Below are 72,089 nucleotides of genomic sequence, written 5' to 3'. Positions count from 1 at the left end.
CCTCCCTCACACACAGTATAATGCTCCCACAGTCTCCCTCCCTCACACACAGTATAATGCCCCCACAGTCTCTCTCCCACACACACAGTATAATGCCCCCACAGTCTCCCTCCCACACATACAGTATAATGCCCCCACAGTCTCCCTCCCTCACACACAGTATAATGCTCCCACAGTCTCCCTCCCTCACACACAGTATAATGCCCCCACAGTCTCTCTCCCACACACACAGTATAATGCCCTCACAGTCTCCTTCCCTCACACACAGTATAATGCCCCCACAGTCTCCCTCCCTCACACACAGTATAATACCCCCACAGTCTCCCTCCCTCACACACAGTATAATGCCCCCACAGTCTCCCTCCCTCACACACAGTATAATGCCCCCACAGTCTCCCTCCCTCACACACAGTATAATGCCCCCACAGTCTCCCTCCCACACACACAGTATAATGCCCCCACAGTCTCCCTCCCTCACACACAGTATAATGCCCCCACAGTCTCCCTCCCACACACACAGTATAATGCCCTCACAGTCTCCCTCCCACACACACAGTATAATGCCCCCACAGTCTCCCTCCCACACACACAGTATAATACCCCCACAGTCTCCCTCCCTCACACACAGTATAATGCCCTCACAGTCTCCCTCCCACACACACACAGTATAATGCCCCCACAGTCTCCCTCCCAGACACACAGTATAATGCCCCCACAGTCTCCCTCCCACACTCACAGTATAATGCCCCCACAGTCTCCCTCCCTCACACAGTATAATGCCCCCACAGTCTCCCTCCCTCACACAGTATAATGCCCCCACAGTCTCCCTCCCTCACACACAGTATAATGCCCCCACAGTCTCCCTCCCTCACACACAGTATAATACCCCCAGTCTCCCTCCCTCACACACAGTATAATGCACCCACAGTCTCCCTCCCTCACACACAGTATAATGCCCCCACAGTCTCCCTCCCTCACACACAGTATAATGCCCCCACAGTCTCCCTCCCTCACACACAGTATAATACCCCCACAATCTCCCTCCCTCACACACAGTATAATGCCCTCACAGTCTCCCTCCCTCACACACAGTATAATACCCCCACAGTCTCCCTCCCTCACACACAGTATAATACCCCCACAGTCTCCCTCCCTCACACACAGTATAATGCCCTCACAGTCTCCCTCCCTCACACACAGTATAACACCCCCACAATCTCCCTCCCTCACACACAGTATAATGCCCCACAGTCTCCCTCCCTCACACACAGTATAATGCCCCAACAGTCTCCCTCCCTCACACACAGTATAATACCCCCACAGTCTCCCTCCCTCACACACAGTATAATGCCCCCACAGTCTCCCTCCCTCACACACAGTATAATACCCCCACAGTCTCCCTCCCTCACACACAGTATAATACCCCCACAGTCTCCCTCCCTCACACACAGTATAATGCCCCCACAGTCTCCCTCTCTCATACACAGTATAATGCCCCCACAGTCTCCCTCCCTCACACACAGTATAATGCCCCCACAGTCTCTCTCCCACACACACAGTATAATGTCCCCACAGTCTCCCTCCCACACACAGTATAATGCCCCCACAGTCTCCCTCCCTCACACACAGTATAATACCCCCACAGTCTCCCTCCCTCACACATAGTATAATGCCCCCACAGCCTCCCTCCCTCACACACAGTATAATGCCCTCACAGTCTCCCTCCCACACACACAATATAATGCCCCCACAGTCTCCCTCCCACACACACAGTATAATGCCCCCACAGTCTCTCTCCCACACACACAGTATAATGCCCCCACAGTCTCCCTCCCACACACAGTATAATGCCCCCACAGTCTCCCTCCCTCACACACAGTATAATGCCCCCACAGTCTCTCTCCCACACACACAGTATAATGCCCCCACAGTCTCCCTCCCTCACACAGTATAATGCCCCCACAGTCTCCCTCCCTCACACACAGTATATTGCCCCCACAGTCTCCCTCCCTCACACACAGTATAATGCCCCCACAGTCTCCCTCCCTCACGCACAGTATAATACCCCCACAGTCTCCCTCCCTCACGCACAGTATAATACCCCCACAGTCTCCCTCCCTCACACACAGTATAATGCCCCCACAGTCTCCCTGCCACACAAACAGTATAATGTCCCCACAGTCTCCCTTCCACACACAGTATAATGCCCCCACAGTCTCCTTCCCATACACAGTATAATGCCCCCACAGTCTCCCTCCCTCACACAGTATAATGCCCCCACAGTCTCCCTCCCTCACACAGTATAATGCCCTCACAGTCTCCCTCCCACACACACAGTATAATGCCCCCACAGTCTCCCTCCCTCACACACAGTATAATGCCCCCACAGTCTCTCTCCCACACACACAGTATAATGCCCCCACAGTCTCCCTCCCTCACACACAGTATAATACCCCCACAGTCTCCCTCCCTCACACACAGTATAATGCCCTCACAGTCTCCTTCCCTCACACACAGTATAATGCCCCCACAGTCTCCCTCCCTCACACACAGTATAATACCCCCACAGTCTCCCTCCCTCACACACAGTATAATGCCCCCACAGTCTCCCTCCCTCACACACAGTATAATGCCCCCACAGTCTCCCTCCCTCACACACAGTATAATGCCCCAACAGTCTCCCTCCCTCACACACAGTATAATACCCCCACAGTCTCCCTCCCTCACACACAGTATAATACCCCCACAGTCTCCCTCCCTCACATACAGTATAATGCCCCCACAGTCTCCCTCTCTCATACACAGTATAATGCCCCCACAGTCTCCCTCCCTCACACACAGTATAATGCCCTCACAGTCTCTCTCCCACACACACAGTATAATGCCCCCACAGTCTCCCTCCCACACACAGTATAATGCCCCCACAGTCTCCCTCCCTCACACACAGTATAATGCTCCCACAGTCTCCCTCCCTCACACACAGTATAATGCCCCAACAGTCTCTCTCCCTCACACACAGTATAATACCCCCACAGTCTCCCTCCCTCACACACAGTATAATACCCCCACAGTCTCCCTCCCTCACACATAGTATAATGCCCCCACAGCCTCCCTCCCTCACACACAGTATAATGCCCTCACAGTCTCCCTCCCACACACACAATATAATGCCCCCACAGTCTCCCTCCCTCACACACAGTATAATGCCCCCACAGTCTCCCTCCCTCACGCACAGTATAATACCCCCACAGTCTCCCTCCCTCACGCACAGTATAATACCCCCACAGTCTCCCTCCCTCACACACAGTATAATGCCCCCACAGTCTCCCTGCCACACAAACAGTATAATGTCCCCACAGTCTCCCTTCCACACACAGTATAATGCCCCCACAGTCTCCTTCCCATACACAGTATAATGCCCCCACAGTCTCCCTCCCTCACACAGTATAATGCCCCCACAGTCTCCCTCCCTCACACAGTATAATGCCCTCACAGTCTCCCTCCCACACACACAGTATAATGCCCCCACAGTCTCCCTCCCTCACACACAGTATAATGCCCCCACAGTCTCTCTCCCACACACACAGTATAATGCCCCCACAGTCTCCCTCCCTCACACACAGTATAATACCCCCACAGTCTCCCTCCCTCACACACAGTATAATGCCCTCACAGTCTCCTTCCCTCACACACAGTATAATGCCCCCACAGTCTCCCTCCCTCACACACAGTATAATACCCCCACAGTCTCCCTCCCTCACACACAGTATAATGCCCCCACAGTCTCCCTCCCTCACACACAGTATAATGCCCCCACAGTCTCCCTCCCTCACACACAGTATAATGCCCCAACAGTCTCCCTCCCTCACACACAGTATAATACCCCCACAGTCTCCCTCCCTCACACACAGTATAATACCCCCACAGTCTCCCTCCCTCACATACAGTATAATGCCCCCACAGTCTCCCTCTCTCATACACAGTATAATGCCCCCACAGTCTCCCTCCCTCACACACAGTATAATGCCCTCACAGTCTCTCTCCCACACACACAGTATAATGCCCCCACAGTCTCCCTCCCACACACAGTATAATGCCCCCACAGTCTCCCTCCCTCACACACAGTATAATGCTCCCACAGTCTCCCTCCCTCACACACAGTATAATGCCCCAACAGTCTCTCTCCCTCACACACAGTATAATACCCCCACAGTCTCCCTCCCTCACACACAGTATAATACCCCCACAGTCTCCCTCCCTCACACATAGTATAATGCCCCCACAGCCTCCCTCCCTCACACACAGTATAATGCCCTCACAGTCTCCCTCCCACACACACAATATAATGCCCCCACAGTCTCCCTCCCACACACACAGTATAATGCCCCCACAGTCTCTCTCCCACACACACAGTATAATGCCCCCACAGTCTCCCTCCCACACACAGTATAATGCCCCCACAGTCTCCCTCCCTCACACACAGTATAATGCCCCCACAGTCTCTCTCCCACACACACAGTATAATGCCCCCACAGTCTCCCTCCCTCACACAGTATAATGTCCCCACAGTCTCCCTCCCTCACACACAGTATAATGCCCCCACAGTCTCCCTCCCTCACACACAGTATAATGCCCCCACAGTCTCCCTCCCTCACGCACAGTATAATGCTCCCACAGTCTCCCTCCCTCACACACAGTATAATACCCCCACAGTCTCCCTCCCTCACACACAGTATAATGCCCCCACAGTCTCCCTCCCACACAAACAGTATAATGTCCCCACAGTCTCCCTTCCACACACAGTATAATGCCCCCACAGTCTCCTTCCCATACACAGTATAATGCCCCCACAGTCTCCCTCCCTCACACAGTATAATGCCCCCACAGTCTCCCTCCCTCACACAGTATAATGCCCTCACAGTCTCCCTCCCACACACACAGTATAATGCCCCCACAGTCTCCCTCCCTCACACACAGTATAATGCCCCCACAGTCTCTCTCCCACACACACAGTATAATGCCCCCACAGTCTCCCTCCCTCACACACAGTATAATACCCCCACAGTCTCCCTCCCTCACACACAGTATAATGCCCTCACCGTCTCCTTCCCTCACACACAGTATAATGCCCCCACAGTCTCCCTCCCTCACACACAGTATAATACCCCCACAGTCTCCCTCCCTCACACACAGTATAATGCCCCCACAGTCTCCCTCCCTCACACACAGTATAATGCCCCCACAGTCTCCCTCCCTCACACACAGTATAATGCCCCCACAGTCTCCCTCCCACACACACAGTATAATGCCCCCACAGTCTCCCTCTCTCACACACAGTATAATGCCCCCACAGTCTCCCTCCCACACACACAGTATAATGCCCTCACAGTCTCCCTCCCACACACACACAGTATAATGCCCCCACAGTCTCCCTCCCTCACACACAGTATAATGCCCTCACAGTCTCCCTCCCACACACACACAGTATAATGCCCCCACAGTCTCCCTCCCAGACACACAGTATAATGCCCCCACAGTCTCCCTCCCACACACACAGTATAATGCCCCCACAGTCTCCCTCCCACACACACAGTATAATGCCCCCACAGTCTCCCTCCCTCACACAGTATAATGCCCCCACAGTCTCCCTCCCTCACACACAGTATAATGCCCTCACAGTCTCCCTCCCTCACACACAGTATAATACCCCCAGTCTCCCTCCCTCACACACAGTATAATGCACCCACAGTCTCCCTCCCTCACACACAGTATAATGCCCCCACAGTCTCCCTCCCTCACACACAGTATAATGCCCCCACAGTCTCCCTCCCTCACACACAGTATAATACCCCCACAATCTCCCTCCCTCACACACAGTATAATGCCCTCACAGTCTCCCTCCCTCACACACAGTATAATACCCCCACAGTCTCCCTCCCTCACACACAGTATAATACCCCCACAGTCTCCCTCCCTCACACACAGTATAATGCCCTCACAGTCTCCCTCCCTCACACACAGTATAATACCCCCATAATCTCCCTCCCTCACACACAGTATAATGCCCTCACAGTCTCCCTCCCTCACACACAGTATAATACCCCCACAGTCTCCCTTCCTCACACACAGTATAATGCCCCCAGTCTCCCTCCCTCACACACAGTATAATACCCCCACAGTCTCCTTCCCTCACACACAGTATAATGCCCCCACAGTCTCCCTCCCTCACACACAGTATAATGCCCCCACAGTCTCCCTCCCTCACACACAGTATAATGCCCCCACAGTCTCCCTCCCTCACACACAGTATAATGCCCCCACAGTCTCCCTCCCTCACACACAGTATAATGCCCCCACAGTCTCCTTCCCTCACACACAGTATAATGCCTCCACAGTCTCCCTTCCTCACACACAGAATAATACCCCCACAGTCTCCCTCCCTCACACACAGTATAATGCCCACACAGTCTCCCTCCCTCACACACAGTATAATACATCCACAGTCTCCTTCCCTCACACACAGTATAATGCCCTCACAGTCTCCCTCCCTCACACACAGTATAATGCCCCCACAGTCTCCCTCCCTCACACACAGTATAATGCTCCCACAGTCTCCCTCCCTCACACACAGTATAATGCCCCCACAGTCTCCTTCCCTCACACACAGTATGATGCCCCCACAGTCTCCCTCCCTCACACACAGTATAATGCCCCCACAGTCTCCTTCCCTCACACACAGTATGATGCCCTCACAGTATGAATTTCCCACTATGATCCCACGTAGTGTGCCCATGTGCTCTTTCACATTCCTTCTCCATTGAGTCTGAGCTGCCCTGTGCATGCTTAGTCACGTGACCTCAGAATGTCCCCTGTTTTAAGGGTCCTTCAGTCTCTACCCAGACGGAATAGTGGAGCACGGACCTGAAGGCTCACATTGTGTTCAACTGGATCACTGTCCTGCAGAAACAGAACCAGTTGAAGTTGGGATATATTTCTGACCTCCTGGGACACCTCCCCAAATTTAGGGCTGCCCTGTTGGATCCAGGACATATATATCCAGGGCCGCATAGCAAAGATCAGAATTCAGCCCCCCAATGGGCTATGCAACTGTAGAACAGGCAAGAAAGCTTGTAAAAGGACTTCAACATGACGTTTCAAGGGTGGAGCAAGACTGCCATCTACTGGCCAGATACAGTCAAGCGGAACCAAAATATGCAAGGGAAGTTGCAGGGAGGGCAGGTTCAGACGCTGGACCCGATCAGGTGACTTCCAGGAAGGAGTTCCAGGAGATAAGAGGCCAGCGCGCCAAACCTGAGGGGTCTTTGGCGCCAAGCAGCAGAAAGGAGGAGACGTGCTCCCTGCGTCCTGAGAAACCCCGCGTGACAGGCCAAATCCAGAGGCCTGAGAGGTGCTCCAGCCGGGCACCGGTAAAAGAGCTCTGGATCCCTCACAGTTGTGACCCGAGTGCTATGCCTGCTGAGGGGACTGGGAACCTGATCGCGGTGCTGAGTGAGTTCGCGGAACCCGACGTCGCCCGCCGACAGACGAGGCCTGGACCCCACTATCCAAGGTTCGAGAGACTGCCTCCAACAGCCAAGCAGAGAGGAGTTGAGAGACGGTTGCCGCAGGAAAGTCACGCCAGCGGAAGCAGAGGAGCTGCATACGTGAGCAGGGCTGTCACTGTTCACCCACGGTACCGGGGACAATTGGGTTTATGTACTCAGGTTGGGAGGGGAACGGTTGGGGCTAAAGTAGCACAACGTGATCTAATTAAATTTGTCCGGAAGAGACTCACGGCCTAGCGGGAATAACCGGTGACCCCTGCTAGGGCCAAATGCACAGTTAAAGAACTTGCGTGGTGTCTCCCATGATTGAGGGAATCACCTTACTTTGAGAGACTGCGCCTTACTTTAAGAGACTGCGCCTTACTTTGAGAAATTTCGTATTTTGCTGATATTTCAAACCACTGTTCATTACCCTTGTTGCTAATCCCTTGTTTCAGAATACCTGTTGTATAAAACTGTTTACAATCATCTCTGACTGTTCTCGCCTTGTGTCTCTGTGCGTTGCATTCAGGCACCTGCATTACATTTGGCGTAGTCGGCAGGATGCAACATTCAGATGCAGAGATGGCGGATCAGTCTGTGGCTGGGTCCGGCCGGAGCCATATACCCCTGGGGGCTATGCTCAGCCATCTTCCCAAGTTTACGGGGGATGGCATGTCACTGTGGGACTGGGCAGAAAGACTGAGAAGTATGCTACGTATGTATCCCCTTGACCCTCTAGCCCAGGCTTAGCTGGCCCTCCTAACCCTTGATGTACCGCCCACCTGGGGACCGTGACACCGTGGATAAAGTGATAAAAATTCTAGAAGACATGCACGGTGACACTACAGATTTGGGACACTTGCGCTTACGGTTGTTTCAGCGGGTCCAAGGGGAAAATGAGACAGTAAATCAGTATGTTAATGCATTACAGGAAGTGACGGCCCATATCACTAAGAAAACTCGAGATGGGAACCGAGGACTGGGACCTTTGGATGAGGTGTTGCGTGACCAACTGATTGCTGGCTTGAAAGACCCTTCCCTGAGGCAGATCCTGAAGGAGCGGCTGCAGATTCGTTAAAGACTTCGCTAAGATTGCGATCCCGCTCAATAAATTGCTGAGAGGAACGGCCGGGGGAGCCAAGCGGCAGCCCATTCAGTGGGGCCCACGACAAGAAGAGGCATTCCGAGCATTGAAAATGGCGCTAACAAATGCCCCAATTCTGGCCTACGCTGACTTTTCGCAGCCTTTCATTTTGTACACTGATGGAAGCTTGCATGGACTGGGAGCAGTGCTGGCTCAAGTACAAGGAGGGAAAGAGCGAGTGATCGCGTATGCCAGCAGGTCACTCCGAGATACGGAAAAGAATCCGGACAACTACAGTTCGTTTAAGCTGGAGCTACTGGCACTGGTGTGGGCCATGACCGAGAAATTTGCTGAGTACTTGTCAGGGTCAGAAGTGCAAGTGCGGACAGATAACAGCCCTTTGGCCCACTTGGAGAACGCCAAACTGAGCGCGTTAGAACAGCGGTGGGTCGCAAGGATGTCCAAATTCCAGTATAAAATCGCCTATCGGTCCAAGGCCCTGAACACACATGCAGATGCCCTGTCCGGGGTCACTCAGGCGGAGCCGAAGAAGGACAGAGATGAGGAGCTCGAAGGCGACGAGATCCCGGATTTCAGCCAGTTCGCCGCTGCTGTGGTCGACGCCCAAGGGACCAGAGAGGAGCCGAGGCCCACTCAGATTCTGGGCCGTTCAAGAGACGAATGGATACATCTGCAGCAATCCGACCCGGAGCTAGCAAAGTTGAGAGAATGGGTCGCCCTTAATCAGAGACCCGACCAGGAAACCAGAGCCGCTTCACTTCCAACTACCCTACAAATCCTAGGCCAGTGGGAGAGGCTCCTCCTGAAGGACGGCTTGCTATGCCGAAGAATCCAGCTGCCTCGAGAGTTTGATGCTACCTGGCAAGTGGTAGTTCCAGGAGCGCTAGTAACACAGCTAGCCCAAGAAGCTCATAGAAGAGGTGCTCACTTCGGAGTAGAAAAGACCTTCCGGTGGTTGCAACGGCTGGTGTATTGGCCTCAACTGCGGCAAGAAGTCGAGGGGGTCTGCCGAACATGTCGCCAGTGTGAGTTGAACAAGCCCCCGGAGCAAAGAGCTCCTATTCAGACCATCCGAACTTCTGCCCCCTTGGAAGTCTTGATGATTGACTACCTGATGGTAGGAACTTCATACAACGGTTATGGACACTGTTTAGTCATGACTGATCACTTCACCAAGTTCGCAGTAGTGACGCCCACTAAAGACCAGACGGCAGAAGCCGCAGCCAAGGCCATCTGTCAAGATTTCATCCGGATTTATGGGTGCCCGAAGCGAATACATTCTGACCAGGGAGCCTGCTTCCAAGGACGAGTGATGGATGAGCTATACCGCATCTATGGGATCGACCGTTCCTGGACAACGCCCTACCACCCGCAAGGGAACGGTGCATGCGAGCGCTTTAACTGAACCCTGTTGCAAATGTTGCGAACACTGGAAGCGGACAAAAAGATGAAGTCGCCCGAATTTGTGTCCGAGCTGGTGTGGGTGTATAATAATCGAGTTCATGCAACCACCGGCTACACCCCCTACATGTTGCTGTTTGGAAGAAGTGGCCGAGAAATCACCGAACTGGAGCTAGACTCAGAAGACCCCGGCACGGGCAGTAGCCCAATTACCTGGATTCGAGAACACCAGCGTCGACTCCATACCGTGAGAAGACTGGTTGCTCAGAAGTTTCAGGAAGTAGAACATGCAGTTCGGCCCCCGACCACAGGTGGATCGCTTCAGCCAGGAGAACGAGTGCTGGTGAGGGCTAAACGATTTGGGAGTAAGCTGGACCATCGTTGGGAGGCAATACCATATCGGGTGGTGAGGAAGGTTCACCCAGACAACCCCGTCTACGAGGTTAGGCCCGAAGGGGATGACGCTGCGACATCCAGGGTGTCGCACCGTAATATGTTGCGATCTTGCTCCTCTGAAGCAGAAGTCTGTAACGGAGTTGGGCCCTCAGACGTGTTGGCTGAAGTGCCACATACAGGAACCTTGGGGGATGAAGAAGGACGGGCCACAATGCAGTTGGGCCCATCAGAACCGTTGGTGCCACTCCCGAGTGGAACTCAGAATGAGTCGGCAAATGATTTGCAATCCCCAGTAGTTGATTCCTCGGATCTCCCGGAGTCTCCTCCGCAAGAAGAGCCCTGCAGAACTGAGCGGGCTAATGCCGGAATTCCTCCTAACCGGTATGCTCAGGAAGAGTTTATCTGGTCTCGAATCCAACAGAAAACGCAGGAGTGTGCCCAACTCCTGTCTGAGCTTGCACTGCCTGGAAGGAGACATCAATTCTGCGAGAAGTCCACTCGCCCCAGGACTGGCGAGCAAAAAGGAGGGAGGAATGTAGAACAGGCAAGAAAGCTTGTAAAAGGACTTCAACATGACGTTTCAAGGATGGAGCGAGACTGCCATCTACTGGCCAGATACAGTCAAGCAGAACCAAAATATGCAAGGGAAGTTGCAGGGAGGGCAGATTCAGACGCTGGACCCGATCAGGTGACTTCCAGGAAATAAGAAGCCAGCGCGCCAAACCTGAGGGGTCTTTGGCGCCAAGCAGCAGAAAGGAGCAGATGTGCTCGCTGCGTCCTGAGAAACTCCGCGTGACAGGCCAAATCCAGAAGTCTGAGAGGTGCTCCAGCCGGGCACCGGTAAAAGAGCTCCGGATCCCTCACAGTTGTAACCCGAGTGCTGTGCCTGCTGAGGGGACTAGGAACCTGATCGCGGTGCTGAGTGAGTTCGCGGAACCCGACCTCGCCCGCCGACAGACGAGGCCTGGACCCCACTATCCAAGGTTCGAGAGACTGCCTCCAACAGCCAAGCAGAGAGGAGTTGAGAGACGGTTGCCCCAGGAAAGTCACGCCAGCGGAAGCAGAGGAGCTGCATAAGTGAGCAGGGCTGTCACTTCCACTGTTCACCCACGGTACCGGGGACAATTGGGTTTATGTACTCAGGTTAGGAGGGGAACGGTTGGGGCTAAAGTAGCACAATGTGATCTAATTGAATTTGTCCGGAAGAGACTCACGGCCTAGCGGGAATAACCGGTGACCCCTGCTAGGGCCAAATGCACAGTTAAAGAACTTGCGTGGTGGCTCCCATGATTGAGGGCATCACCTTACTTTGAGAGACTGCGCCTTACTTTAAGAGACTGCGCCTTACTTTGAGAAATTTCGTATTTTGCTGATATTTCAAACCACTGTTCATTACCCTTGTTGCTAATCCCTTGTTTCAGAATACCTGTTGTATAAAACTGTTTACAATCATCTCTGACTGTTCTCGCCTTGTGTCTCTGTGCGTTGCATTCCGGCACCTGTATTACACAACAACCCATCTGGTTTCCACAATTGAGTCATGGGAGCTCAGTGGGGTGACAGAGGCCCACCTGTCTAACCACTTAGATGCCACGGTCACTGTTCACCACTTCATCTGAGGGGTTAAAATTTTCTGCCATCAGAGCTAGCTCCAATTGCAGCAGTTATCACCGGTTGTCTTTTGTGTATAACAGCCGGCATCTGTGAGCCCACAACATATAAATCCTCCCAAATTCTGACGTACATATATACCAGATGCATAGAGAAGTGGGCAGATGCTGATTGTGACTGCTTTTCCCCCAGTCCATGGCCCCCATTGCAGTCATGTAGCCTGGCATCAACTTGACACTGATACAGTTAGTTGGATCCTGTGGTAGGACAGGGAGCCATAGGCCACCACTCCCCATCCTGTTGTCGTACGGCATGCAAGACATCAGCATAACAGTGCAGATGGCGCTATGACATTACTGCATTGTGCTACTTTGTGTGCATGGGAGAAGAGGGCTTGCATTGGATTAAATTGTGTAAGGCTTTTTTTTGAGAGGGTGGCAATCAGGAGGAATTATTACTGGGTCAGGCGGTGCTATTTTTGCCTTACTTTAGGCACTATAGCCATCCATGCTACACCACTGGGGGAGATGAACAAAGAATGAACAAGAGCTGAACTATGTAATAGTTTTACATGAGACTGCAGATAATCCTCATACATTACAAAAATTCGAACATACAAGCATCATTTTGAGTAATATATCTGATCTTACTTTCTAGTCCTACAACCCTTTTGGCATTCTTTCTTATTTTTGAGTTTTGACTTCAGCGAAATTTCTTGGAATGGTGTAATTTGCCCAACTCGTTTATATAAGCGACACACCAAATCTCATGCAATTGAATTATAAGTAATGCATATGACCCCTTAGCCACATCCTAAAATACAGACTCCTATGCATCTAAATATTTCTAGACATTAGACCTAACCCATCAGTTACTTACCTCTTTTTTCTACCATAGTAAGCAACTGCAAAGTCAGGACGTGGCATCTAGGAACCCTGACTGCTCTTTCGGGAGTCCTGGAGGTTTGCCTATTTTCAGGAGTCTCTAAAGCATTTTGGTTTAACAATAAAAGACCAATAATATCACTAATAGTTTTGGAATAATTTTTATTGTTAATACATACTTCTAAATGTACAGCGGGTGAAATAAGTATTAAATAAGTCACCAATTTTCTAAGTAAATATATTTCTAAAGGTGCTATTAACATGAAATTCTCACCAGATGTTGGTAACAACCCATCCAAATCACACAAGCAAAGAAATAAAACCATAGACATCCATAAATTATATGTAATAATGAGAAATGACATAGGGAAAAAGTATTGAACACATGAAGAAAGAGAGGTGCAAAAAGCCATGGAAAGTCATGACACCAGCTGAAATCTATCAGTAATTAGAAAGCAATCCTGCCTCTTAGTGAATAATAATATCAGCTGGTTCAACCGATGGCCTATAAAAAGGTGTCTTATTACCAAGGTGCCACGCAAGAAACATCTCATAATGGGTAAAACCAGTGAGTTGTCTCAAGAACTTTGCAACCTTATTGTTGCAAAACATACTGATGGCATTGGTTACAGAAGAATTCCTAAACTACTGAAGATTCCAGTAAGCACTGCTGAGGCCATAATGCAGAAGTGGAAAGAACATTATTTCACCATAAACTGGCCACAGCCAGTTGCTCACCGTAACATTTCAGGGAGAGGAGTAAAAAGAATTATTAGAAGTGTTGTCCAAGAGCCAAGGACCACCTGTGGAGAGCTCCAGAAAGACCTCGAATCAGCAGGTTCAATTGCTGCAAAGTAAACAATAAGTCATGTACTCACCCTCCATGGCTTGTATGCACGCTCACCACGCAATACTCCATTGCTGAACAAAAAGCATGTTCAAGAGCATTTAAAGTTTGCTGAACAGCATTTCGACAAGCCTGTGAAATACTGGGACTATATAGTCTTGTCAGATGAGACCAAAATTGAAATCTTGGGATGCCATAATACGCAACATGTTTAGAGGCCAAAAGGCACTTCATATCACCCAAAAAACACCACACCAACAGTGAAGTTTGGAGGTGGGAACATCAATGTGTGGGGCTGTTTTTCAGCATACAGCACTGGCAAACACACTTCATTTAATTGAAGGAAGGATGAATGGACATATGTAGCGAGACATTCTTGGTAAAAATCTGCTGCCATCTACCAGGATGAAAAGAGGGTGGACATTTCAGCAAGACAATGATCCCAAGCATACAGCCAAGGAAACTCTCAATTGAATTCAGAGAAAGAAAATAGATCTGCTAGAATGGCCCATTCAATCACCAAACCTTAATCCAATAGAAAATTTATGGATGGAACTATAGCTCAGAGTTCATAGAAGGAGCTCATGGTATCTTCAGGATTTGAAGAGTGTTTGCGTGGAAGAATGGGCCAAAATCACACCTGAGCAATGCATGAGACTAGTTTCTCCATACAGGAGGCGTCTTGAAGCTGTCATTAATTAAATTTCAATAACGTGTTCAATATTGTTTCCATGTGCCATTTCTCATTATTACACACAACCAAATTTATGGATATCTATGGTTTGATTTCTTTGCCTGTGTGGATTGGATGGGTTGTTACCAATATCTGGTGAGAATTTCATGTCAATAGCACCTTTAGAAATATATTTACTTAGAAAATTGGAGACGTGTTCAATACTTATTTCACCTACTGTATATTGATGGATATTGCACACAATAGAGGTCTATGTGGTGCCTTAAAGGAGAGCTATACCTTCATTTCCTTTTTCTTCATGAATACCTCCTATTAATATTTTGATTTGCAAGCCGTAATGAGCTTCAATGTGAATAACATTTCCACCCTACAATTAAAATGAACAGCACCACTCTTGTAGTTGGGCTGTGTATTGCTACTTAGACCTATTCAAGTTAAAGGGGCAAAGTAATGGCAGCTGCAATACCAGACAAAGCCCATGGACACGAGTGGCACTGGAACGAGGCACCATTGTTTTTCCAACCTTAATGCCCTAAAATTCATTATATTCTATGGAACTTTTAAGCTTGGTGTAATTCAGAAATCCTACACGAGTTCCAATTTGTTTTGTTGCTGCCATGACCAGCCATGGTAAGTTCAAAATGGTGGTACACCTTACACAATCATGTAAGCTCTCCTTTAAGGTTATACATCTCATTTGTCTTGCGTTTCAAAGGGACCATCTGGCTCATTCCAGTTTTTCTCTTGATTTTTCTTACGGTTCCTCTCAGCCATTACAATTGCTGCTATGACAGTAACTAAAACTGTTATTGTGATCACCAGCACTGTGGCAGTCTCAGCTACACATAGCTGGTTGTCCACCGAGACCAGGGCAGCACCAGAGAGTTGTGGTGGCCCTGCACAAGTAAGGTTGTCATAGTCATCTATGTGAAGGTGCCTCACACTGGTTATCTTTCCAAACACTCTCTGCAAGTCACAGTCACATATCCATGGGTTGCCAGATACTTGGATGTGAGTACTGGGGGTTTGCAGGTTGAGGAACGTCTTGAACTTGAGATGACTTAACTGGTTGTCTGAGAGAGACAAAAGACGGAGGGAGTGCAGAGAGGTGAAGGATTCTACCGCTATGCTACTGATATTGTTGTCTGACAGATCAAGTAGTTCTAGGTTCTGCAACATGAAGAAATATCCACCTCTGACTGAATCTAGAAGGTTGGACTGCAGGTGAAGGTGTCGTAGCCTGGAAAGTCCACGAAAGGCCCCCTGTTCTATAGAACTCAGAAAGTTTTTGCTCAGGTCCAATTTCTCCAGACTTTCCATGTGTCTTAGACTTTCATAATTCAAGGCAGTCAACCTATTTGATGGAACTCTTAGTTCTCTCAAGGAACCCAACCCTCTGGAAAAGTCATGAGGAAGGCTGCTGAGAAAATTGTTAGAAAGATCCAACCGTTCCAGAAAACCAAGAGAGCGAAATGATCTTGCTAACACAACTTCGATGAGGTTGTCAGATAGAAGAAGGATGCGAAGGGACCACAAGGACTGGAATGAGGCAGGTTCCAGGAGGCTAAGGTTGTTGTGGCGAAGGTCCAGCATCCAGGTACTGTGAGGAAGATGATTAGGTACTATGAGGAGTTCTAGTCCTCTACATTCCACTAGGTTAGAGGAGTCATAGCAGAGGCAAGATAGAGGACAGGATTGGGAGGGATTGGCATCTGATGTACAAAGCAGGACTAAGAGGGTCAACAGTGCTGCCATGGAGCACATCTTCAGGATTGTTTTTATGCTTTATCTTTTCATAGTTCTTTACAAAGTAGGCTGTAATGTATCCTCTTCCATATGCTCTGGAGATAAAAACATAAAATTAAAGTAGCCCTTTTACTATTTGTTATATGCAGTCACTCAAGCATTATAACTAACTACAGTAATAGGGAGTGCCTGACAAGTAATTGTGAAATGTTTTGATATATTTTTGTCGTATGCACCATAAAATCCAGCAATGTGTGATGGCACTGTTATGGGGGAATAGTGTGAGTGGCACTGTTAAGACGGAACTGAAGCTTCGTCAGGAGTTTATATTGCAAATTCAATTTGTTTGACAGTAAAATTAGCCCTGCATGCTCTTATTAATGTAGAAGGGTCCTCATCTATTATCCTGGAATTTCCTAATAGTGTATTTTAGAATGGGTTTGTGAACCAGAAGACCCCTTTACACCATGACAACCTTCTTCGTAATGTTAAAGCACAGATTCTTTGAGCACTCCAGCCACTGCTCTGCTATTACAGCCAACTGCTTAAGCGGGCACTGTCGGGTACATAGCCAGGTCCCTTAGTCAGCTACTGGGATCAAAAATAACTCAGATCCCAGAATTTTAACCCTTAGATGCCATGGTCAATAGTGTCTGCGGCATCTAAGGTGTTTGGTAAAGAGGGCTCCAACTTAGGTAATTCACAATCATATTGCAGGATGGTTTTGGATCACCATGGCAGCTGGGAACATAGGAAAGGTCCCATCAGTAGCCTATTAGGCCATTCCAATGTACCACTTATGGTCTATAATACTTCCACAGCATTATACAAGAGATGAAAGGATCACTTATTCAAGTTCCCTGGTGGGGGAAGGCAGGGGAGTTGAATTTGGTCATTGTAGGCTTAAAAAACAAATAAAAAAATAAAAATAATTGTAAAAACTGTTTTGCATAAAAATATGCATATTTGGTTCCACCTCAACCATAAAAACACCTTTATAAGAAAGAAAACTAATTAGTTATATCACAAAGTGCATAACTTTAAGAAAAAAAAAGTAAAATACTAATGCTATAGCAAAGCGTTAGTTTATTTTTAATTTATCTATAAAATGAATAAAACTAGTATCAATAAAAACTCCAACTCATCTCTCAAAAAAACAAGTCCTCACACGGCTAAATGAAATGGAATCTGTCTATAGGATCAACCCTCCTAAGCCTTGATATCTGCGATCCGATGTCTTATTCCAGATAAATCCATATTTTTCTTCATATGTAAATGAGCTGTTAAGATCTATGGCCTGAACAGAGATCTCTGAAAATCGGCTTGCAGAGCTTATTTTGAATGAAAGCTGGCGTTACAACTGTGAGACATGTAAAGACTGACAGTCTACTCTCCTGATCTACATGTCTCATACTGGTAATGCTCCCTTTCTCTGGAGGCAGATTCCCAGCGAGATCTGTGTCCAGCCAAATAGATCTTAACAGCTCATTTACATATTCAGAAATCCATGGATTTCTCTGGAATAAGACATCAGATCATAGATATCAAGGTATCAGATTATTCAGCTTCCTATAACCTACATGTCCATATAGATGGCTTAGGAGGGTTGATCCTACTGACAGATTCCCTTTAACAGAAAAATAAAACTGAATGCAGTGATACAAAAATTATATTTTTACATTGAACATGTTTTTACTGTGCACAAGTACTAAAATGTAAACAAACACACACAAAAACCCCTATACATATTTGAGATCGCCTTATTCACACTATTATGTAGATATAAAATAATACTCTATTTTCACTCCAACTTAGAAAAAAATGCAAAATTTGATCACATAATTGCTGTTTTATTTATTTAACCCATCACCCTCCGTCTCCTATCCAGAAAAAGAAAAGATATGTACACCAAAACAGTAGCAGCTACAATGGGAGGAAAATGAGAGCTTTATGGATCTTAGAATGTGACAATGTAAAAAAATGCTCTATTCAGACCAAATTTCTTATTGCCTGGAATAGACCAGTCTCCAAGTGGGAAGCAGCAGCTAGATGTTGTCCTGCATCACTGTATCTATGATATCATAAAATATATTTAATAAAGATAAAATAAAGACCCCCTGTCATTAGTTCCCAAATTAACAGGATCCTATCAATGGTGTTTATATCATTCACTGTTTGTCATTGCTATGATTCCATTAACCCTCTCTGGGCTGTAGACTCATTGCATTAAACATCTATAAATTGGGTCGTAGCTCCAGTTCCCTCTTCTATCTTTTTCTATTTTGCTGCCTACCCCCATATTTCTCTTCCCAGTTGATGTACCGTGTACCTCCTCCCCTTGCATGACTATATAGATGTGTCACATACCAACAATCGCTGCTCCAGGTCCATTTTCCAGTGCCTGTAGATGTGGGTCAGATATGTGTAACCTAAGCTCTACATGGAATCAAATCCCTCAGCAGGATTATTAGGGGTGGATTACGCCCATTCTGTTCCTTCAGCTTCATGGCAGCCAGGGGTTCGCAATGCAGAGAGTGACATACACTAGGCCATCATCTCTTACCTTCTCCATCACCTTCAGACCTTCTAATGTTCATGGTGTTGCTTTCCTGCCGTGTCCATTATTTTATTATAAATTAAGAATAAGGCCATTGTTTGCCTCCGCTGTAGCCATCTATAATCTACAGGTAGAAGCCTCTCACACCTACCTTATATCCTGCCTACTTGTGCTCAACTTCTTCAAGGTCCTGGACTAATAAGTCTTCCACGTCTTGTGGTCCTTAGGAAGGGAAGACCTGTAACGCATGCCTTGTCCCTCGGCCTCACGACACTAGCTACCGCGTAAAATATGCATGGTGACCATGTATTATTGATGATGATGTTCTTTCGGGAAGCCTGGGCTCTTTGCTTTACAGAGGATTGTAATCATTGATACATCTAGGAGGTAATCTGACCTCTTCATTATCACTGGTCTCCTTAGCAGCAGGTTCCTTAAAATGCTTATGCGAATTCTACTTCTGCCGAGTGAAAGTGCTTGACCTTTAGGTGACTCCTCCTCTAGTTCTGCTGCCCCGTCTACTAAGATATCTGACCCAAACATATAGAGGATTGTTGGGTAATTGGCAGTCTGTTTAGACAGAAAAATTATCAGAAAATGTTCATACTAGTGTTTGGGAGCGTTCTTATGAACTTTTCGATAATCTTGCAGTGTAAATGGACACTTAGTTGTCATCCATGGGGTAATTTTGAGCTTGTGGATCTCAATAGGAGGTCTCCAACAGAGCCCCAAGTATCACCTGTCTTCAGCTTTTCATATTGGTCAAAGGGGTCTTTCTAAGCTCCAGAACTTGTTATGTGGGTCTGTCAATAGTCACTTGGCAGCTCTAAAATGGCAACCATGGACAGTCTTAGTGCAAGCCCCTCTGTTTACCAGATCTCAAGGACCTTCATGCTTTAACTCCCGTAGAGGTATCTGAATTTACACAGGAACCCTTGGACTGGGGTCATAAAGCCAGCTGCTGTCCGATAAGGCAGGATGGCAGTAATGATCAGGTAGCTGGGTAAAAACCAAGAGGGCAGTCAAGGTACAAAATTGAAAGGCAAATTTTTTTTCAGGAAGTGGGCCGCGGTCAGACAACAGGAATCTAACAAGCAAGTAGAACAGCTAGCACAGGACTGAACCAGTCTAGAACTAACTATATCTGGCATCTCTCAGCACTAGGCTGCGAGTATTTGTAGGGTGTGGTGCCAATTGGCCAAAACAGGGAGAAGATTACTGCAGCTGAACTGCAAACACCCATATTGGATGGCACTATACGTCCCAGTCACCCCAGTCTCTTTTTTTTCTGGACAGAACCTGTACCTCCCAGAGGTTTTGGTACTGACATCTTCTCCATCGCTGGCAGAATGAATGCGACGGTGCCTGGTTTCAGAAGCAGATGTCACAGAAGCATGTCCTGTGGAAGATTTGACTCCACTACAGTCTGCCCATGGTTCTCATAATCCCCCAATCCCGTGTCAATCTCTGGGTCCTTTGCATTTAAAAGCGTTTTCCACTTTGAACAATATTAACAGAATGGTTAATTGACAATTCGCTAATCACAAAGTGGCCCTATGCTGGGTCTCCAACGATCAACTGTAATAGGGAAACCTGGCAGTAAGTGTTCCAAATACCTACAGCACCACAAAAGGAGAAATGAAGTATTGTCCAGTGTATACACTGACAAGGAAATGTGTAACAATTAGTGATGAGTGAGTATGCTTGGGTGAGCAACGAGTAGTTACAGCTACTCGGTGACATGTTTGAATCACTCCCGTGTGCAAGATTTGCAACTGTTTGACAGCTTTAATACATGTGAGGAATGTCTATTTCTTAAACATTCCTCACATATATTAAAACTGTCAAACAGTTGCAAATCATGCACACGGGAGCGATTTAACCTTATCACCGAGCAGCTATAAATACTCGGAGCTCGGCCCGAGCATACTCGGCGAAAGGGTTAATAGAACATACTCGCTCAACACTAGTAACAATGTTTTGAACTTTTGACTTTCAGGCTCCATATCTTACCATCCACTACTGCTTCGAATGTGAGACCACCATCATTTTATAGACAATCATCTTGGCTATCTCATACATAAATGTGACTTGCAACTACTTAGCATATGATTAGTTATGCAGATTCTTGTCATGTCACTGCATTGTTACTGCTTTGCTTCTAGTGGTGGAAAAATCTTTTTCTTCCTGTATACTACAAAACACAAATTGTTCTCTCATTCCCTAATATCTAAGTATGTTATTAGGTTGACTCCCAAGTGAAAGGTCACTGGTTCCAATCGAGGAGCAGCCATAAAGAAGATATCCCAAGAAAAGAGAAACAGCATCATCCAGGTCATCGATAGCAATCTATCGGCCAAGAAAATTGCCAAACTGCGTCATGTGAGTGCCATGACATTTGGAAGAATATGAAATGAAGTCCGTCCATCCATTCAAAAGCCAAGAGATGGACGTCCAGGCAAAATATCGGAGTCAACAAGTCGGTGCATCTCAAGGTCTATCAGTCCTGGCACGACAAATATGGCAGTGGATGTGACTCACATGCGTCATAATAGTGAGATCACAGATGTCCATGCAAGCACCGTGCGACGCACGTTTTACACAAGTCTGTAATGATGGCTCGCAAAAAGGTGAAAAAGCCTTGACTTCAATATCATCATAAGAAGTGTTGGTTCGAGTTTGCAAAAAAATATGAAAAGTGGACAGTAGAAGATTGGAAATGGGTGATTTGGAGAAATGAGACGAAATTCAATAGATTAGGCTCTGATGGGGGAAAATGGGTCTGGAAAAAGGAGCTAACGGATCAAGAAATTGAAGGAACTGCTAAGTTCGGTGGAGAAAGCCTGATGATATGGGATTGTTTCATAGCCAAAGGCATTGAATACTTGACCAGGATCAATGGTGGTCTAAATGCTGAGCTATATGTGTGTATCCTACAAGACGAGTTACTTCGTACACTAGAGTACTATGGGTATGAAAAGGACAATATAGTGTTCCAGAAGGACAATGACCTGAAGCATACGTCGAGATTGTCATTTAACCATTTCTTTGCCAATGAAGTAGAGGTGCTGGATTGGCCCCCACAGTCCCCATAACTCAACCCAATCAAACACTTGTGGGTAGAGTTGAAGAAAATACTGTATACATACCCAAGTGAGTCGGCCAGTATGCACCAACTTTGGGAACATGTAAAAGAGACCTGGGATCAGATTTCGGTCAAGACAAGCTTGCATCTGATCGAGAGCATTTCCAGAAGGATTCGGGCAGTGTTGAAAGCCAAAGGTGGATTTACAAAATACTAACAAAATAATAAAAATGTAAATTTTGAATTTTAGGAGCAAAACAGTAACAATGCAGTGACACGACAAGAATCTGTATAACTAATCATATGCAAAATAGTTGCAAGTTGAATTTATGTATGAGATAGTCAAGATGATTGTCTATAAAACTATGGCAGTCTCATGTTAGAAGCAGTAGTGGATGGTGAGATGTGGAGCCTGAAAGTCAAAAGTTCAAAACATTGTTACCCTTTTGCTCGTTAGTGTATTAAAATAAATGGGTTGTCGGTGTAATGTATATATGGACAGGCTCAGCCTCCTTGTATTGCTTCCCACTCTGACCAAGGATTATGAACAGAAGACCCCTTCCTATACTAAGATTTCCCCAAATGGAGGTATGACATTTTTTCTTTTAAACTGGATGACCTCTGAGAGGGGTTTTCCCACAAACAAAGTACATTTTTAAATGATAGATTTTACAATAATAATAATTTCCACAATTGGATGTGTTAAAACAAATGTTCCTGTGCTGAGATAATCTTAGAAATGTTCGCCTGTGTAATGGCTGTGTCTGACCGTGTACAGGAACATGGTCTGATCATACCACATCTCCTGGGCAGGGGAGGAAACAAAAGAGTATACAGACATTACAGCATGGGATCACAGCTGATTTTTTTTTGTGAGGAAAACATTATATTGCCTGTTTTTAAGCAATGTTTTACCTCAAAGAATCAGCTGCGATCCCCTGCTGTAATGTCCGTATCCTCTCTTTTGCTTCCTCCCCTGCCCAGGAGCTGTGGTATAATCAGACCATGTTCCTGTACGGTCAGACACAGCCATTACACAGTGCACAGCAGGGGCACATTTATAAGATTATCTCAGCACAGGGACATTAATTTTAAGCGCATCCAATTGTGGAAGTTATTATTATTTAAAGATCTATTGATTAAAATGTTGAATAAAATTAACTTTGTTTGTATGAAAATCCCTTCAAGTTCAAGCAAGTTCAGATCTCTCTGGGTAATGTTGGTGGAACAAGTGCAAAAAAATATTGTAGAGAAAGTGGTTGCCATAGTAACAGAGGTCTCCTAGTTTAGTCGGGTCAGCTTAACCCATTGAGTGTAGGCAAGGGCAAAGGCACCCAGGTTATTATTAGATGCCTCCGTATAAGAAAGCATAGTTAACATGTTTGCTGATATACTGCTCATCCGCTCACTACATTTACCCATATTTAAAGTGGAAGATTTTTTTTTGTAAAGGGGGTTGTATGAAGTGACAAAATATATATATATTTTTTTAGAAACAGCACTACTCTTGTTCATAGGCGGTGTCTGGTATTGCAGCTCAGTCCCATTCACTAGAGGTTCGAGTGCAGTGATTATGGTCTGTGGTGTCCATTGTGTAATGGATCTGGCACACCATCATTTTAATTTTGCATTTTTGGACGGAACAAGAAAATGGAACTGATAACGCAGATGTGAGCTCAGCCTTCCAAAACTATTATGTAGATTATTTGTAGATGTAAACTGGTCTTAAATGGTATTTAGTGTGCAGAAACTATTCTTTCTTCTGCTCAATTGAAAAATGAAGTAGCAAATCTCCCCCCAAACTGGGGATGGCAAAGAGGAATTGGTGTATATATGGCATTCAAAGAGTGCCATGTGTATTTTTAGATAGAAGTTCTAGAAATACCCTCATCACACCTTCCACACTTCTCCTAGTCATATCCTCAACACAATGTACAGATAGTGCCATCCTCATAGTTGTCCTCAAAGTGCCAGACTTAAAGGTGTTTGTCAACTACTTGGACAACCCCTTCTCAATCCGTATGTTTGACCCCAGTAAAATAATAACACCTATACTCACCTCCAGTGTTAATGCCAATTCAGCGGTGTAGGTACTGTCTCCCCCGGAGCTCACTTGACATTGTTATGTCACACGAGCCCTGCAGCCAATCAGCGCTGGCTTCACCCTCCCTGATTTCGGACATTTCTCATAAATCCGGAGGAAGTGATACATCTGAAGGTGGGGAGAGTGAAGCGGATGCTGATTGACTGCAGTGCTGGTGTGACGTAACAATGTCACGTGAGCTCCGGGGGAGACAGTACCTACACCGCTGGACTGGCATTGGCACAGGAGGTGAGTATAGGTGTTATTATTGAGAAGGGGTTGACTGAGTAGTGAACAACCCCTTTAAAAGCTTTATTCAGGATTTTTAAAGTACCGGACTAAGAGCAGAAAATGTGTTAAAATTATAAAATAACCATTATTCACCTTTTCCCTGCAGCTCCAACTCTACTGCTTCGGTGGTCTCCTCACTTTATAATCACCTATATTGATAATGTCACTCACATCCTTATGACCACTTTGGCCAATCACTGGCCTCAGCGATCTTATGTTGTACATGCAGACATCACTACTGAGGCCAGTGATTGTCTGCAGTGGTCACATGGATATACAGTAATTTTATTATTTTCAGAAATTATTATAGCATTACTAGAACTTGGTATTAGTATAAACCATGTCAATCAGTCATATCATTAGAAGATTTTTTCCTGTCAATTTTCACAGAGGCTCACTTTTTATATTTAAAAGTGATGCGCAACCTACAAAAAGTTGGAACCCTCTTTAATATCATAGATGAGGTTTTTTTTTTTAATTTGCCCTTTCAACCAGATCAACCACATTTATTTGTGTGCCGGCTGGAAGAGTTTAGTGACATATCCTTAGCTAAGTCTTAAGGTTTCTTATTTAGAAACCCAATTTTCAAATATTCTATTAGCACATTTTTAGTTAATAGATAGCTATCACTAATTAGGGAACCCTATAAATTAGCAGGGAGAGTGCTTGTAAAGAGCATCCAAACATATCTGTGTTACATGGACTTTAAGAGCACTGTGTAATGCTTTGCTTTTCCTGTGGTGGCGCTGTAGGAGAACTAAACACTCATTGACAATTACAATATAAAATTCCCCAAAATGGCCAACACTTTTAAGCTATGATTAATATATATGAATACAGACCAGCTTATAATTTATTGTGTTTTTTATGCTATAATTATTTTTTCTATAGTACATTAATATTGATAATGCTTAAAAAGTATCCAACCATTATCCAAAAATATGTATTTTTTTACCTGTTGTAATTGTCAATGTTTTTCCGGATCTGGCAGTGCTTTTCATTTGTTCCTGCGCCTCTCCATTCCTGAGATATGACCTCCTCTTCAATGTATGTAAATCTAGTCTTCTTAGCCAACTGGGTGTGGTCACCAGCTCTTTTCTATTGAAGTCTTCTTGACGACTGCGCCCAGTTAGCCAAAAAACTAGATCCATATACAGGGAAGAGGAGCCATTCAAGGCAATATATACCAAGAGGTAGCAGATGTTCCTGCTGTGTGGCCCTTGGAGACAATGGGTTCATTCTTGGTTGGTCTCATCCCCTTTGCTACTGTGAAGGACTCTCCTCTGCAGAACCACATTGTTAGCACACAAAGTGATAGAAAACTGACCGAAAGGTCATAAAACTAAAATAAGTAATCACAAGGCCCTTCTGTCCTGGATGGAAGTGTAAAGTAGAGCTCTGATGGAGGCTTGCCAGGGACTAAGCCAGCCCCTTTGTACAAATGTATGTTTGAACTATGACCACTAGTAAAGTAACGTTTATCTGGGAAAATAACGTACCACCCCAACAAGTTCACAGTGTCTGTAATATGAGCCTTTATGGCAAATAGTAAACCTAGGCTGACTACTTATGTTTTTGATACTGTTGCTGTATGTATCTATGCATATTTAATGTGCATCCATGTTTATTGTTATACTGTGACCTTAATGTCAAAAGTAACATATAAGGACACTTGGCTTTGTGCCACATGGGCATATTTCTTGTTTGGGCCAGGATATGTAACTTAGAGCTACTATGATTCAGACTGTGATAGAGCCATAACTTGTGAGTATAGATTAAAGTGATGCACAACAATGACGCCATCTGTCCACAATACTGTGTGTAACCGTGAATCTCTGTGCCACAATACTATGTATAACCGCCAAGCTGTGTGCCATAATACACTTTATGCCACTATAGTGTGTGGAACCTTCAAGCTCTATTCCACTATAGTGTGTGGAACCTTCAAGCTCTATGCCACTATAGTGTGTGGAACCTTCAAGCTCTATGCCACTATAGTGTGTGGAACCTTCAAGCTCTATGCCACTATAATATGTGGAACCTTCAAGCTCTATGCCACTATAGTGTGTGGAACCTTCAAGCTCTATGCCACTATAGTGTGTGGAACCTTCAAGCTCTATGCCACTATAGTGTGTGGAACCTTCAAGCTCTATTCCACTATAGTGTGTGGAACCTTCAAGCTCTATGCCACTATAGTGTGTGGAACCTTCAAGCTCTATGTCACTATAATGTGTGGAACCTTCAAGCTCTATGCCACTATGGTGTGTGGAGGTTTAGTTTTTTTTTCTCCAAACCTTTATAAATAACAACAAAATGAGAATTATTTGAGTCTGTTTAATGTCAAATTTCCTTTTTTTTTTGTAATCCGATCCATAATCCCCCAAACACTTCCATTTCCTTCTCGACACAATGATTTCACCGTTGTATATACATCCTTCTGTCCTTGTATCAGGTACAGACCAATAAATAGACAGATAGTAATTTGGCACAGTATCACTCAACCTCCTTACTCACTCACTCCCCCTAGTGGCAGTCCTTCTCACCCCATGCATCCATTATTCAAAATATACAAATATCCCCTTCTCTACAAGGACAGTGCCAGTCTTAATGGCGAATGCCAACCCAATGCCATCAGACTCTTCCTTTTGAACGTTCTCATTGATTGTAACAGGAAGGTTTAACCAGTTACAAACATGGCTGCCGGCAGCTTCCTTGACAGAAATAGTGGCTTTTCGTTACTAGCTACTTCTGCATGTTATCTGCCTGTGCATTTACAGATTTGGAGATTTCAAGACCCGGCAGAGATTGACTCACAGTTATAGAAAGCTATATACAGCTGGGATGTGACAAGCTGGCACGCCTGTGTATACACATGTACATTGCATATACATCTGTATACACGCTCAACACGCATACACACCTCTCACTGTTACTGCTCTGCGCAATGCACAATCCAGTCGTGCACACACCTCCTGGCATGGGAATTAGGTGCCATCCAAAAATAAGAGTTTGTGGGTACTTCTTGGGAAATACATGTATACATTGTGATATGCACATATTTTAGAAGTACGCTAATGCACTCATCCTGGCATACTGACCTCACCCCTTGCATACTATGCACACTGGAATTGCGTGCATGCACTACCACTTGGACGGGTACTTTGCTATCCAACATACGATCATCTATATGTAGCTAATAGCTGCACAGTGAAAGATTCCTCCATTATGGGCTGAACCAACCTACTAAGAATGAATCACATTGCAGGAGTATGAGACCCCTTGTATCTCATGCCTCCATTACATTAGTAGATAAGTTAGTTCTAACACAAAAATGGCATCTTCCAAAGAGGATAGGAGTCACGCGTGCACACACTTGCCTTAGTCACACTTGGAAAGAGCGGTCAGGAGTTCACAGATTGTAAATAAAAGTTGGGAGGTGGGTAATGGCGTGTGGTACACACCATTCTTGAGATACCAAGGGCAGGTAATAGACAGAGACCACCAGCACAAACACAGCACAGACACGCAAAATCCAGGTTGAGAGGCTGCAGTCACTGCTTAGGCCACTAGGGGGCCAAAGACCCCAGTCATTGCAATGTTCACATTGGGGGCAACCAAATAAAATAACTTGAGAAGTTGCACAACCCACATTCTGTCACTTGAGACCTGATATCCACATAAATACATGGTCGGTATGAAGACACAGGCCATGGCGCTGTAGTCACAACACATCCGGCTGGTATCCATTGTTGCCCAGTTATATATCAACAAACAACGACAATCACTTGTCAACATCCCAGTGAAGAGTACTCCAATCCCCCCAGTTGGGGGTGTAAAAGAGCTATTGGAAGGGGTCAATTGGTTGCAGTTCCATCACTGGGGGCAGACATTTTGCAGAAGTGGACAAGCGTTGCCCACCTCCTGCCCAACATTGCTCATCCTTCATAATACCCAGACTAAGTAGGAGTGGAACACTGGAGGGTGGTGAGCTTCTTCTCTAATTCGGAGACCTGAGTTGAGAAAAAGGAGAGAAATTACTTGAGCCATTAAAGGGTTATTCTCAAGTTCTTTAATGGTTAAAAAATCCAACGTGCTTGTAAAAAAAACAGAAACTCAGAAACTTTTGCAATTTACTAATATTAAAAATTCTCTCTGTTCTCAAGAATGAAGAAATGTTACATTTATTTGTTCACTGCAGTTTACCTAAGGAAAGAGAGATTATCCAGCACAAAATCCAGGGCAATAATTAAAAACTAGAAATGTATTTAAACATAGCAGGGGAGCACAGTCCTTACATGCTCTTTGCTATAGATCTTGTAAGCGCTGCTCTGAAGCTCACCGGAGTACTGGATCATGCCATTGTGTTCCTCTGAGTGTTCCTGAGGAAAAGATGCCTCTTCTTGCAGCATTAGAGAGCACACACCATGCCATTTGGCCAAACTGTCAATCAGGAGCACACCCAGCAAGCAAGAAGCCAGGAGCAAAGGAGCTCCTGATTAGAGAACTTGAGACCACCCCTTTAAGGTTATGTAACATAGAAGCACGTAAAAGGATTATTGGTCAGGGGTGTTGTCATCAATGGTCTCTTACTCTAACTATATCGTTCAAAATAGTGAATGATAAGGTTATGTGATAATTGGAAGGATTCATTTACTCGAGGTTGAGATTTCAGAGCTTTTTTCTAGTCATGTAACTTTATCCTGATTGTTTCCACCTTTCCTGCCGTGACAACTATCAGTTTACTCAAAGACAGTGGTGGTTTCTGAGTGAGTCCATAGACTGTAAAAGAAACTCTTATCACTTAAAGGGCTGCAGACCTATGCCATCTAATCAAATAAGGGTGCTTTCACACTGTGTTCGGGCACCCGTTCAGTCACTCCGTCGGGGCTTACGTTTGAACACCCCGCAAAACGGGATTCGGATTATGTGCCGACGGGGCCATAGAGTATAATGGTGCCGACGGAGCGAATGTGCGCTCTGCCGTGCATCATTTTTGGGCGTACACGCCTACTGGAGGTGGACACTCAGACATAGTAGACTGCGTCTGGGTGTCCATCTCCAATAGGCGTACACGTCCAAAAATGATGCATGACAGAACGTAAGCACTGACAGAGCCACTGAACAGGGGCCTGAACGCAGAGTGAAACCACCCTAGAAAAATACAGCTCCTACAGGTCTACATTCAACCTGAAGGAATCCATATATCTGGTTGCTTTGGTAGAGATGAAGGAGGGTCACTAACCACTACTCTGAATATGACTTCTACCCAGGATAGTTATCCTCAGTTTTGGAGAGGCCCCTTCCTTGCTTATTATTGTAATGCAGCAATATATCTAAAATATGTTGCTGTTTATTGGTCAGCTTGTAAATGTTCTTTAAATGTTATGCTCTCAGGTACCCGCTCGCTAGGGCTACACAGTGACTTGTCATCGCACAACATAAGATTGCATTAATTCCATTACTACATAATGGTATTGAATGTAGTGATTTTCAGCATAAAGCCAACCCTGCTAGATTTCTAGTGAACATGAGTAGGCTTTACAATATATATAAATATGTCAAGAAGAACCTTCTCCTGTAGTTTCTGGATCTCTGCCGCATGTGTACTCTCCACTTCTTCCACTGTTTGCTTCTGCATTTCCTCTTTCTTTAAGAAGTCCAGTTCCCTTAAAAGAAAATTGGAGAAATATCTTATGGTGATACTCATGTACTTGCTCATATCTAGAGACATGTTTAATACAATGATAAAACTTGAGGTTCATCTCAAAGATCATTTAGACTCAGAATACTAAAAGTTGAATCTAAGATTAGCTCAACATAAAGTAGTTGTGATGACTTTGCTTACTTTTGCTGGTACTCCTTGATTAACCTTTTGGCTTTACTGTACTTGCGCTCTAGTCCCTGGTGTTGGGCTTGGGTCTCCTTAAGATGTTCGTCCACCGCCTGACACAAGCTCTGAGCCTCCATCCAGTAACCCTGCAGCTTCTCTACACGATCCCTGTTCTCCTGGACACTCTGTTGTAGCTGAACTTTCTCCATCCGCCATCGAGAACGTTCTTGTTCCAGTCCTGCCAACTACAGATAGGGAAAAAAATATGTAAGAAATGATGCAAGGATTCTCAATCCGTTTGAGGCATTAGACCATGTAAAAGTGTCAATGCCACAGATGTAGTGCTTTTATGAGACCATTTTGGGAAGAGCCCTTACAACTTTCCAATGAGAGGGCTCTCCACTTCAGTATGGGAGGGATGATAATATTAGCAAACAAGTTGAAGAATTGGATGGTGTGAATGCATTTGTTCTTAAATTGTCCATGGAGTTCAGTGAAGAATTAGATGCCACATGCTGGTTGACTGGTGGATACTACAGTAATGTTAGTAACAATGAGGAGGTTTTGGGCTTCATCGCATAAACCAGTGAGTTGGTGGCCAACTAAGTAACACTTCTGTCTCACCTTCCTCTTGAGCTGTTGGATCTCAGCTTCTGTTACAGCATGCTTTATCTGCAACTGAATACAAAAAAAAGCCAAAGATGTAAATCACTAGGAGAACAAGCACAGTAGAAATAATGGACATATATGCAGGACCTATGTGATTTTACCTCTTTAAATTTGTGAACCAGTTTCTCAGGATCCATCTCCACTGGGGACAATGCATCTTCTCCTTCAGGTAGTTCAAAAACTTCGATTGCCAGATCACCTCCTGGAAACATTGGGCTCATTTCTTCATCTTCCTCATCTGTAGCATATTCTCCTGTCTAAAGAAGAAGGAAAGCGAATCAGTCTAGGTGGTAGCAACCATGTATTGGCGAGAGATAGAGCTATGATCTGAGAGCTTTACTCACTTCCTCGTCATCCTCATTACACTGATTATAACGTTGTTCCATGTTCTCCCTTTGCCACCTCTCTTGTTCCAGTGTCTGTTGAATGAGTTGGGCAACCTCACTCTGCTCCCCGGGTTTTTCCCGACCAATTAAAAACCTGAGGAAGACCAAGATCATGAGATACATACAGGAATAGTAATGATGAATAACCAAGTAGTGTTAATAGTTTGTTTTTATTAATTAGCAAAATGCAAAGTGAATGAACAATATAAAAATATAACTCAAATCAATATTTGATGTGACCGCCCTTTGCCTTCAAAATCAGATTAATTTTTCTAGGTGCACTTGCACACAATTTTTTAAGGAACTCAGCAGGGAGGTTGTTCCAAACATCTTTTAGAACTAACCACAGATATTCTGTGGATGTCGGCCTACATAAATCCTTCTGTATCTTTCTTTAATCCCACACAGACTGGATGATGTTGAGATCAGGGCTATAGGGGACCATATCACTTCCAGAACTTCTTGTTCTTCTTTACGCTGAAGATAGCTCTTCATAATATTCATTGTATGTTTGAGGTTGTTGTCCTGCTGTAAAATAGATTTGGAACCATTCAGACGGCTCACTGATGATATTGCATGATGGATAAGCAGCTACCCATATTTCTCAGCATTGAGGACCATAGGTGCAGTGGTCAGCCAAGGAAAGTTAGATCAGTAGATGAAAGACACATCATGCTATCTTTCCCTTAAAATCGGAAAATATCCAACAGTGCCATTAGTTCACAACTGGCAGCAACCAGTGGGATCCAGCAACACCCATCTACTATTTGGTGATGTCTGGCCAGAAGTGATCTTCATGTTAGAATTGCAGTCAAAAACCATTCCTTAAATATGAAAACAAGGCCAAGCAACTGAACTATTCATGAAAACATAGCAACTGGGGTGCAGAAAACTGGATGCAGTAGCAGCAGGACTGCTCTGGACTGACAGGACAAAATGTGAAATATCTGACTGTAACAGAAGGCAGTTTGTAGAAGGCTGGAGAGCGGTACAATAATGTCTACTGGCAACAGTGCAGCATGATGTAGGATGTCTGCAAGTTTGGGGCTGCAATTGATCAAATGGAGGTGGCAATTTGGTCAGGATTATTGGTGTCCTCAATGATGGGAAATACAGCAGATACTTATCCATCATAGAATTCCATCAAGGAGGTATCTGATTGGCTTATTGTCTGATTGGCTCCAAACTTATTCTACAGTAAGACAATGACCCCAAACATACAGCCAATGTTATTAAGAACTATCTTCAGCCTAAGGAAGAACAAAGATTCCTGGAAGTGATGATATGGCCCCCACAGAGCCTGGATCTCAACATCATCAAGTCTGTTTGGGATTACATGAAGAGACAGAAGGATTTGCACAAGTCTATATACACAGAAGATCTGTGGTTAGTTTTCCAAGATGTTTGGAACAACCTTCCCGCTGAGTTACTTCAAAAACCTGTGTGTAAGTACCTAGAAGAATTAATGGTTTGATGCTATTTTGAAGGCAAAGGACGGTAATACCAAATATTGATTTGATTTAGATTTCTCTTTTGTTCATTCACTTTGCATTTTGTCAATTGCTAAAAAAATAAACCATCAACACTTCTATTTTTTACAGCACTCTTAATTTGTAGCAATTTTTCCACACCTGCATAAAACTTTTGCCCACTACCGTATATCTTGCCCCATTCTTCCTTAGTAATAAAAAAAATGAGCTATCAAATAAGGCACAGTGCCCTATGTGTTGAATCAATCTTCAAAGTGACCCTTACTAACATATGGTGATCACTATTATTAAGGGCATGGGGGTTGGCTGATGAGGCCTATGACACAGAGTATATCTCACCTCACACGTCCCTTGGTATTCCTCAGAACAGATGCTGCAAAGGACTGCGTAACTCCAACTAAACTTGTCCCATCAACTTCTACCAAAAGGTCATTCACCTGGATCCTGTTGATGAAAATGTATGGTCTTTATCATGCAAAATGTCTCATATCAACGATAAAAATGGGCACATTACTTTATAGATGACGGGACTAAGGTAAAGACATCGAAGACAATACCTTCCATCGCGGTGGGCCGCTCCGCCTTCAGTCACAGTCTTGACAAATATTCCAAGCTTCTCGAGGCCCATGTCTGCTCCAGCCCCCATTCCAATAATACTGATTCCAAGACCCTCAGAGTCTGTAAAGGAAGATAAGAGGAAGAAGTTCAATGCTGCTACATCAGCAGGACCAAGGGCATCTTACCTAAAATTGAACATTTTTAATCCTTTCAAATGTTTGGGCAGATCTGAGTGGAGCTTGCATAGTTTGGTGACATCGCATTACATAATGGATTTTACATTCATTCTAGTAGGATCACCAAAGATCAGGTGAGCGCTGCACTTGGCAATCTCTGGTGCTCCGATTAAGAATGAATGGAGTGGTAGTGGGAATGATCAACCTCGGTTCCATTCACGGATCTACAGAGCCCCAGCTCTCAAGATCGGTGGAGGCCACGGCAGTCGGACACCCAGTGATCACAGAGTTATCTCCTATCCCACGGGATAACGTTTAAACTGAGAACAGCCCTTTAAATCAGACATAAAATAGTTATTTGATGTTACACTTAGTTCATTTATTAGCAGCTCATCTTCTGTCATCTTGATTGCTGATTATGCAGAGCATAGCAGTCGAGTTGAGCTTATCATTGGCTGCTGTGCTCTGCATAGGCAGCAACTGAGATGACAAAGCTTGCTTCATTATATTGAAGTTTGTCATTTCCAAAATTTTGTGCTGCCATAGTATTTGGCATCTGGGGCAACTATCCTTATGGTCCCCCCATACTACGCCACTGGTTCAAGCCAATAAAGATAGGTCCAGTTGGTAAAAATGGCAGATCACTACTCTCCTGTACAGATTTTGCACCTCGCTCATATTGAGATAGTAGATAGCCATGTGCTCCAGAATTTAAAGTCCCAATTTCAGAAGGTTGGAAGAAAAAAATCAGCACCAAAAGTTATAATTAGGTTGACTGTGGGTGAAGTAATTGGATGTTGCTTTCCTTTAGTTACTGATTGTCTTATTCATATATCTATAAATCCCTATGGATATCTATGAACCATAAACATAAGTAAGCAAACAGCACCCCCTAAATCTGTATTTAATATGTTAATGAGTTATGAAGCATATACACTGTATATCTCTAGAGAACCCCTTTAAATGTCTCTATTTCTGTCTTGATGGGGTTTTTTAATATCTAATCAGTATATAGGTAGATTAATGACGTATGATAAGGAGAGGTGTCCACAGTCCCATTCACACTTTCCCCATACAGTCCTCTTACTCATACCTGGGAGCATCGTGTCACTGTCGCTTACACATAATGGAGGTTTGCTCACATTCATTAGAGCTCAGGCACATTTACTTTTAGCAGAAGGGATGGTGTGTATATAGAACAGAGTGACTAATCTTACAAGCTGCATTGCAGGTCTTGTGTCAATGACTTAGAAGGTTCTCACCCCGGAGATATGTGAGATGACATATTGATCATGGAGGCATCAATTTTTCTGGACTGACATTGAAAAATATTACAGTCAGACTTTCCTTGATATCGAAAGGCTGGTAACAGGGAGCAATAGATTGCACTCAGCTACATAGCATGATTTTAGGGCTTTTAGGTTTAAGGCGGCCATGCATATAAGATGGTTGTCAACTCAATGGGGTAATTTTAAGCTTGTGAGTCCCAATGCAAAATCTCCAACAGAGCCATCGACTATCATCGGTTTTTACTAGTATTGGTCTCCTCATATGGGCCAAAGCGACCTTTAAGGTTTCCCCAAGACTACAGAAACAGAGTGCAACCCTTGCCTGCCTAACACCTTTCTTCAGCATAAAGCACAGTGATGGCTGGAGCACAGGGACACAGGTGAGCAATGTCATGAGTCACTAACTCAGCCCACCGGTGTCGAGCCTGCACCACGGCTGTCATTCCCTGCATTCAATTGTATTTATGTCTTTCAGATGTGAGTGGAATTGAAGATATGAACACTGGCGATGTAGGGACATAGGAGAACTAATCAGCTCCCTTCCCCAATGTGCAGCGGTGTGATGAGGTCACCTCATTATGTTGCTGATGTCACTGCAGAGCCGTTAAAGTGGCAAAGATGGTGGGAAGGTAAGTGCTCCATAGTGTAGCAAAAGATTCAAGAAACTTTTACTGGGAGAGGGAGTAAACACTATATAGAGGGATGGATAGTGTGAGGGTAGAGTATGGGGGGGCAGTATGCAGAGGAAGGAAAAGTGTGAGAGCACAGAGTTGAGAGGACACTTTGGAGGGTGCAGTTTGAAGATCTAATGGAATGAGGGGGCACAGTATGGATACGGAGAGGGGACAGCATGAAGTGGGTGAACAGTATGGAGAGGAGGCAGCATGGCAGGGGACACTGTGAAGGTTGGGACATTGTGGGGGAAGCAGAGTTTAGAAATATTGACAGCGTGGGGAGAAATAGTGACAAGGGGACAGTGTATAGGGACTACAGTGTGGTGGTTATAACTCATAATAGAAAACAGTGTGGCAATTATAGTTTATAAGAGGGGATGGAGTGGAGCCATTATTGTATAGAAGAGGATGGCATGGGGGTCATGTACCATAAGAGGGACAGTGTGAGGGTAATATTTTGTGCAGGAAGCACAGTGAAGGGCAATTATTTATTCAGAGGAACAGAAAAGGTGGGTATTTTTATACAGGGGGCAATATAATAACACTCTTATTTTTTAGAGCATCATGTCAGGGTGTGTTTTAGAGGCTGGAGAAACAGAGACAAGTTGTGGGTGTGAAATTTGATCATGGCGTCAGGACTACTGGTAGAAGGAATGGATGAGAATGACTCCAATCAGAAAAGATGCCACTTATAAGGTAGTTGAAGGTGAATATTTCTTTGTGATACTTTTTGACCCTAATCAGTACTGTAGTCCCTCTATGGTCCATAGTGTGATGATGGCTGGTAACAACTCCCAACATCTCCTTACAATTGCTAAGGACATACTGACAGTTGTAGGTTCATTTGATTCAAATGTACATGGCAGGGGCTTACCTGACATTGTAATTGGTCACTGTACTAAATGTTGTGCTTGTAGTCATGTACTGATGATGGTTGTGCCGCTGTATTCAAGTACTGATGGTGTTTTTGGTGATGTATATATGTAGTGCTGATGGTTCTAGTGCTGTATTCATGTACTGATGATAGTTCTTGTGATGTATTCATGTACTGATGATGTTTATGGTGATGTATTCCTGTATTGATGATGGTTCTGGTACTGTATTCATGTTGTGGTGCAGTATTGATATATTGATGGTGGTTCAGTTGCTGTATTAATGTACTTAAAGTGGTGGTGTAATCATGTACTGATGAAAGTTCTGGCACTATATTCAGGTACTGATGATGGTTCTTGTGCTGTATTCATGTACTGATGGTTCTGGTGGTATATTCATGTACTGATTATGGTTCTGGCACTGCATTCGTGTACTGATGGTGGTTCTGGTGCTGAATACATGTACTAATGATGGTTCTGGAGCAATATTCATGTACTGATGATGGTACCTGCCATTTAATTAAAATTCAGTGTCTGTGGAAAGCTGGGTATTATTAACATCGGTTACATGCGGCCTGCACGGGCATAATGCCCCAACAGCACCCAGCCAGGACCTCCACTTTCATGACATGTGCCGGGGCATCCCAGACAGGTGCCTTGCCAATGGCTACAGCCCGTGCCACGTTACATATAAACTACACAGGAGCAAGTCCCAGACACGGAAGGCCACCTGTCTAATTCACATACTGCTTTCTGGAGTGCAAAACGGATTAAGAGATCCCATTTTACTGATTTATGAGGCATCCAAAGATGTCTACACAGGACACCAATAGTACTTGCCAGTCACTGCTCCTCAGCTGCTTGCTTCTACTCTTCTGTGTGTGGCTCCTCACATATAGTTAACCTGTCAGTCAAGCATTTTTCTGTCCATATGGTTGGGGACCATACAGAATGGCATCATAGGCAGCAAGTTGTGCACCCCTGCTCTAAGACATATACTTTGAAAGTTTTATAATGTAAAAAGGAAAAATAGGCAACACTCCAATAAATTATCTTGTGCTAAAAAGTGGACTCTTTATTAGCTTTCTTTAGTGATGTTTTAGTTCCATCACAAAACCTTTCATCTTTCTATCTATCTATCTATCTATCTATCTATCTATCTATCTATCTATCTATCTATCTATCTATCTATCTATCTATCTAAAAAGAAGATAATGAACAGCACCAGCAAAAGATTTTGGTGCAAAGCTCCCCAGGCACATACCAGTCCATAATATATCCAGAAATTATAGAAGCAGCACTCCAGTTCAGTGAGAAAAGTTGATTTTAATGGCCCGTATGGTGACGTTTCGGGCCACAGCTTGAGAAAGTTCCCCACTGTGGACCGAAACGTCGCCATATGGGCCATTATAATCAATTTTTCTCACTGAATTGGAGTGCTGCTTCTATAATTTCTGGATATCTATCTATCTATCTATCTATCTATCTATCTATCTACAATAAAATATAAATAAAAGAAAAAAATTAAAACACTGTCTATTTGTTAATCTATCTATCTATCTATCTATCAATCTACGGTATATAAACAAAAGTATACAGCAGCATTCTACAAGCACTAAAATGTATGCAAACAATGAATATATGAAATGTAGACTGCATTACTGCTATATAGAATATACTTATAAAATGAAGGTTCTTAGCTCACAAGTTGGCCTTTCTTTAATATTACATTTAGGGTCCCATCAGGGAAAGGTATGCATTGTCATGGCTGGTGGGCTCTCAGCAAGTATATTCTATATAGCAGTAATACAGTCGAAATTTTATATATTCATTGTTTGTATACATCTTAGCACTTACAGAGTGCTGCAGTATTCTTTTGTTTCTATCAACCTATCTATCAATCAAAATTCTCATTGCTCATTACGCACTGCTATGAGTTTATGAAACGACTTCCCACATCCTCAGTTACTCGTAGCAGCGATGATTACTTTTGTTAACCATATTCTTATCATTGACCCGTGAACATTGGGCGTATTATTTCTTACATTTGTCTTAGATGGACTAAAAGGAAGAAGAGTCCGTGGTTTTTCCATGAAAAGACAATGTAACTTATGGATGCAGATCAGCGTGATCCTTAGTCATCATTAAATATTAACGTTTGTGCAAATGTGTGTACATTAGGAAGCCTATTTTGTAGAAAAGCTTTTTGAAGCAAGAACCAAGTAAAGTCGTTTTATCTCAAAAGTAAAGTGTACAGAAAGGTCCCTAAAAATGCATAAATGAATAAAAGAATGTTAATTTCTATACATTTTCATATAATTAACATGTTAATTACCATAGCTCTTTGTGGGCTGGTGATGTAAATGATGTACAGTAATTGTATATGTATGACCTAGGTTTTTGAGATTTAGAAGGGGATTAGAGAAACACAAAACATGGTCACCTTGATGGACTTAAAGGGTTTGTCCCATCCTCAGGAATGCGCTGCTCCCCTGCCTCCTGGCTTCCTGCTTGCGCGGAGCGCTCCTGATATTTCAGACTAGCGGCATTATTGTGCCTTTGGTCCAGAACTGTGCGCTCTCCAATGCTGCAAGCAGAAGTAGCTTTTTCTCTACAGCATCGAAAGGGCAGAGTTGCACTGATGCTGGGCCTATCTAGCAATACGGCCAACTTCAGAGCAACGCCTGCAAGTTCTATAGCAAAAGTGTTGTAAGAGCTTCACTCACAGCCTAGGAGACAGGCCACCGCTGCTAGACTTCAGTGGTGGCCAGTTAGCTAGACAAGGAGTAGTATCGTTCCCTGGTAAGGCTTCCTGTTGGCCAGAAGCGCTTTGTTCCTTGTCTGCTTGCGTAGCATACCGGACACTGCTGATAGGGTGCAGCCATGGCCAGTAACCTAGGCAAAGAGCAGAACACATTACAATTAACAATCCCTCTGTTCTTGAGAACAGGGAATATTTTATAAGAGCTCAATAGCAAAGTTGCTAGGTTTTACAAGTACTTTATAATTTCACCCATTTTAGAAGTTGAGACAACCCCTCTAAGTGAGACCACTTATCCAACAAAGCTAACTCAGAAGCCAATGTGCCGCTAATACAACAAGTAAGTAAGGTACCCAACCATTGGCTCCTGGGTCTCCATGCAAAATGCTCCCACCTTCCATATGTCATTATTAATGCTGGTGTCTTCTTATGCTGCAGAGCACCCATGGGCTCATCAGGCATTGACGCCCTGCGCTTATAGATATGCACCTGCGCTTAACGACACATATACAAATGTTCAGGGAACCTATTCTCAGTTATGACCAAATATGAAGAGTAATAGTCCAGCTACTATAGTGGTCCCTAATCAGTAGCTGACTTCCCCCTGTGGGGCTCATGATAAGAGCCCAGAGTCTGGCGGATACAGACAACGGAGGGACCCTGCGAAAGACCCTTGTTTTTAAAAATGCCAATTTGATGACAACTAGGTCTCAACTGTATCACTTCATTTTTGGATCTCCATAAAAAAATCTTCACTAGTATGCAAATCCAAAGATAATAGTAGGTAAGTTGATCGATTAATGTCCCCCTACCTTGTAGGAAGGACACAAATTTGGTGGTAGTGCTTTCCCAACTCATTGTCTCACACCCCGATGGCTATATCATACAACATCTAAAAGTGAACAATTACTAGGCCATTTATACAATAAAACATTTTCTTGGTAATCATATATCCTCCATTTCGCATTGTCCAGCTTATTCTAGGCTAAGTTACCCAAGTATGTGACAGACTCCTTTTAGAGGTGAGTCTTACATTTCCTCAGTTCCTTTATGGTAATCTGTTACAAGGATCAACCCTGTGGGAAAAAAGGTCTTTGCAAGCTAAATCCTACAGCACCTTTATGTCTTTTATCTGTTGCTGCATTCCCAAGAAATCAGCATTTTAATGCACATGCAAACAGGATATTAAGTGTTCTGGGCATGACAAAGGACTTCCAGAGCCTCTGCCGCCAGAGGTTATTTTCCTGCTCAGCACCAGCTAGTTTAACTCGATCCGTCACTGCCTGATTTCCTTGCCTGGTACCTGATGTAACAAATACAGTAAGCTACAAATCAAGCTAAAAAGCTGCTGATGCTAGGTGGGGAAATAACCTCTGGAGGCAGAGGCTCTGAAATTGCTCTGTCACTCACAAAGCACTTAATGCCTCATTTGCATATGTATTAAAATACTGATTTATCGGGAATGCAGCAACAGATAAAAGATATAAAGATGCTGATTGATTTAGCTTTCAAAGACCTGCATGCCCAAGTACTGTATGTGGTATGGAGTGGGTGATCTTACTGACAGATTCCCATTAAAAGGTGTGAGATTGGGGAAACAACAACCATCAGTAAAGGCAATAAAGAATCTTTCTAAATATTTGAACAGGTGTATTATTTTCCATACCTTTTTCCAGTTCCACAGGGAAGAGGTCCAGCCTCTCCACCCTTTTCTCAAGCTCATATTCCGCTGAGGCAGCCATAGGATCCACATCATCATTACGACGGTCATATTCCTCATTAGAGTATGTGCTAAACACCTGTGGGAGGTAAGAACTGTTACTTTCATGGAGGTTCATCTTACATGATCATTTTACTATTTTATTGGAATATTTAATGAAATAAACAAGAAATCTCAGATAAGATGTAAATTCTGGCTACTCATAGAATGGGCTGGTTATGTCCAAATTGCATTATGTCATGTGTTATCTTGAGTACCCCGTGATGTAGATATTTTCAGCCTTCCCTAATTGCCTACCGTCCCCTTGCGTTTATAAATGCTTAGCAACCACCTGATCATACACCATGAAAATAACCTCTTGGCTTAAATTACTCAAATATAAATCTGCTCTTGAGAGATAAATCTGAGGATACACATTTGACATAACCTGAAATGTAACATTTCTTAGAATTAAATAAGAAAATACCCCGTATTAGAAATCACCTAAACGATGCACCCATGAAGGTTACATTTCGAGAACCCTGAAAATGCAAACATTTAGAGCTAGGCTTAAAGGGGTTGTCCGGTCTAAAAAGAAAAGTCTCCAGTCACTGTGCGCTGCTGTCTGAGCCGGGAACGGCGGTGATACAGTGCTGGCCAAAAGTATTGGCACCCCTGCAATTCTGTCAGATAATACTGAAAATGATTGCAATCACAAATTCTTTGGTATTATTATCTTCATTTAATTTGTCTTCAATGAAAAAAACACAAAAAGAATTGTCCTAAAGCCAAATTGGATATATTTCCACACCAAACCTAAAAAAGGGGGTGGACAAAAGTATTGGTACCCTTTGAAAAATCATGTGATGCTTCTCTAATTCGTGTAATTAACAGCACCTGTAACTTACCTGTGGCACCTAACAGGTGTTGGCAATAACTAAATCACACTTGCAGCCAGTTAACATGGATTAAAGTTGACTCAACCTCTGTTCTGTGTCCTTGTGTGTACCACATTGAGCATGGAGAAAAGAAAGAAGACCAAAGAACTGTCTGAGGACTTGAGAAACCAAATTGTGAGGAAGCATGAGCAATCTCAAGACTACAAGTCCATCTCCAAAGACCTGAATGTTCCTGTGTATTCCGTGCGCAGTGTCATCAAGAAATTTAAAGCCCATGGCACTGTGGCTAACCTCCCTAGATGTGGACGGAAAAGAAAAATTGACGAGAGATTTCAACGCAAGATTGTGCGGATGGTGGATAAAGAACCTCGACTAACATCCAAACAAGTTCAAGCTGCCCTGCAGTCCGAGGGTACAACAGTGTCAACCCGTACTATCCGTCGGCGTCTGAATGAAAAGGGACTGTATGGTAGGATACCCAGGAAGACCCCACTTCTTACCCCGAGACATAAAAACGCCAGGCTGGAGTTTGCCTAAACTTACCTGAGAAAGCCGAAAACGTTTTGGAAGAATGTTCTCTGGTCAGATGAGACAAAAGTAGAGCTTTTTGGGAAAAAGCATCAACATAGAGTGTACAGGAAACAAAAAGAGGCATTCAAAGAAAAGAACACGGTCCCTACAGTCAAACATGGCGGAGGATCCCTGATGTTTTGGGGTTGCTTTGCTGCCTCTGGCACTGGACTGCTTGACCGTGTGCATGGCATTATGAAGTCTGAAGACTACCAACAAATTTTGCAGCATAGTGTAGGGCCCAGTGTGAGAAAGCTGGGTCTCCCTCAGAGGTCATGGGTCTTCCAGCAGGACAATGACCCAAAACACACTTCCAAAAGCACTATAAAATGGTTTTAGAGAAAGCACTGGAGACTTCTAAGGTGGCCAGCAATGAGTCCAGACCTGAATCCCATAGAACACCTGTGGAGAGATCTCAAAATGGCAGTTTGGAGAAGGCACCCTTCAAATATCAGGGACCTGGAGCAGTTTGCCAAAGAAGAATGGTCTACAATTCCAGCAGAGCATTGTAAGAAACTCATTGATGGTTACCGGAAGCGGTTGTTCGCAGTTATTTTGGCTAAAGGTTGTGCAACCAAGTATTAGGCTGAGGATGCCAATACTTTTGTCCGTCCCTTTTTTGGAGTTTTGTGTGAAATGATCAATGATTTGATTTTTGCTTCATTCTCTTTTGTGTTTTTTCCTTGCAAGCAAATTAAATGAAGATAATAATACCAAAGAATTTGTGATTGCAATCATTTTCAGGAAGAAACTGAGTATTTTCTGACAGAATTGCAGGGGTGCCAATACTTTTGGCCAGCACAGTATATGCAATATATGTCCTCTGGGGCATAATTCGTCCAGTGGACACGTCCTCGCTCACTCCTAAAGTTTTAATCGGCCACACATAGGAGAGGTCAGCACACATACACGTGGGCCGACCTCTCCTATGTGTGGCCGATAGGGAGTCAGGTGGGGCCTAGTCTAAGAAATGGGATTGGGGTCTCTAACTTTTGTAAACATACTCCCCCACACAGCTCCCCATGCAGTATAATGTTCACACACTTTGTCTCACACAGTATGATGTCCCCACACAGCCCCCCATGCTGTATGATGTCCCCACATAGCCCCCCATGCAGTATGATGTCTCCACACATCCCCCAATGCAGTATGATGTCCCTATATAGCCCCCACAGTATGATGTCTTCACACAGCCCCTCAAACAGTATGATATCCTCACAAAGCTGCCCACACAGTATGATGTCCCCTCACAGCCCACCTCATAGTATGATGTCCCCACATAGCCCACCATGCAGCATTATATCACCACACACTCCCCCACACAACTCCCCATGCAGAATAATGTTCACACACTTCATCTCACACAGTATGATGTCCCCACACAGCCCCAATGCTGTATGATGTCCCCACATAGCACCCCATTAAGTATGATATCTCCACACATCCCCCAACGCAGTATGATGTCCCTACACAGCCCCCCACAGTATGATGTCTCCACACAGTCTCTCAAACAGTATGATGTCCCCAAACAGCCCCTCAAGCAGTATGATATCCTCACAAAGCTGCCCACACAGTATGATGTCCCTGCACTGCCCACCTCATAGTATAACCGAACATATGGTCCCCAAGCCAATAAAAAACAGCAGAGTAAAATGAGTAATTACTAAAATACCTTTATTAAATAGAAAAAATGGTACACCATACAAAAGAAATATACGTGCGCAGCACATAACATTAATAAATAATGCAAGATTAATAGATAGCTTAGTAGGCAGACAGATAATATAGGGCAATCTGTCCTATCATGGACCTGCCTTATAGTCCATCAGCTCCTCCTTAATATAAGTAAGTATATACAAATGATTATAATACGTTAGATTGTATACTAAGAAATTCATAAAAATCTCATGAAAAAAAAAAAATATATATATGTATCAAAATCCATAATCCGGTGTATATATCGCACAAAATGCCTCACAAGTTTGTGCGCTAACACATATCTCCAACACTATCTGCGCTGGAAAGACATGTGCTAAGTATAAGGAGCACATGTACTCTTACCGAATGGTCTGCCATTCTATGATCCTTGTGCTGACTTCCTTAATTTAGATTTCATGCCAGAGACTGGATCTCAATACGTGTTTACTAGTGTTGAGCGAGCACTAAAATGCTCGGGTGCTCGAAGCTCGGGCCGAGCTCACCGCGATACTCGGGTGCTCGACCCGAGCAACGAGCCCAATGTTAGTATATGGGAGACCCGAGCATTTTTGCGGCGGCACCCCCGGCAGTCTATAGAAAGCCTAAAAAGTGCCCAAAACGATAGTTACAGTGTTCAAATGACATGGGGACAGCATGGGGATCGCCCCAGGAAGTATTTCTGACCCCCAGGTCACTGCTGTCAACAACGTGGTCAGAGGTATTAAGCCACTTTTACGGGCTCACAATAAAAAATTCAAAAACGAAACTGAAACGGTTTTCCTGTGAAATATGTTAAGGAAGTTCCTTTCCAGGGTAAAGACTTGTGTATAAGGTAAAATAAATAACCAAAAACAAAAATACTCCTCTACACCTTGGGCTATGTTCACACGTAGCATTTTTTATGCGTTTTTGCACTTTTGTATTGCTTTCAACCGTGACAAATGCATTCACCGGGAAATGTCATTTTAACATTTTACAATCTTATCTGGCCATGTGCTGTGTAACAAATGCATACAGTGCTGAAAAGACATGGGAACAGCATGGGGAAGACCCCTGGAAGCATCTCTGACACCCAGGTCACTGCCTAAAAGTGTGCCCATCAGAAGTGATCCTTGCCGCATCAGAAGATGCAGACTTGCAACTATCCCCGTGCAAGTCCTTTTCCCAGGGCAGTGCTCAATTGTACCTCCCCCATTCCTTGCAATGCAAGCGCAAGTATGCAGCCTGCCACCCACCTACCCCCAGGCTGCAATACCATACTGCTTGCTTGCTTGCACTTGAAATTGGGCCTTTTAGGCATGTGGAGGCGGAATCTGGCCACCATGTCATGGCTGCGTCGGCGGCCTAGTATCCATACTCAGTGCCCAGCTGCCAGGCGGCCGGGTGTCCACGCTCGGTCCCCAGCCGCCAGGGGGCGGCCGGGTGTCCATACTCGGTCCCCAGCCGCCCCGAGGCCAGGTGCCCATAAACGGTCCCCAGCCACCCCTATTTCTCCTGGGAACTTCCCTCACACTTTTCTTAGCCTGACCTGCTTTAGGGCAGCATTGGACGAGCTCACCAGAGAACCAGACTCCTCCAGTGGGCCCTGGCTTCTCCATCAGGGGAGTTGAGAGTGCCAAGGTGAGGAGCATGATGATGATTATAGAAGTTAGCATCTGCTTTGTTTTCTTGGAATGCAAGCGTAAGTGTGCAACCTGCCACCCACCCACCCCCAGGCTGCAATACCATACTGCTAGCTTGCTTGCACTTGAAATTGGGCTTTTTAGGCATGCGGAGGCAGACGCCGGCCACCATGTCATGGCTGCGTCAGCGGCCTGGTATCCATACTCAGTCCCCAGCCGCCCGGCAGCCGGGTGTCCACGCTCGGTCCCCAGCTGCCAGGGGGCGGCCGGGTGTCCATACTCGGTCCCCAGCCGCCCTGCGGCCGGGTGCCCACACACGGTCCCCAGCCGCCTGGGGGCGGCCAGGTGTCCATAAACGGTCCCCAGCCACCCCTATTTCTCCTGGGAACTTCCCCCACACTTTTCTTAGCCTGGCCTGCTTTAGGGCAGCATTGGACGAGACCACCAGAGAACCAGACTCCTTCAGTGGGCCCTGGCTTCTCCATCAGGGGAGTTGAGAGTGCCAAGGTGAGGAGCATGATGATGATGATAGAAGTTAGCATCTGCTTTGTTTTCTTGGAATGCAAGCGTAAGTGTGCAACCTGCCACCCACCCACCCCCAGGCTGCAATACCATACTGCTAGCTTGCTTGCACTTCAAATTGGGCCTTTTAGGCATGTGGAGGCAGACGCCGGCCACCATGTCATGGCTGCGTCGGCTGCCTGGTATCCATACTCAGTCCCCAGCCGCCCAGTGGCCGGGTGTCCACGCTCGGTCTCCAACCGCCAGGGGGGGGGCCGGGTGCCCACACACGGTCCCCAGCCGCCCCTATTTGAAGGACAGTCTAACCACAAACATGTGGACAAGTGAATGTGGCCAGGGATGGTCCATCTGACTGACGCCTTCACACTGGGTTAATATTGTGGAAGCCGGGACACAGTTGGACACTGGGATGCAACACGTCCTCCAGACATAGAGGATTGCGGGTCCTGGGTCAATCAGGCTTCAACACAAAGTTCAGAAGGTAGACAGCAGCAGTGGTCGGCCTCCTACACAACGAGTAAATTATTCATGATCATGAGGCCATCCATCTCCTTAGCTTTCTGTTCCTTGGAATGCAAGTGCATGTATGTAGTAGCGGCTAGGCCTGAGGTGGTCAGCGTTTTGGCGCATATCCTACTTCCTCCGAGGATTGCTGTATGTTTTCCTGCTACTATCCCAGCTCTATGACTTAAGTTAAAAAAAAGCTTCAGGTGATGAATGATGGATGAGGTGGTGGCAAAGGAGAAAGAGCAGGAGGAACAGGGACCATTCACATCAATATCAGGCCAGTCAACCACACATGTCTTGTAGGATATGTTTCTGTACCAAAAGGAGCGGTTCGACTACACAGTTATAGGGCATACAGTGAGTGCAATGCCTACCAAAAATTTCGAGGCACTCCAATGCCCCTTGAAAGTGACATGGAGGTCAGAGGGCCTTAACTAAACCGTTTTTTTCCATTTATAGCAACTGGGTCTCCTGTACACTGTTGGCCTAAGCAGTGAATGGAAGGCTTTCCAAAAATTATGAGGAACTGCAATGCCCCTTGAAACAGACGTGGATTACAGCATACTAAAAACCTTCTATCCATTATAGGGGAGTGGGTCTCCCTTAGTGTTCGCCTATGCATTGAAAAGCAAAAGCTGACTAAAATTAGGAGGAAATGCAATGCCCGTTGGAAGAGTCGTAGAGGTTAGAGGTAATTAAAAACAACATTTCAATGCCCCTTGGAAGAGCTGTGGAGTTCAGAGTGGTTTAACAAGACGGTTTTAATGCCCCTTGGAAAAGTGGTGGCGTTTGCAGTAGCTTAAAAGACGGTTTTAATGCCCCTTGGAAGAGTGGTGGAGGTCGCAGTAGCTTAACAAGACGGTTTTAATGCACCTTGGAAGAATAGTGGAAGTCGCAGTGGAATAAAAAGACAATATCAATGCCCCTTGGAAGAGTGGTGGAGGTCGCAGTAGCTTAACAAGACGGTTTTAATGCCCCTTGGAAAAGATGTGGAGGTCGCAGTAGCTTAACAAGACGGTTTTAATGCCCCTTGGAAGAGACGTGGAGGTCGCAGTGGAATAAAAAGACAATATCAATGCCTCTTGGAAAAGATGTGGAGGTTGCAGTAGCTTAACAAGATGGTTTTAATGACCCTTGGAAGAGACGTGGAGGTCGCAGTAGCTTAACAAGACGGTTTTAATGCCCTTGGAATAGTGGTGGAGGTCGCAGTAGCTTAACAAGATGGTTTTAATGCCCCTTGGAAGAGACGTGGAAGTCGCAGTAGCTTAACAAGACGTTTTTAATGCCCCTTGGAGAAGTGTTGGAGGTTGCAGTAGCTTAACAAGACAGTTTTAATGCCCCTTGGAAGAATGGTGGAGGTCGCAGTGGAATAAAAAGACAATATCAATGCCCCTTGGAAAAGTGGTGGAGGTCGCAGTAGCTTAACAAGACGGTTTAAATGCCCCTTGGAAGAGACGTGGAGGACCCAGTAGCTTAACAAGACGGTTTTAATGCCCCTTGGAAGAGATGTGGAGGTCGCAGTAGCTTAACAAGACGGTTTTAATGCCCCTTGGAAAAGTGGTGGAGGTCGCAGTAGCTTAACTAGACGGTTTTAATGCCCCTTGGAAGAATGGTGGAGGTCGCAGTGGAATAAAAAGACAATATCAATGCCTCTTGGAAAAGTGGTGGAGGTCGCAGTAGCTTAACAAGACGGTTTTAATGCCCCTTGGAAGAGACGTGGAGGTCGCAGTAGCTTAACAAGACGGTTTTAATGAACCTTGGAAAAGTGGAGGAGGTCGCAGTAGCTTAACAAGACGGTTTTAATGCCCCTTGGAAGAGACGTGGAGGTCGCAGTAGCTTAACAAGACTGTTTTAATGCCCTTCGAAAAGTGGTGGAGGTCGCAGTAGCTTAACAAGACGGTTTTAATGCCCCTTGGAAGAGACGTGGAGGTTGCAGTTGCTTAACAAGACGGTTTTAATGCCCCTTCGAAAAGTGGTGGAGGTCGCAGTAGCTTAACAAGACGGTTTTAATGCCCCTTGGAGAAGTGGTGGAGGTCGCAGTAGCTTAACAAGACAGTTTTAATGCCCCTTGGAAGAATGGTGGAGGTCGCAGTGGAATAAAAAGACAATATCAATGCCCCTTGGAAAAGTGGTGGAGGTCGCAGTAGCTTAACAAGACGGTTTAAATGCCCCTTGGAAGAGACGTGGAGGACGCAGTAGCTTAACAAGACGGTTTTAATGCCCCTTGGAAGAGATGTGGAGGTCGCAGTAGCTTAACAAGACGGTTTTAATGCCCCTTGGAAAAGTGGTGGAGGTCGCAGTAGCTTAACTAGACGGTTTTAATGCCCCTTGGAAGAATGGTGGAGGTCGCAGTGGAATAAAAAGACAATATCAATGCCTCTTGGAAAAGTAGTGGAGGTCGCAGTAGATTAACAAGACGGTTTTAATGCCCCTTGGAAGAGACGTGGAGGTCGCAGTAGCTTAACAAGACGGTTTTAATGAACCTTGGAAAAGTGGAGGAGGTCGCAGTAGCTTAACAAGACGGTTTTAATGCCCCTTGGAAGAGACGTGGAGGTCGCAGTAGCTTAACAAGACTGTTTTAATGCCCTTGGAAAAGTGGTGGAGGTCGCAGTAGCTTAACAAGACGGTTTTAATGCCCCTTGGAAGAGACGTGGAGGTTGCAGTTGCTTAACAAGACGGTTTTAATGCCCCTTCGAAAAGTGGTGGAGGTCGCAGTAGCTTAACAAGACGGTTTTAATGCCCCTTGGAGAAGTGGTGGAGGTCGCAGTAGCGTAACAAGATGTTTTTAATGCCCCTTGGAGAAGTGTTGGAGGTTGCAGTAGCTTAACAAGACGGTTTTAATGCCCCTTGGAAGAATGGTGGAGGTTGCAGTGGAATAAAAAGACAATATCAACGCCCCTTGGAAAAGTGGTGGAGGTCGCAGTAGCTTAACAAGACAGTTTTAATTCCCCTTGGAGAAGTGTTGGAGGTCACAGTAGCTTAACAAGACGCTTTTAATGCCCCCTGGAAGAATGGTGGAGGTCGCAGTGGAATAAAAAGACAATATCAATGCCCCTTGGAAAAGTGGTGGAGGTCGCAGTAGCTTAACAAGACGGTTTTAATGCCCCTTGGAAGAGACGTGGAGGTCGCAGTAGCATAACAAGATGGTTTTAATGCCCCTTGGAAAAGTGTTGGAGGTCGCAGTAGCTTAAGAAGACGGTTTTAATGCCCCTTGGAAGAATGGTGGAGGTCGCAGTGGAATAAAAAGACAATATCAATGCCCCTTGGAAAAGTGGTGGAGGTCGCAGTAGCTTAACAAGACGGTTTTAATGCCCCTTGGAAAACTGTTGGAGGTCGCAGTAGCTTAACAAGACGGTTTTAATGCCCCTTGGAAGAATGGCAGAGGTCGCAGTAGCTTAACAAGACGGTTTTAATACCCCTTGGAAAAGTGGTGGAGGTCGCAGTAGCTTAACAAGACGGTTTTAATGCCCCTTGGAAGAGACGTGGAGGTCGCAGTAGCTTAACAAGACGGTTTTAATGCCCCTTGGAAGAGTGGTGGAGGTCGCAGTAGCTTAAGAAGATGGTTTTAATGCCCCTTGGAAGAATGGTGGAGGTCACAGTGGAATAAAAAGACAATATCAATGCCCCTTGGAAAAGTGGTGGAGGTCGCAGTAGCTTAACAAGACGGTTTTAATGCCCCTTGGAGAAGTGTTGGAGGTCGCAATAGCTTAACAAGACGGTTTTAATGCCCCTTGGAAGAATGGTGGAGGTCGCAGTAGCTTAACAAGATGGTTTTAATACCCCTTGGAAAAGTGGTGGAGGTAGCAGTAGCTTAACAAGACGGTTTTAATGCCCCTTGGAAGAGACGTGGAGGTCGCAGTAGCTTAACAATAAGGTTTTAATGCCCCTTACAAGAGCCATGCAGTACAGCATATTAAAAACATTACTCCCATTATTAGGGAGTGCGTCTCCCATAGTCTTTGCCTATGCCTTCCAAGCAAAAGCTGCCAAAAATTAGGACGGAGGAACTTGCAATGCTGGCAACATGGACCACGGTCACCCTGGTGGTATAGTGGTGCTAAGGCTGAGGATAAGGAGAAGAGCAAAAAACAGCTGAAATAAGGAAGCGTATATCCATGTGTGGGTGTGAAGCAGTGCATGGGAATACACCTCCCGAAATAACACAGTGGATTTGACTTTATGTTACTCTGCTGTCATTTGGTGGTGATGAGAAGTCTTGCCCAATCCAGCCCTTGTTCATTTTGATAAGGTCCAGCTTGTTAGCATTGTCAGTTGACAGGCAAGTGCGCTTATCAGTTATAATTCCCCCAGCGGCACTAAAAACACGCTCTGATAACACGCTAGCGGCAGGGCAGGCCAGGACCTCCAAGGCGTACAGAGCGAGTTCATTCCAAGCGTCCAGCTTGGATACCCAATAATTAAAAGGCACAGACGATTCACGGAGGACGCTAGTACGGTCGGCAAGATACTCCCTCACCATCTTTTCAAACTTTCCACTCCTTGTGAGAGTACCCCGCGCCTCAGGGCCTGTAAGCTGGGCGGGTCTCAGAAAACTGTCCCACAATGTTGACAGTTTTCCCTTGCCTCTGCTGGATTGGAGTTGCGTCTCTCTCGCCTGTACGCCTTGGTTGGTCAACGAACTGTGACCTCTGCCGCTAGCGTATTCAGATGGGAATTTTTTTAACAGTTCTGCAGCAAGGGCCTTTTGGTACTGCCACATTTTTGTAGACCTCTCCACCTCAGGAATAAGAGAGTGAAAGTTCTCCTTGTAGCGGGGGTCTAAAAGTGTCACCAACCAGTAATGGCTGTCACCCAACATTTTGACAACGCGAGGGTCACGGTTAAGGCAGCGTAACATAAACTCAGCCATGCGTGCCAGACTGGTAATGGGCAAGACTTCCGTGTTCTCACCAAGATGACGACTGACCATGCTCTCCTCCTCCTCCTCCTCCCCCGTCCTCAGGCCACCTACGCTGAACCGACTGTACGACAGTTGTACAGGTACTACCGTCTACAGCGCATGATACCAGCTCCTGTTCTTCCTCCTCCTCCTCCTCCCCCTCATTGTCCCCCAATGCACGTTGGGATGAGATGAGGCTGGGCTGTGTGTAATCTCCCATTACGGCTTCTTGATCCATCTCTTCATACTCTAGCTGCAATGCCTCCTCTTTAATTCTCTGCAGAGAGCGTTGCAGAAGACAGACAAGTGGGATGCTGACGCTAATGATGGCGTCATCGCCACTCACCAAGTTTGTCAGGATGGTACATATGTCAGACATCCAGGTCCACTCCTGAGGTCTTATGTGTGGCGTCTGACCTGAATATCGACAACCTTGTTGCAGCTGGTACTCCACAACTGCTCTCTTCTGCTCACAAATCCTTTGCAACATGTTGAGGGTAGAGTTCCAACGTGTGGGGACATCACACACCAGTCGGTGTGCCGGAAGCTGCAAACGCTGCTGCAACACAGCAAGGGCGGCGGAAGCTGTAGCCGACTTCCGAAAATGAGCTGACAGGCGGCGTACTTTGACGAGCAGATCTGGCAACTCGGGGTACGATTTAAGAAACTGCTGAACCATGAGGTTAAGCACATGAGTCAGGCATGGTACGTGTGTGATCTCGCCTCGCCTCAGAGCCGCCACCAGGTTACAGCCATTGTCACACACGACCATGCCTGGATGTAGGTTCATCGGTCTCAGCCACAGAGCTGCCTGCTCTTTCACAGCTGTCCACAACTCACAAGCAGTGTGAGGTTTATCACCTAAGCTTATGAGTTTCAGCACAGCCTGTTGCCGCTTGGCTGAGGCAGTACTGCAGTGCTTCCAGCTTGTAACTGATGTGGTGATATCTGAGATGGAGGCTGAACATGAGGAGGAGGAGGATGATGCGCAGGATCTGTACACTGTGGGAGCAACTCTGACTGACATAGGGCCCGCAATCCTCGGTGTGGGGAGGATGTGTTCAGTCCCAAGGTCCGACTGGGTCCCGGCTTCCACTATGTTTACCCAGTGTGCCGTCAGAGAGATGTACCGTCTTTGGCCACAAGCACTTCTCCACGTGTCCGTTGTCAGGTGGACTCTCCCAGTAACTGCGTTGTTGAGGGCACGGCAGATGTTTTGGGACACGTGCTTGTGTAGTACGGGGATGGCACACCGGGCAAAATAGTGTCGGCTGGGGAACGAGTACCGAGGGACAGCCACCGCCATAAAGTTGCGGAAGGATTCCGTCTCCACCAGCCTAAAAGGCAGCATTTCCAACGCAAGCAGTCGTGAAATGTGCGAATTTAGGACTGTGGCCTGTGGAGCGTTGGCTGCGAATTTGCCCTTTCATTCAAAGCTCTGGGATATGGACAATTGAACGCTGCGGTGGGACGTGGACGTGGACGTTGATGCTGTTTCTTGAGAAACTGCCATAACAAGTGAAGACTGAGAGGAGGGGGCATCTTTGCATGCAGCATGGACAGGGGATTGCCTTGCACGCACAACAGGGGGTTCTATTACACGCACAACAGTCGAAGAAGCAGTGGTGACACCCGCTGACACTGGTCGTTGACCCTGGGGTTCGCCCCACAAAGTCGGGTGCTTTGCTGACATGTGCCTGATCATGCTGGTGGTGGTCAGGCTGGTAGTTTTGTCACCCCTGCTGATGCTGGCATGGCAGGTGGTACAAATGGCCTTTTTGGGGTTATCAGCAGAGTCTTTAAAAAAATTCCAGACTCTGGAAGACCTACCGGTTGTACTGGCAACGTCCCTCCTGTTGGTGTTATGGGGAACTGTTGCTCGACTTCTGTGTGCGGCCACCACACTGCTTCTTCCTGCCTGTTGGGGTACTCTGCCTCCCTCCCCCTGTGTGCTGCTGGCCTAACTCTGCGTGTCCTCCTGCCACGTTGGGTCAGCTACTAGATCATCCACCACCTCCTCCTCCTCCTCTTCCACTTGCACACCACGATCCTCCTCCTCACTTCATGGCAATTGTGTCTCGTCATCGTCAACCTCTTGTGACAAATTGCCAGCGTCGACTTCCTCTGGCTGTGGCTGTTCAAATATTTGGGCATCGCTACATGGGATCTCCTCTTCCACCACTTCAAGCGGAGCAAGCGAGGGCACAAGTATGGAAATGGGCCAGTGAATAGCTCTTCAGAGTGTCCAAGTGTGGGATCAGTTGCTGTCTGACGACACTCGGCATGGTGGGAGGAAGGAGCATCAGGGTGAGGAGGAGTATGCGGTCGAGACTCACGGCTACTCAAACTTGACCATGTGGAAGACAGACCGGAGGTGGTGGTGCCCAGGTAACTGGAAGTATTATCTGCTATCCAATTAATAACCTGTTCACACTGATCAGTTCGCAATACTGGTGTTGTAGTGTGCTTCCCTAGTAATTCGGTCAAGAAGTGGGAGCGAGAAGATGTGGCTGTTGGTTGTAGCACATTTTCACCTTGGCCACGGCCCCGTCTTCTACACGCACCATCACCAGAACGTCCAGTTCCACGTCTCTTGCCACGCGCCTTGCCCATTGTAAATGAAGTAAAATAGCTTACACTCGCACTATCAATGGAAAAAGGGTAATAAAAAGGAGATTAGAACCGTGGAAGAGGAAAACCACAGTTCTATTTCTCTGGCCTACACCACAATCTTTTAAACAGATATATTTGTGTCTGAACACTGAGCGAGACAATCATTTTTTTTATTTTTTATGTAAAAAAGGCAAAAAGGTGTATAATACAGAGATTTGAACCGTGGAACTGCAAAACCACAGTTCTAGTTATCTGGCCTACACCAGACTCTTTTAAACAGATATATTTGTGTCTGAACAGTCAGGGAGACACTATTACTGTTTTTTTTTTTACGGAAAAAATGCCAAAAGCAGGATAATACAGAGATTTGAACCGTGGAACTGCAAAAGCACAGTTCTAGTTATCTGGCCTACACCAGACTCATTTAAACCAATATATTTGTGTCTGAACAGTCAGGGAGACACTATTTCTGGTTTTTTTTACGGAAAAAATGCCAAAAGCAGGATAATACAGAGATTTGAACCGTGGAACTGCAAAACCACAATTGTAGTTATCTGGCCTACACCAGACTCTTTTAAACAGATATATTTGTGTCTGAACAGTCAGGGAGACACTATTACTGTTTTTTTTTTACGGAAAAAATGCCAAAAGCAGGATAATACAGAGATTTGACCCGTGGAACTGCAAAACCACAGTTCTAGTTATCTGGCCTACACCAGACTCTTTTAAACAGATATATTGGTGTCTGAACAGTCAGGGAGACATTATTACAGGGTTTTTTTTACGGAAAAAATGCCAAAAGCAGGATAATACAGAGATTTGACCCGTGGAACTGCAAAACCACAGTTCTAGTTATCTGGCCTACACCAGACTCTTTTAAACAGATATATTTGTGTCTAAACAGTCAGGGAGACACTATTACTGTTTTTGTTACGGAAAAAATGCCAAAAGCAGGATAATACAAAGATTTGAACCGTGGAACTGCAAAACCACAGTTCTAGTTATCTGGCCTACACCAGACTCTTTTAAACAAATATATTTGTGTCTGAACAGTCAGGGAGACACTATTACTATTTTTTTTTACGGAAAAAATGCCAAAAGCAGGATAATACAGAGATTTGAACCGTGGAACTACAAAACCACAGTTCTAGTTATCTGGCCTACACCAGACTCATTTAAACCAATATATTTGTGTCTGAACAGTCAGGGAGACACTATTTCTGGGTTTTTTTTACGGAAAAAATGACAAAAGCAGGATAATACAGAGATTTGAACCGTGGAACTGCAAAACCACAGTTGTAGTTATCTGGCCTACACCAGACTCTTTTAAACAGATATATTTGTGTCTGAACAGTCAGGGAGACACTATTACTGTTTTTTTTTACAGAAAAAATGCCAAAAGCAGGATAATACAGAGATTTGAAAAGTGGAACTGCAAAACCACAGTTCTAGTTATCTGGCCTACACCAGACTCTTTTAAACAGATATATTGGTGTCTGAACAGTCAGGGAGACACTATTACAGGTTTTTTTTTACGGAAAAAATGCCAAAAGCAGGATAATACAGAGATTTGACCCGTGGAACTGCAAAACCACAGTTCTAGTTATCGGGCCTACACCAGACTCTTTTAAACAGATATATTGGTGTCTGAACAGTCAGGGAGACATTATTACAGGTTTTTTTACGGAAAAAATGCCAAAAGCAGGATAATACAGAGATTTGACCCGTGGAACTGCAAAACCACAGTTGTAGTTATCTGGCCTACACCAGACTCTTTTAAACAGATATATTTGTGTCTGAACAGTCAGGGAGACACTATTACTGTTTTTTTTACGGAAAAAATGCCAAAAGCAGGATAATACAAAGATTTGACCCATGGAACTGCAAAACCACAGTTCTAGTTATCTGGCCTGCACCAGACTCTTTTAAACAAATATATTTGTGTCTGAACAGTCAGGGAGACACTATTACTATTTTTTTTTACGGAAAAAATGCCAAAAGCAGGATAATACAGAGATTTGACCCGTGGAACTGCAAAACCACAGTTCTAGTTATCTGGCCTACACCAGACTCTTTTAAACAGATATATTTGTGTCTGAACAGTCAAGGAGACACTATTACTGTTTTTTTTTACGGAAAAAATGCCAAAAGCAGGATAATACAGAGATTTGAAACGTGGAACTGCAAAACCACAGTTCTAGTTATCTGGCCTATACCAGGCTCTTTTAAACAGATATATTGGTGTCTGAACAGTCAGGGAGACACTATTACTGTTTTTTTTTTTTACGGAAAAAATGCCAAAAGCAGGATAATACAGAGATTTGAACCGTGGAACTGCAAAACCACAGTTCTAGTTATCTGGCCTACACCAGACTCTTTTAAACAGATATATTTGTGTCTGAACAGTCACAGACACACTCAATTTTTTTTTGGGTGGGGGGGGGTACCAAAAGGTTAATAAGATGCGTATTTGTACAGTCTGACTGAGGAAAAAAAAATACAGGATTTAGATGAAAAAAAAAAAGGATTTTTCCTGGCCCCTGAGACTAGCAATTTGACCAACAGAAGCACACAGGACTGTAATGCAGCGTTTGCTGGTATAACCACTGCGTCTCCTATACAGCCTGCCTTCCTGATATCTTGGATGGATATTAGTCCTGAGAAGGACTGTTTGTTTGATTTGGCAGGCTTTAGAGACCCTACACTAACTATTTTGCATTATAAATCTCTCCCTAGCTCTGCAGCACTGACTCTACACTGTCTGATCCGGAGCGACTGTGTCCAAGATGGTGGCGCCCGGTTTTAAATACTCGAGGTGATGCTGTGCTGCCAGCCAATCACTGTAATGCCCACAAACAACATGGCTGCGGCATTACAGTGACTGGCTGGCAATCCCTGCATGTTCATTGGCTCTGTAAAGAGAGCCAAACGTGCAGGGTGGAGACTCGAGCTCCCGCCCGAGTAACCCGGAAATGCTCGGTGCTCGCCGACCATCCCGAGTAGTGAGATGCTCGGGCGAGTACCGAGCAGTGTCGAGCATGCTCGCTCAACACTAGTGTTTACCCTTATATGGTTTTTCAGTGGTCTTGTTTTCCACCTCATAGTATAATGTCCCCACATAGGCCAGCACGCAGCATTATCTTACATACAGCCCCATCACACAATATGATGTTCCCACACAGCCCCCCAACTCTGTATCTTGTACCCACATAGCCCCCCACCGTATGATGTCCTCACACAGCCCCTCAAACAGAATGATGTCCTCACACAGTCACACAAGCAGTATGATGCCCTCACAAAGCCACCCACACAGTATGATGCTCCCACAGGGCCCACCTCATAGTATGATGTCCCCACATACCCCACCACACAGCATTATCTCACCACATACTCCCCCACACAGCCCCCCATGCAGTATAATACTCACACATAGCCGCTCACACAGTATGATGTCCCAACACAACCCCTCCCACACTGTATGATGTCTCCACACAGTCCTCTACGCAGTTCGATATCCAGACACATCACCCAAACCAATATGATGTTTCCACACCTACACATCCCCCCATGCAATATTATGTTGTCACTCAACACCTCATGCAGTATGATGTTACCACACAGTCCCCTATGCAGTATGTTGTCCCCACACATCCCCTCATGCAGTATGATGTTCCCAAATCCACACATCCCCCCATGCAGTATGATGTTCTCACGCTGCCACTCATGCAGTATGGTGTTCCCACACATCCCCTCATGCAGTGTGATATCCCCACAATTTCCCACAAGTATTGACAATTTAAAAAATAAAAATAAAATGACTCACTTAACCCCACTCCCCACTGCTCCAGTCTATGCAGTGTACTGAGGCACCGCACAGTTTGCACAATGCAGTGACGTCATTGTGCCTGCTGCGCTCTCAGTCACACAGTCTCAATGGTGGAAAAGCTAGCTGACAGCTCTTTGTTCCATCATTTTCTTCACCAGTATCAGAATCCCGAGGATGCGGATATCGGTGTAATTGAGATGGTGGGGCAGACAGCGGGACACCATTTGTCCTGCCAAAGGGTCACATGTGGCACTTTGCCAAGTCTGCTCTAAGTCAATATTCTACCAGTCATCCAAGCCAGATACCCATCTACAGTCAGCTGTTTCAGAGACCTTGCCCCCATCACTGCAGTTTATAGTTTGGATTGTTGAATTAGGTACCTTTGATGCTGCTTTGTTAGGGAACTAGGGCACCTTAAAGGGAATCTGTCAGTAGGATCAACCTTCCTAAGTCGTCTATATGATCATTTACCGTATTTTTCGGATTATAATATGTACTTTTTTCCTCCAAAATTTTGGAGGAAAGTAGGGGGTGGGTCTTATAGTCCGACATATATATATACTGTGGCTGTGTGTGGTGGTGGTGGGGGAGCGGGGCACAGGGGGTAGACCATGGGCGTGGGGAGCAGTGAATATTCATTTTTCTTAACAGCGTGCACACTGTACCTACAGCGCGGCTCCTGGTAAGTATGTCACCCCTCATCCCTCTTCCTGGTATGTATGTCAACCCTCATCCCTCTTCCTGGTTTGTATGGCCCCCACTTATCCCTCTTACTGGTATGATTGGCATCCCTCCATCCTGGTATGCTTGGCATCCCTCTTCCTGGTATGTATGGCCCCCCTCATCCCTCTTCCTGGTTTGCTTGGCACCCCTCCATCCTTGTATGCTTGGCACCCCCTGATCCTCATCACGCTGCACACAAAAAATAAAGAATTATACTCACCTCCTCTCATCTCCAGTGCTGTGTCCTGATCTGCTGCCAACAGGGATCTCACTTTAGTGAGCGCCCATGGCTTTACTGCCATGCGCCCTCACCTTGTGAGATGCTGTGCCGGAATAGTCACTGCTCCCCACGCTGGGACTGTGTGCGTGGGGAGCAGTGACCATTCACTCACCTTAATAGCGCACACTGTAGCCGCAGCGCAGTTCTTGCTGCCGCTCTGCGGTCTGTGTTCCCGCTATTAAAGACCATGAATATTCACTACAATCCACTCCAATGGGTTGTAGTGAATATTCATGGTCTTTAATAGTCGGCGCACGTGACCGCCGGCCATAGCAAGAGCCACGGTGCGGGTACAGTGTGCGCGCTATTAAGGTGAGTAAATTGTCACAGTCCCGGCGTGGGGAGCAGTGACTATTCATGCACAGCATCTCACAGGGCGAGGGTTCATGGCAGTAACGCCATTGGCGGCTCATACAGTGAGATCCCTGTCGGCAGCAGAGCAGGACGCAGAGCTGGAGGAGAGAGGAAGTGAGTATAATTCTTTATTTTTTTGTGTGCAGCGTGATGGGGATCAAGGGGTGTCAAGCATACCAGGATGAACGGGTGCCAAGCATACCAGGAAGAGGGATGAGGGGGGCCATACATACCAGGTTGAGGGATGAAGGGTGCCATACATACCAGGAAGAGGGATGAGGGGTGCCATACATGCCAGGATGAGGGATGAGGAGGGCCATACATACCAGGATGAGGGATGAAGGGTGCTATACATAACAGGAAGAGGGATGAGGGGTGCCATACATACCAGAAACAGGGATGAAGGGTGCCATACATACGAGGAAGAGGGATGAGGGGGGCCATACATTCCAGGATGAGGGATGAGGGGGGCTATACATACCAGGATGAGGGATGAAGGGTGCCATACATACCAGGATGGGGATGATGGGGGCCATACATGCCAGGATCCGGGATGAAGGGTGCCATACATACCAGGATGGGGATGAGGGGTGCCATGCATACCAGGATGGGGATGAGGGGGGTGCCATGCATATCAGGATGGGGATTGGGGCCACGTATAACAGGAAGGAGGGGACCATATATACCAGGATGACGAATATTAACAGAATTGGGGGACATTACCCCTATAATAGTGTCAGCAGCAGACCCCCTACCCCCTTAACAGGGCATCATGACCACATTTTTTGCTTAATTTTTTTTTCTATTTTCCTCCTCTAAAACCTAGGTGAGTCTTATAGTCTGAAAAACCCGGTAGGTCATAGGAAACGGAATAAAATGATACCTTGATATCTACAATCTGATGTCTTATTCCAGAGAAATCCATATATTTCTTCTATGTAAACGAGCTGTTCAGAACTATGGGCCGAGCACTGATCTGCATGAGAATCTGCCTTCAGAGCTTATTTAAAAAAAAAAGGAGTTACCTGTGTGAGACATGTAACTAACACAGAGCAGTACAACTGAACTTTTGTCTCCTTACAAACACATTTGCTGCAGCTCTCACAGCTCTGCCCATTGCAACCCTGTCTGCCTGAGATAGAAGCTGAAGCCCTGAGAGGAACCTGCAGATGTGTCAGTTATAATCACACACAGCTCTGCAGTGAGATCAGGAGAGCAGAGAGCGGCCATCACACATCACACTGGTAACTCCCCCTTTTATTTATAATAAGCTCTGGAGGCAGATTTTCTTGCAGATCAGTGTCCGGCCCATAGATCTTAACAGCTCATTTACACATACGAAAAATGTGGATATCTCTGGAATAAGACATCGGATTGCAGATATGAAGGTATCATTTTATTCAGCTGCCCTTAATCTGCCCTTATAAACTGGGTCTGGGGCGGCATTAGGAGAGTCAGAATCTGGGAGTCAGAGCCTGGAGAGGGAAAGCAAGAACTAGGAGCTCTGTAGGAGCAGGAGCGAGTGCCAGAGGCTGGAAGCTAGAAAGCTCGCCTTGGCTGAAGACACTAAACCCGGACACGGAGTCCGAGGCTGTGGGGACATCCAGGTCCAGCAGCAGAATCCAACCGGCAGGGGATTCCATGTCCTCTGGCCTTCGAAGCCCGGAGGCACGGTCACAAGCAAGGGACCAGCACCGCCATCGTGAAGCGGAGGCTAACGGAAGGCCCCAAGTCACCGGCCATACGGGTGAGCACCACACGGTATACTCAGGGACGTGGGCTACTTCTACCCGCATAGAGCAAGGTAGCCAGGAAAGAGTGCAGATAGTCGGGGAGGCCTACAACTCCACCTGGCCAGAGGAGATCCTACTTGCTTACAGACTGACCAGGCCCCTACTCCTAACCAGTACTCCCGGGAGGGTCTGCGTTATACCATCAGTAAAGACCCTGAACTGCACCACACGTCTCTGTGTTTCATTGCCGCACCAGCACCATCAGTACTGGGACGCTCACACCATCACTCCCATCATCCACACTAGCTGCCCTGAGGCAATACTTCTCCCGTGGGGAGTCATCCCATACTTGGCTGCGCATACAACATCAGCCTCAGCGGTCTGCAGCGCAGCGGCGGTCCCCACTGACCGCAATCCACGGGTGGCGTAGTCGGACATTTGTCACATTACTAAGACTGCCACTGGTTTGACCGCCCTGGGCAAGGACCGGGTCACCGCCACGGAGGACTACAACCCCCAGCGATCCGGCACCGGGTATCCCCTGCACAGCACAGACCCAGGGGGCGCGTCATAAGTATAAATTTAGCACCAGCTTAGTTCTTATGAGGGCCAGCAGCCAAGAAAGTCATTCTCCACTCAGGGGTGATGAAAGGGTAGAAAAGAAGGGGCATTGGAAATTTGAAAGTAAATCACTAGGATATACCAAAAGGCCAAAATAACCATACATAAAGAAGCTAAACTCCTTTCAGTGTTGCTCTATGGGGTACCATGTTTACCATGTTTCTGGAGCAAATTACAGGACTGACCTTAGGGGTATAAGGTGATCTGCCCATACTGAAGAGGCACCAAAATGGGATCTCAGAGGCATCTGTGACTTCCACATATCTTAATATCCAACTACTAGCACTCTTATTAGATGACTTCATGCACTGAGCTGTTATTTGCTCGCAGTGGTGCTATCACTTATACTATTGATATTTGGGCAACAGTATTATGTTATTTGGTACGCATATGGCACTGTTACTTGGGCACCATAACTTATGATAGTATTATTTGTCTATTGTAACAAAAAACACCATAATGGAGAACTAGCTGGGTCTGGTTGAGTGTAACTATATCTCTGCAGGACTTTCAAGTATATGATCTTATGCTTATTTCTACACTTACACACCTCCTACAGTGTACATGGTCTATACCACAAATCTATAGTTCCTCCCTTCATATTTGCAGAAATTCATTAGATTGCATTGTGACCTGAAGACAACATCTTGAGAGCTTCCTATAGGCCAAACAGCAATTCCCTACTAATCTTATAAGAAGATGTCGCTGACCAGCCTTGGGTTAATCTGCTGTATAGGTTTGTGTAGGACTTCTGCTTACTAAGCGACATCAGAATCAACATCAACCCAACCACAATGGAGCAATTCTTTCTAGACATGAAACCTACAGGAGATTCCTCTGAGCACCACAAGAACTTTTCAGACAACCTGTTGATTACCAAAATATTATAGCAATCTACACATCACTGGACATAGGGTAGAAATCCTCCCTTGATACCAAAATTATATATGGATATTAGCATGCCTTTATTTTAAAAACATTGTGTGTTAACGTGGTAATATGCTGTAAATATGCTACGGAGGTGTATCAGAGCTGTGTTTGTTATATCTCATAGTGACCTCTCATTGTGTTTGCTGTGGTTTTACATTGGACTGAATTATCACATTCAGTGCTACCGTGAAGAATGAAATTCAGCTTGGCTACATCTATCAGTCTGCAATTCTCAGAGGAACACGCTTTTTTGCATAATCAAATAGCCCTTTGCATGTGATCTGGTCATTGCTCTGTTGACATGTAAGCACTGCAGAATTGGTGCCGTTGGCATTTAAAAAATATACTTCTTTGTCCCACAGTGAGGATTGTAGAATAGCAGAACACTCAGACACAATTACTGCAGACGTCTACATATAGGTCTGAAGTTATCCCTTGGATCATGGAGTTAAAAGTGCTTGTGGAACTGGAGGTGCCATATACTGTGTATGATGGCATTAGCCATACTTGGTGGAACTAGAGGTGCAAAAGTAGACCCCTGAATCATGGCCTTAACCACGCTTGGTGGATCTATAGGTGTCATAGTTTACACCTGGATCATGGCATTAACCATACTTTGTGGAACTAAAGATGCCATAGTTAACCACTGGATCATGGCATTAACCATGCTTCGTGAAACTAGAGGTGCCATAGTTAACCCCTGGATCATAGCATTAACCATGCTTGGTGGAACTAGAGGTGCCATAGTTAACCCCTAGATCGTGGTATTAACCATGCTTGGTGGAACTAGAGGTGCCATAGTTAACCCCTAGATAAAGGCATTAACCATGCTTGGTGGAACTAGAGGTGGCATAGTTAACCCCTAGATCATGGCATTAATCATGCTTGGTGGTACTAGAGGTGCCATAGTTAGTCCCTGGATCATGGCATTAATCATGCTTAGTGGATCTAGAGGTGCCATAGTTAACTCCTGGATCATGGCATTAATCATGCTTGGTGGAACTAGAGGTGCCATAGTTCGTCCCTGGATCATGCTATTACTCATGCTTGGTGAAACTATAGGAGCCACCATGATTACTACCCATCAGGATAGACATTTGACACCAGCCACTTTACATAATGGATATAGTAAGAAATGTTAGACTCCATTCAAGCTGCTGTGATAGTTCAGCTGGGTCAGTGTTCAGGAACCTCTACATATCTCAATAGCCCCAATAACAGGAAGCGTGGGGACTCCCTTCCCCCCACACACCCTGCCAGCCTGCCACTGTCCCCGCAGCAGGAAGTGTCATACAGACACACACACTTCCTCCATTCAAACAGCTGAATGTGTAGTACATGGGAGAAACCCCTACCCTCTGAGAATATGGCTCTGTAGACACAAATGCATATAGACAGACTAACTAAGCCAATAGCAATGTCCATGGTGCAGATGAAGAGCAGATACGAGCTTGTCTCTGTCGACCGTGGCATTATATCCTTGCTGGTGTCATGGAAACTCTACATGCCTTAACATACACGGCACCATTCCTGAAATCTTTTGCAAAGGACTGTGGGAATGCATGGCCTTCTTTGGGCAATGGGAAATATGAAATGGTGTCCGTTATATTAATGGCCTATATATTCAAATTACGCGGAGATAAGTATGTAGGGCTTATAACCCTATTGGTCTTACCTTAATGGGGGCTGTGCTGAAGCGGATTTTTCGTGTAGGAGCTGGTTCTTCTTCTTCAGAGAGACCCTCTATTTCTTGACAACTGTTGACTGCTTCATAAAATCCATCCTCATCTTCATCCAAACCACTTCCCCCCGAGTCCTCCCCTAGTCCACTATAGGCACTGAGTTCTATAACCTCTACCTCGGACCAGTCTTCCCTTTTGTAGTCTTCTTCTGCCACCTCCACCTCTTCCTCAAGTTCTGATTCCCGAGCTGTTACTCCTTTTGCTTCTGAGCCTCCATTTTCGGTTGCAACATTGGTGGTACCCTCGCCCTTTGATGCCTCTGTCTCCTTAACCACATCCGTTTCTGATTCCCCACTTTCTTCTACTTCCACTGGTTTGATTTTACATATCTCCTGGACTGAGTTTGGCTTCAGAACAGCATCTGCAACCTTTCCAACAGATTTTTTGTCTTCTGTGGCCTTAGCTGCTTCTGGTTGGAAAAGTCTTGTCCGCCGGCCAGTAGGACCTTTAATGGGAACCTTGTGAATGTTATTGCGGAGATCTGCATTCTCAAAAACTGCACTCAATTGGCTAACGGTGGGCGAAACGGCATCATTGTCTAGTTTGTCAAGTGATTCTGTGCTCCCACCGAACCTCACTACAACATCCAGTTTCCTGTCTTGAAACCCACCTCTTTCCTTACGCAGGAAGATTCTGTTGGTGGTCTCCTTTTCTTGGAGGTTTCTCTCGAACACTCGGCGAGCTTCTTGTAGTTTGGAAGGCGGTCTATCCACATTTGTATCGAAATGGCTTACCCGCTCCGATACGCTGGTCCCCAGCTTTAGTAGGGCGCTATGGTTGACATTTTCATTCAGGCTGCCGGCCCGCGGCAAAGTCAGTCGAGATGGCTTCTCCTTGGCCTTAACAGTGTCATTCTCGCTACCTGCTGGACCTGTACCCATCTGCATAAACATGTTCTTGATACGGTGAACATTGGAACCATATTTGCACCTTGATTTGCGCTCTTCCTCCGACTCTGCTTCGGGTGCCCCATCTTTATTTCCCCGTAGTGTCTGCACCCCAACCTCATATGCATTTCTATGTGGAGAAGAACTCCTGGGCCCCCCGCCTGGGGTCTTACCCTCCGTCTTCATCATTTTTGGGATGTAGGACGTGGGTACCCAGATCTCATAGTCCTCTTCTCTTCTCTCCTCCTCCTCCAACCTCCTCCTTTTTTGTGTCTGTCACATCAAGCTGAGTAAAGCATCTTCTCTTCTATACAGCGGAGCAGTGGGATTAAGCAGCGCAGCTATGAAACGGAGCTATGAAAAACACAGTCACCCACCATATCACTGTAGCTGATGCATCCTGGCCTAAACTAGCATCACGAAAAGCAACATCCTCCTTCCTCCTTTCTCTCTGTAACCCCCCCTCCTCTCTGTGTATCACTCCCCCTCTCTTGCGCTCTCCCTTTTTTCCTGCCTTCTGCAATCTGAAGGGGTTCCCGCAGGGTCCTACAGAGAGGAGGATTACTAGATCTGAACAAAAACAGAAAGGGAGGAAGGGATTACAGAAAAAAAGAGTGATCCATCTGTCAAAATGTATTAAATGACTGAAGGAAGATAATAAATAGTTGGAGGCGTGCGAGCATAGTTGTATGTATGTAGATACACATACATTTACACATGCATACATATATATGCGTATACATATATTTATATATATAAGTATATATGTATGTATGCTGTCCTTTTTTATATCTATATAAATATATAAAATATATGATCTATATATACATATACTATATATATTTCTATATAAAGTAGCAGCACTCCCATTTCAAAAAGGTGAAAAATGGTATTTATTCCAAGCTCATGTATGTAATGCTTCTGCACTGGCAAAGAGCCTTTTTCAGAGCCGAAACGTATGTATATATACAGTAGTCCTGTGGTTCAGAGACTGTGGCTTGTACCTACCTGTACCTTATTTGATATATGCTGCTTTATCTTTCAGAAATATATACGTCTATATATATATATATATATATATATATCTCCAAAAAGGATAAAGCAGCACCATATTACTATATACATAAGTAGAAATATAACACACACATATATCTACAGTATATATACAGTATCTATATATATGGAGAGTGAACATATACAGTATATAACGCTCATGCTCAGTATGTATACTACCTACATATGTTGTTTTATACTTTTATTATATATATGATCGTGAAAGAAAAATAATCTATCTATCTATCTATCTATCTACAGTATCTATCTATCTATCTATCTATCTACAGTATCTATCTTCCATTATCTATCTATCTATCTAGCTACAGTATCTATCTATCTATCATCTATCTATCTATCTATCTACAGTATCTATCTATCATCTATCTATCTCATATCTATCTATCTATCTATCTACAGTATCTATCTATCTATCATCTATCTATCTATCTATCTACAGTATCTATCTATCATCTATCTATCTCATATCTATCTATCTATCTATCTATCATCTATCTATCTATCTATCTATCTATCTACAGTATCTATCTATCTATCTATCTACAGTATCTATCTATCTATCATCTATCTATCTATCATCTATCTACAGTATCTATCTATCTATCTACAGTATCTATCTATCTATCTATCTATCATCTATCTATCTATCTATCTACAGTATCTATCTATCATCTATCTATCTATCTATCTACAGTATCTATCTATCTATCTACAGTATCTATCTATCTATCTATGTATCTATCTATCTATCTACAGTATCTATCTATCTATTTATCTATCTATCTACAGTATCTATCTATCTATCTATCTATCTACAGTATCTATCTATCTATCTACAGTATCTATCTATCTACAGTATCTATCTATCTATCTATCTATCTACAGTATCTATCTATCTATCTATCTATCTATCTATCTATCTACAGTATCTATCTATCATCTATCTATCTATCTATCTATCTATCTACAGTATCTATCTATCTATCTATCTATCTACATTATCTATCTATCTATCTATCTATCTATCTATCTATCTATCTATCTATCTATCTATCTACAGTATCTATCTATCTATCTATCTATCTATCTATCTATCTATCTATCTATCTATCTACAGTTTAAGTTCCCATTTTCTATCCGCAATGATCAGTTTGCAGATTTTTTTTCTGCAGATTTTCTCATTTACAATGCTGCTAGTGTCATACACAGTGAATTTGTCATCTGGAGGAAAAATGTCCCTCTTTGTGTGAGGGCTGAGGTGAAGTTCTCACCTCGCATCGTGTACATTACGCCCTTAGTAACTGTTATTATTAGCGGTTGTTGTGGTTATTGGTCATATTGTGTGAGAACACCCGCACATACAGTATATATGATCGTATACAGATGATAACCTAATAGCTGAGGTTGCATTATGTATGACTGATTGGGACCCTAAGAGCAGAGGTGGACACAGACGGAAAAGGGTCCCTGTTCAAGAACAGTACATGGGCCCTTTACAGTCAAATAGTTCTATAGGAGGTAGAAGTTGGCCCCTTTCCTCTTGGGCCCCTGTTACACCAATGATATGCCCACCCCTGCCTAGGAGTAGCCATACTAGCCAAGTTTTTATGACAGCGGTGAACAATTCCTTTTTACCATGTCCCCTTTCCCAGACCATTCCCATACACAAACCATTCACAGACCTTCCTCCTAAATGTGCGATTGGATACCAGGATCCTTCTGATAAAAGCACTGCTTTCCGCAAGGTTTGGCAGTACCAGAGTGATCTACCAAAGGTCCCCGGAGTGGGGGAGTCAGTCACTTTTTACAGATGCCTCAGGCTGTGCGGGGGAGTGATGGCAAATTAGGAGGTACAAGTAATTACAATTGGTTGCTTCATAGTGATAAAAATCATAAAGGGGGTCTCTATTCACAAGACAAATGGCAAGTGTTCAGTTTCCCTGCAGCGCCCCCCACAGGGAAAGTGAAGCATTACATAGTTCCCTTGAAATCAGTGTTCTCTGTGTGTAATATATGGATATTCTGGGTTATCCAGGTCAAGAAATACTCTTTTGTAGCTCTTTTCTGGGTCGTAAACGAAGGAACCCATTTGTTAATGAAGTCTTTTTAAAGTCCTTTAATTACTAATTACAGCGATGACTGTAAGCTCTGCAGGACAGGCATGGCCTTGTAGTATGGTTTATATGGACTTCAGATGTTGTCATAGTGAGAAGATATATTATATTATCAGGGGGATAAGGGGGAGAGGTTGGAGATTATGTTCGCTCATAGATATTAGGATGACATTCTGGCACAGATATGTGACCTGGAAAAGACGATCATCTATTTTGCTTCAATGTGACACAGACAGCGGGAGCTACATTATCAAGCGTGGCATTCAGAGAAGGCAAGAGCATACCCATATATACAGATGTAGCAGAGCTGAGATTATAACCTGGCACGAGTTGTGTTATGTATGATTTTACATAGGACTGCAAAAATGTCCTACTTCATGGTACATAATACAATTAGCCAAATCAATATATAACATAATATATATAACAGAATAAATTCTCTTGGGTACACTTACACACTGTTTTAGAAAGTACTCGATGGGAAGGCTATTCCAAACATCTTGGAGCACTAATCACAGATCTTCTGTGGATGTAGGATTGAGCAGATACTTAATAACACCTACAAAAATCCAGCACAGGACCGATAATGAAATCTTAAAATAATGTTTATTGTTAACAAAGTGGACAAGACACATTACTTAAAACCATACACGACAAGGCAGACAAGATAAAATAAATGAAGGTGGAGGAAGACAGTGCAGAAATTATGGTGTAAATATATAATAAGGAGCGACCCAGAGGCCAGGACAGAATACTTACCATGATCAAATAGAAAATCCTATAGACCTTGTAAATAATAAAAAAAAGTGCTTGGTTCATAATATCCCTATCCACGAATATAATAGTCAAAAAAGTGCAGAGTGCAAAAGTATGAATGCATAAATGCAACAAATAAAATGCCAGTGCACAATAAAAACATGCAGCTCTTATTTCATAATAGAATAAATATTATATAGTTTAATTTATAATGAATAATGGAGTACCAATTAGAAATAACCTAAAAGTATGCGAAATTCATAGATAAAAGGTCATATCATTGTAATAATAATGAAAGGACTACAAACCCATAGTATCAAAGTGCACTGCTCATTCTCCAACTCACCCTCCAATGCATGTTTCGCAATGCTTCCTCAGGGAGCAGATACTTATTCAATGCAGACAGATAATTGCAATACCATCGGAGAGTTACAGTGGTGTGAAAAGCCTTTACAGTCCTTTACAGTTATGATTATCTCATCTCTACTGATTGGCTTTACATTTATTCTACAGCAGGACAACGACTCCAAACATACAATGTCATTGAAAACTATCTTCACTTTAAAAAAAAAAGAAGAGATTCCTGGAAGTGATGATATGGCCCCACAGAGCCCTGATCTCAACATCATCAAGTCTGTCTGAGATCAAATGAAGAGAAAGAAGGAATTGTGGATGCCTACATCCACACAAGATCTGTGGTTAGTTCTCCAAGATGTTTGGTAGTTCCTCCTTGCTAAGTTCCTTCAAAAACTGAGTACAAGTGTACCTAAAAGAAAAGCGGCCTTGATGGCAAAGGGAGATCACACCAAATATTGAGTTGATGTAGATTTCTCTTTTGTTCATTCACTTTGCATTTTGTTATTTGTCTTATCAAATTTTACTGTTTATACAATACAATGTGCATAGTTTTGGCAGAAAATATTGGGAATACGGTCTGTAATGATTGATTTTAGCTTTTATATGGGTTGAAAATTCCTGCTGGTTCAGCGATTTAAAAAGGGTTGACCATTTTAGAATTTTTTTATATAGCCTATAAAGAAACACTAGGTAAAGGTCCATTTAGATGGACCGACCAGCGGCACAATATGAGCGCTGATCGCTAAACTTTTTCATTTGAATGCCTGTATACACAAGCAGGCCAAAGCAAACAATGCGTACTGAGCAATCAACACTAGATCCCATAGACATAGGCTGCCTTAGTTTTCTGCAGTGCAAGTCCTGTTTACACAGGATGATGCATCGCCGAGAACGATGATCTTTTGTGCTGCACAAAGATCATTTCATCCGATGAACTAGCAAAATAACAGTCTGTTTACAAGGCAAAGTAATAGCAGAGCAAGTGTTTTTAACAACACTTGTTCACTATTATCTTGCAGTGTAAATGACCCTTTAATCCATTTATGACCGTGCGATTTTTGAATTTTTGCGCTTTCACTTTTTCATCCCCTACTTCCAAGAATCATAACTTTTTCATGTTTCCATCAATATAGCCGTATGAGGGCTTGCTTTTTGCGGGACGAGTTGTACTTTTGAATAACACCATTGATTTTACCATATAGTTTACTAGACTCAGTTTTACTAAATGGGAAAAAAATTCCAAGTGTGGTCAAATTGCCAAAAAAAGTGCAATTCCACAATTGTTTTTTGAGTTTTTTATTTACCATGTACACTGTATGGTAAAAATTACCTGGCAATATGATTCCCAGCTCAGTATGAGTATGCAGACGCCAAACATGTATAGGTTTATTTTTTATTTAACTCATGAAACAAATTTCCAAAATTTTCAGAAATTTTTTTTTTTTTTTATTATTATGTTGCCATTTTCCAAGAACCAAAGTGGTTTAATTTTTCGGGATCTGGGGCCGGGTGAGGGCCTATTTTTTGCGCACTGAGCTGACGTTTTTATTGATATGATTTTGGGGTACATACGATGTTTTGATCGCCTCTTATTACAATTTATTGTAATGTTGCGGCAGCAAAAAAAATCGTGATTCTGGTGTTTTGATTTTCTTCTCGTTATGTCGTTTACTGATCGGATTGTTTTTATAGATTGGACATTTCTGAAATATGTGTATTTTGTTTTATTTTTTTTTTATTTTCAATGATGCAAAAGGGGGGTGATTTGAACTTTTGTGTTTTTTTATTTTTTTCATATTTTTCAAAACTTGTTTTCACAATTTTTATTGACTTCAACAGTCAACTTGGAAGACTTGAAGCTGTGATCGTCCAATCGCCTGTGTTATTCATACAGTGGCATATAAAAGTTTGGGCACCCCTGGTCAAAATTACTGTTATTGTGAACAGTTAAACAAGTTGAAGATGAAATGATCTCTAAGATGACTAAAGTTAAGGACGACACATTTCTTTTATATTTTCAAAGAAATAAAGGGAACACTCAAATAACACATCCTAGATCTGAATGAATGAAATATTCTCATTGAATACTTTATTCTGTACAAAGTTGAATGTGTTGACAACAAAATTACACAAAAATCATCAATGGAAATCAAATTTATTAACCAATGCAGGCCTGGATTTGGAGTCTCCCCCAAAATTAAAGTGGAAAAACACACTACAGGCTGATCCAACTTTGATGTAATGTCCTTAAAACAAGTCAAAATGAGACTCAGTATTGTGTGTGGCCTCCACGTGCCTGTATGACCTCACTACAACGCCTGGGCATGCTCCTGATGAGGTTGCGGATGGTCTCCTGTGGGATCTCCTCCCAGACCTGGAATAAAGCATCCACCAACTCCTGGACAGTCTGTGGTGCAACGTGACGTTGGTGGATGGAGCGAGACATGATGTCCCAGATGTGCTCAATCGGATTCAGGTCTGGGGAACGGGCGGGCCAGTCCATAGCTTCAATGCCTTCATCTTGCAGGAACTGCTGACACACTCCAGCCACATGAGGTCTGGCATTGTCCTGCATTAGGAGGAACCCAGAGCCAACCGCACCAGCATATGGTCTCACATAGGTCTGAGGATCTCATCTCAGTACCTAATGGCAGTCAGGCTACCTCTGGTGAGCACATGGAGGGCTGTGCGGCCCTCCAAAGAAATGCCA

At 44.6% G+C, this 72,089-nt stretch overlaps 1 protein-coding gene across 1 annotated transcript; it reads right to left on the bottom strand.

The window, feature by feature from the left end:
* Positions 1-26,567: 26,567 nt before the first annotated feature.
* On the bottom strand, positions 26,568-65,575 carry PPP1R9B (protein phosphatase 1 regulatory subunit 9B). The gene is made up of 10 exons (XM_073683253.1): positions 64,125-65,575; positions 40,619-40,751; positions 33,180-33,300; positions 32,962-33,066; positions 31,091-31,226; positions 30,848-31,003; positions 30,702-30,755; positions 30,093-30,322; positions 29,817-29,913; positions 26,568-28,257 (listed from the first exon to the last, which is right to left on the bottom strand). Exons 1-10 carry the CDS (start codon positions 65,265-65,267, stop codon positions 28,204-28,206), a joined length of 2,229 nt encoding a protein of 742 aa, XP_073539354.1. The 5' UTR covers positions 65,268-65,575; the 3' UTR covers positions 26,568-28,203.
* Between the last annotated feature and the right edge of the window lie 6,514 nt (positions 65,576-72,089).

This window comes from Phyllobates terribilis, unplaced genomic scaffold, assembly GCF_046119375.1.
Source record: "Phyllobates terribilis strain yellow unplaced genomic scaffold, ASM4611937v1 Scaffold_5__5_contigs__length_657084704, whole genome shotgun sequence".
NCBI lineage: Eukaryota > Metazoa > Chordata > Amphibia > Anura > Dendrobatidae > Phyllobates > Phyllobates terribilis.
This window is presented reverse-complemented; position numbering and strand designations above follow the sequence as displayed.

What these genes read in the sequence shown, in the direction of transcription:
- PPP1R9B (XM_073683253.1), bottom strand. Translation starts at nt 65,267, where the DNA reads ATGATGAAGACGGAGGGTAAGACCCCAGGCGGGGGGCCCAGGAGTTCT. An exon ending in AATACCAAGGGACGTGTGAG is followed by an intron (nt 31,227 to 32,961) that starts GTGAGATATACT and finishes GGTCTTCCTCAG; the next exon opens with GTTTTTAATTGGTCGGGAAA. An exon ending in TCCAACAGCTCAAGAGGAAG is followed by an intron (nt 30,323 to 30,701) that starts GTGAGACAGAAG and finishes CCCTATCTGTAG; the next exon opens with TTGGCAGGACTGGAACAAGA.